The 71,735-nt window shown below is 44.1% G+C and overlaps 2 protein-coding genes across 2 annotated transcripts; one reads left to right on the top strand and one right to left on the bottom strand.

Annotated features, from left to right (window-relative positions):
* Positions 1 to 26,631: 26,631 nt before the first annotated feature.
* On the bottom strand, positions 26,632 to 45,008 carry VPS18 (VPS18 core subunit of CORVET and HOPS complexes). The gene is made up of 5 exons (XM_053382869.1): positions 44,780 to 45,008; positions 41,866 to 42,007; positions 32,972 to 33,063; positions 30,202 to 32,072; positions 26,632 to 28,806 (listed from the first exon to the last, which is right to left on the bottom strand). The coding sequence occupies exons 1-5, from the start codon at positions 44,868 to 44,870 to the stop codon at positions 28,078 to 28,080; spliced, it is 2,925 nt and encodes a 974-aa protein (XP_053238844.1). The 5' UTR covers positions 44,871 to 45,008; the 3' UTR covers positions 26,632 to 28,077.
* A 10,097-nt stretch (positions 45,009 to 55,105) lies between these two features.
* RHOV (ras homolog family member V) lies at positions 55,106 to 71,339 on the top strand. The gene is made up of 3 exons (XM_053382858.1): positions 55,106 to 55,770; positions 68,847 to 68,905; positions 70,015 to 71,339. The coding sequence occupies exons 1-3, from the start codon at positions 55,572 to 55,574 to the stop codon at positions 70,453 to 70,455; spliced, it is 699 nt and encodes a 232-aa protein (XP_053238833.1). The 5' UTR covers positions 55,106 to 55,571; the 3' UTR covers positions 70,456 to 71,339.
* The last annotated feature ends 396 nt before the right edge of the window (positions 71,340 to 71,735 follow it).

The raw sequence follows: 71,735 nt of genomic DNA, 5'->3' as shown, positions 1-71,735 counted from the left end.
GCAGAGGTATTCTAGGGTTGCTTCCACACCAGTCGTTCTCTCTAAAAGTAACGCCATTCAGTCACTCACTTGCTATGAAGAATCCAAGCTGCCAAACCACTGCAATCTCATGTAAGCCCTTCAAGTCAGCGTATGTGCTCTGCATGCTGAGGCCCCCAGAGCAATGGGGCATCCGGGAAAATTTAAAATGTTGGCTGTTTCGCAGCTGCCTGTCCTGAATTACAGCACTGCTGCTGTTCTCCACCTGACTGGGGAACAGTGGCAGACTCTGGGCTCTCAAATTTCAGTGGTGCCCTGTGTGGTGCTAAAATTTGGCACCCCAATGCCTCTCACATTCTATTTTACAGCATTGATTTGGCACCCCCTGCAGCATGGTACCCAGTGTGACTGGACTGGTTGTGCCACCCTAAAACTGTCTCTGTGGTGCCTTTCAGATGTCGTTGGACTACAGTTCCCATCATCTGCGACCATTGGCGTTGGTGGCTGGGCCTGGTGGAAGTCCAACAACATCTGGCAGGCACTGTCTTGGCCTGGTTTCAAGGAGCTGCATCAAACTGATTCTGCATGTGCAGCATATATCTGAAACACATTTAAAGTACATCCCCCTCCCCGATCCCAAAAGGATAATGGGAACTGTAGTTTGCTAAGCATGCTGGGAATTCTAACTCTGTGGGGGTAAATGGCCATTCCCTGGAATCTTTTGGGAAGTGAAATGCTTTAAATATATGGTGCATATGCGGTCAGTTTCTTGAAACCGTCTTGAAACCAAAAGATACACCCAGAATTCATATGAAGGTATGTCATATTATATAGGATCATACGAAACTTCCTTATGCTGAGTCAAATTTTTGATTCTCCGGAAGCGGCTTAGTCATGCTGGCCACATGACCCAGAAGCTGTACGCCGGCTCCCTCGGCCAGTAAAGCGAGATGAGTGCCGCAACCCCAGAGTCGGTCACGACTGGACCTAAAGGTCCCTTTACTTTTACCTTACATCAGCATTTGTCTGTTTTGACTGGCAGCAGGTCCCCAGGGTAGGGTTGCCAAATGTCCGGAATTTTCCGGACATAGCCGGTATTCAGCCCTCATAAACAGCATCTGGGGGAAATCGCTGAAATGTCCAGGAAAATCTGGGTGTATGGCAGCCCTACCTTGGAGAGCTGCTGTAACAGCAACATTTGTGTCCGGATTTTCACTTTTTGAAATATGGCAACCCTACACCAGGGAGTCAGGTAGAGGTAGAGTTCTGATTCATTATCTTCTACTTGAGATCCTTTTAACTTGAAACACCAGGGACTGGACTTTGGGTCTCCTGCTATTGAGTGGTGGTCGCCTTCCAAATTTTCCTTCAGTTCCTATTTTTCGACATTCAATTCCTCTCCCTCCCTGAAGGCCCCACTCAGCAAATTTTCCCAATTTGTTGCACTGAAGGGCAGCAGTTTGCTGTGTAAAGGTTATTGATTTAGACTCAGGGATTTCTGGAATGTGAAGTGTTGCTAAGAACCAGTGATCCTCTCATTCAGCTTTCTCTCTGGTAAATTGTTTGTATTCTTGGAAACAGAGCCAACAGTCTTCTGGTAATATTTATGCTGCAATGCTTAGTTCAAAATAAGAGGCTGGCTTGCATTTCTGCCTGGCCTTTGTGGTCTCCCAGGCCTTGCCCAGATAAGCCTGCCAGGTTGAAGCTGGAAGGCTCCCTGTGGTCTAATAAATTAAATTAATAAATTAAAAATTAAATTCAAGAAGGATCCCAACTATTACTGCATAGCCTCATCCATACATGTACACATGGCACTTGACCAATACCGTATTTTTCGCACCATAGGACGCACTTTTTCCCTCCTAAAAAGCAAGGGAAAATGTGTGTGCGTCCTATGGAGCGAATGCAGGCTTTCGCTGAAGCCTGGAAAGTGAGAGGGGTCGGTGCGCACCGACCCCTCTCGCTCTCCAGGCTTCATGAAGCTATCCGCTAGCCGTGGGAGACCCAGCTCTCCCACGGCTAGCGGAGCGCTGCATTAATCCCGAAGCTTGGGGCGTGCGGAGCTCAGTGCGCCCCAAGCTTCTGGGTGCCGGCAAGGTCTCCGCTAGCCGTCTAGACCTTGCCGGCACCCAGAAGCTTGGGGCGCGCTGAGCTCTGCAGCCCCAAGCTTCGGGATTAGCGCTCCACTAGCCGTGTCTAGGCTGCGGATAGCAGCCTGCTTCCCGGAGCGTCGGGCGCCCTGAAAGCAGAGCGCCCGGCGCTTCCGGAACACATCCGCAGCCTAGGCAACACTGCGGGAGGTCCCGCAGGGATGTCTAGGCTGCGGATAGCAGCCTGCTTCCCGGAGCGTCGGGCGCCCTGAAAGCAGAGCGCCTGGCGCTTCGGGAACACACCCGCAGCCTAGGCAACTCTGCGGGAGGTCCCGCAGGGATGTCTAGGCTGCGGATAGCAGCCTGCTTCCTGGAGCGTCGGGCGCCCTGAAAGCAGAGCGCCCGGCGCTTCGGGAACACATCCGCAGGGTGGGGAGCCCTGCAGGAGTTCCCCGCAAGGCTCCCCACGCTGCGGATAGCAGCCTGCCGCCCGGCGGGCGGGCAGGGCGCCCTGAAGCAGAGCGCCCCTCACACCGGGCATACACCCGCAGCGTGGGGAGCCCTGCAGGAGTTCCCCGCAAGGCTCTCCAAGCTGCGGATAGCAGCCTGCCGCCCGGCAGGCGGGGCGCCCTGAAGCAGAGCGCCCCGCGCGCCAGGCAGACATCAGCCAGCCCCACAAGCTCGGGGGACAGCAGGGAGGCGCAGCGCCACTATCCCACTGTTCCTCAACCTGGTTCGGTTTCCCTGACCTGCTTTTGGGGGGGAAATAAAGGGATTTTTTTTCCCCTTTATTTCCCCCCCAAAAAACTAGGTGCGCCCTATGGTCCGGTGCGTCCAATCGTGCGAAAAATACGGTACATGTTTCGGGCCTTAGCTAAGAGTCACAGTGTGCCACAGGGCCAATTATACTTGTAGAAGAGGGAATTTAGCAATCAATCAACAAGCCAGAGTTTAGAGTAAAAAAAATATGCCATTTATTACAAAAATAGAAACAGCAATGCATTCTGTAGAGTGGTAGGTCTTCGGAATGTTGGAGAGCGAATGCCAGATATGGGGAAGGAAGAGTGGCAGGTGCCCAAATAACATGTAGGGATCCTGATTGTGTTTGAGGAAGGCGGGGAAGCCTATGCAACCCTACTTCCTTGCTTGGGGAAGTAGAGAGAGATGAAATGGAAAAGAAACATAGTTGAAGAAAGAAAATCAGAGTGCAGATAATACTCTAGAAGGCAGAAAATGTTCTTTTGAAAGATGCTATGGGTCACAAGGCCACACTTTGCACCATTCCATCAGGGTTGCTTAAGCTGTCTTTAATGAATCTGTGACAGGGAGGCTGTCAGTTTGCATTTCTTAGTACAGAAAGTACATATATCTTTCCTCTTCTAATTAATTCAAGAGGGTTCTGGAAGCTTCTCTGTGTGAAAGAACCAAGCAGAAAGTTCATGATATTTGGGTTATTCCTGCAGAGAAGCTGAGTACAGCTGGTTTAAACTGGTTCTCTTCTCTCTTTCAGTCTAGGTCATGCTGACTATAAAACTAAGGCCAGAAGGAGCCTGGGTTTCACTTTCTCTTTCTATCTCTTTTCCTTCTGGTGTGGTGTTCTGTACATACTGTAGTATGCTTAGTGTTAAGGTTTAGACTTATTATAAGTTAATGTAAGTATCAGTTAAGTCTACAGCAACTGGACTTCTTATGGACTGTGCGAATCCTGAATGTATGGGATTTGTGACCATTATGCTAATTTGCCTTCAGTAGCAGTAAAGCTCTGCTGGATGGAATATTAATTGCCTCTGGTCTATTTTTTGGGAATCCTGCAACATGTTTAAGATTTTACTCTAACTATACGTTGGAATCTGCTCTGGATCAATGTCGAGTAGAATTTCATGACAGAGGCCTGGGGAGTGAGTGGTTGCCAACAGATCCAGGTGCTCTTGGAGTAGAAAGTAGATCCATTTCAAACAGCATTGAGGCTTCCTTGGTTGCCCTGTATGACCTGTGTTGGGAGAGAAATGGGGGAGATGACCCTGTTGACTCTCCTTGATCTCTCAGTGGCTTCCAGTATTATTGGTCATAGCATCCTTCTGGGCAACTAGCTGAGTTAGGGGCATTGCACTGCAGGGAATCTGCTTCTACCTGGACAACCAGCTCCAGACAGTGGTGCTTGGGGGATATTGTCCAGCCTGAAGAAGAAGAGGAGGAAGAGGAGTTTGGATTTGATATCCCGCTTTATCACTACCCTAAGGAGTCCCTAAAGAGGGACGCAGGTGGAAGAGGGACGTGGGTGGCGCTGTGGGTAAAAGCCTCAGCGCCTAGGGCTTGCCGATCGAGAGGGTGGCGGTTCGAATCCCCGCGGCAGGGTGTGCTCCCGCTGCTCAGTCCCAGCGCCTGCCAACCTAGCAGTTCGAAAGCACCCCCGGGTGCAAGTAGATAAATAGGGACCGCTTACCAGCGGGAAGGTAAACGGCGTTCCGTGTGCTGCGCTGGCTCGCCAGATGCAGCTTGTCACGCTGGCCACGTGGCCCGGAAGTGTCTGCGGACAGCGCTGGCCCCCGGCCTCTTGAGTGAGATGGGCGCACAACCCCAGAGTCTGTCAAGACTGGCCCGTACGGGCAGGGGTACCTTTACCTTTACCTTTAAGGAGTCTCAACGTGGCTAACAATCTCCTTTCCCTTCCTCCCCCACAACAAACACTCTCTGAGGTGAGTGAGTGAGGGGGTTGCAAATGTGTGTAGAAACTATATACATCCATTGCTCCATGCACTTTTGCCCCAGACCCAGCCAGGCACTGACATGTGGCCCCCAGAAGCTTGTGCAGAATGGAATGTGGCCCTTGGGGTGAAAAGGGCTCTTCACTCCTGAGTTAGGGGAAGTACCATATCATATTTCCTCCCGCTTGGTATTCACATTTAAAGTGCTACCACGGGATTCTGCAAGAGTAGAGGAAAGTTACTACTGTTCCTCCATAGAAATAATTGCCTGGAGGTGTTTCTCTTCTTCCCATCATAAGGTCCCTGCTGCTGCTGCTGCTGCTGCTGCTCCTGGATACAGATGATGGGAAAGATGAACAATCGGAACAGGGATGACCTAAAATGCAAGAGTGCATGAAAGCCTCAGGCCTCGTAGATAAAGTCAGGCCAGCAATTATCCCAGAAACGGCATTGGGGAATTTACAGGACCCTTTGGCACAAGCGCTGAGTGTGTGCCTCAGATTCCTGGCTGAAATACAGAAGGGAGCAGAGAGCCAAATCTGAAGGCCAACAAGATTGTACCCTCCATTGGGACTTGCATGGGAGGAAAGGATTCAATTACAGACTCCGCTAACCCAGAAATAGTACCTCGGGTTAAGAACTTTGCTTTAGGATGAGAACAGAAATTGTGCTCCGGCGGTGCGGCAGCAGCGGGAGGCCCCATTAGCTAAAGTGGTGCTTCAGGTTAAGAACAGTTTCAGGTTAAGAACGGACCTCCGGAACTAATTAAGTACTTAACCTGAGGTAACACTGTACTAAATTGCACACGTACTAGTTTAGGGAACAAGAGTAAGAGGAAAGGAGGGTGTGTCAAACCATTATGGTTTTGGTGTCCATTGAGAGCCAATCAGACAGAAAGTAGATAGAGAATAAAAGGAATATGGGAGAAAATCTAGAGTTGGAACTGCCTAAGGAAGAGTAGGCGAAGGTATAGAATAAAAACCCAGTGAGTTTGTTTGTTTGTTTGTTGAATTTATATACTGCCCTAAACCTGGAGGCCTCGGGGCAGTTCACAGAATAAAATCAAGATTAGTGTTCACATAAAAAAGAGAGAACTCCATTAAACTATTATTGGTATTCCACTTCCCATGGACTATCTAGAATTACAGTGACCTGTTCTCCAGAATGATGGAGAGTTTGTAACACTCATGGGATATACCGTATTTTTCGCTCTATAGCACGCACCCGACCATAACACGCATGTAGTTTTTAGAGGAGGAAAATCCGTAGGCATGCCACCCATAGGCATTCCCTCCATAACATGCACAGACATTTCCCCTTACTTTTTAGGAGGAAAAAAGTGAGTGTTATGGTGCAAAAAATATGGTATTTTCATATGTGGTAGATGTGTCTGCTGGTACAGGCATTTTGGCAATGTGTTCATCAACAAATTTCTGCAACCACTGGGCAGGAGGTTCATGTGAGCCTGTGATTATCTTTATTTGTGGGTGCAAATGAGAATCTGATACCCAAAGACCTTTTTAACATGCCTTCTGTTGCTGTTAGATTTGAAGTGGGGAAAATTTGGAAAAAATAAAAATACAACTAAGTTTTTGATGGAGTGCCGAAGGGTCTGTGGAATAGCTTTGGCCAAATAGCTAACATGCACGGTAAGGACACTGTGTACTGTGAGTATACACAGCAATGCCATCTGTGTATTGTGGGACAGCTTTCATAAACTTATGAACAAGAGTCACAGAGGAAAGCACCCCAGATGCATGGAAGGATGTTTTCCGGTAACATGCACCAAACAGGACTTTAAATGTGCTATGAACTTCTGGAACTGTTATGTGTTGCCTCACTATATCGGCCAAGATATGATGTGATCTCTTGTTTATATGATTGTTGTGTTGATTTCCAAAGAAAATCATAACATTTCTTGCTCTCTTGCCAATGTGTTGGGCTTCACAATCTAGTTCATAGGCTAGCTGCAACCTAACACATGAATTAGGCTGCTTCCACACAGGGCATTTGCTGTGGGAAAACTGTGTTTTGTGATCTGATTTCATGAACATCATATTTTTTGTGTGTTCAGATTCCGTTATATTTCACAGCTCAGAATAACTGACTTTTTTTCTAACACAGTAGACTACTGGACAATTTCTCCAGGCATAGATGGCCTATTGTGACATTATTCTACCTGCTTAGGTGGTTGCAGCCATTTTCTAGATTGCCTCGTTTCTCTAGGAATCAGCTCTATCACTTTAACCCTTCTTATTCCAAACGGCATTGACTTTACAAGTATTTTTCTCTCTCCCACCTTTAATGGATTGAATGCACAGATTGTACGCACCAGGAAACATGTGTTCAGTACTGGAGTCCCAATTCTGTGGAATTTCCTTTTGGCTGAGATCAGACAGCCTCCCTCCCTGTTGAACATCCAGCACCTAGTGAAACCCTTTTTATTATAGCAGGGATTTTAAGTAAGTTTTCTGATTTTGTACTTACTTTAACCCAGTTTTATATTTATTTTATCTGTTTAAAGTAACCGAGACGTGGCAATTGCTATTTAAACTGTTACACACACACACACACACACACACACACACACCTTGCACTATGGTGGTAGGGGCATTCATGATTGAGAGTGCAGCTCAGTGAGTGTCAGAGGGAATATTTACTGTAACTCTTCCCCACCTCCCACTGCAATGATCTGAAGGAAAAATTCCATCTCCCCCAACATTTAGGGGTGGAGAAAGTGGACTGCTCCTTTGGCTGCAGAGTCTGGAATCAGGGCTGCTATTCCACTTCCAACTTAAAGCACAGCAACAGTTACTGGGTGCTGCTAAATCTTTCGTGTCTGGGGAAACCCTTCGTTTGCTGAAGCCCATTGACATCAACAGGTTCATGCGCAGCTACATCTGTGTTGAGCTGCAGCCACTGTCTTCTCTGGAAATGTATGGTCTGCTTCCCTAAACATGTCCAAATGCAGAAGCCTTTGCAGCAAGTTTTCAATGTTGTGCTTTAATTAGGCCATTTCCGTCAGCTCCACAAGAGACCTGGATGAGGCCAAGTCTTGGCAGCATGCAGCTGAGTCTGTGTCAGATGGAGAAGGAGCAGGTGGTCCTGCCCTGAAGCTCTGTCATTGCCACACTGTGGCCCTTGGAGAACAAGCAGAAATGCAGAAGAATGGATGATGGCTTTGGTTGTTCACTTGTCAGTAAATCAGAGTAAACTCCACAGCATTCCCATTCCCCACTTTGTGGCAAATAATCAACTCTTAAATATCACATGATTTTGAAGGCCTACATGGCTTGCCAGAACTGCTTGACTTGTGACTCTGCCTCCACCCAGACAAATTTATGTAGTACCTTTTATTGTTAGAATGTTGGTGCTAACCCAATGCAATAATAAAACGTGTATAGCCCTTTCAAGTGTTCCAACATTTGTACAGCACATTTCAGCATATTTTGTACTCCATTTTGCAGCTTAAGGGGACCAAGACTAAGAGAGGGAGTGGCTTGCCAAATACACCAAGTGAATCTATGGAAAAGAAATATTCAAACAAGGGACCTCCTGAGTGCACTTGTTGCACAGTCTTCAGACTGAGGAAATTGCCATGCTTATTCATGATTACATCATGGCTGAGGTTGCCTTTATTTGGGACTGCTCTTGGAGATGACTCGGAAGCTACAGCCCTATTCAGACTCCTTTCACTGGATAGTTCTTTGGTCTGATCCAACCAAAGCTATGCTTTGTATCATGGTTGGAAACCTATAGACTCAAACTCCCATCAGCCCTAGTCAGCGTGTCCAATGATCAGGGATGATGGGAGTTGTAGTTCTGCAGCCACAGGTTCACCTACCTGTTCTGTCTACCTGAGGGCAAGCAAACATAACAAAAGTGAACATAAATCAGACCCTCCAAAAGGTTCTGTTTTTGTCCCCCTTCAGAACTTGTTCAGTCCTCATTGACAGGAAATTTGCATCAGGAAATCATTAATCATCTCAGTGATGATACCTGTAAAGGTAAGGTAAGATAAAGGACCCCTGGACAGTTAAGTCCAGCCAAAGGCAACTATGGGATTGGGATGCTTGTCTCGCTTTCAGGCCGAGGGAGCTGGTGTTTACCCACAGACAGCTTTCCGGATCATGTGGCCAGCATGACTAAACCGCTTCTGCCACAATGGAACACCATGACGGAAGCCAGAGCGCACAGAAATGCCATTTACCTTCCCGCCGCAGCGGTACCTATTTATCTACTTGCACTTTGACGTGCTTTCGAACTGCTAGGTTGGCAGGAGCTGGGAAAGAGCAATGGGAGCTCACCCCATCGCGGGGATTCGAACCACCGACCTTCTGATCGGCAAGCCCAAGAAGCTCAGTGGTTTAGACCACAGTGCCACCCGCGTCCCACCAGTGATACCTGTAGGACTCTTCCTGCTTTCCAAACAGCTGAGATGTGCTAACTTGTTATCATTTGGGGGGGGAGAACTCCTTAAAAACAACTCTTCTGTCTTCTCTTTGTTTCAAATCTGCTTGCGGGGGGTGAAAGATAGCTGTACGTGGTCATCTGTCCTCCAAAGCCAATTTCACAGACACTTAACCAGGCTGTCAGCTTCACCCCAGCCTCTAATTGGGCTACTCATGCCACCGTGTTAAATTGAAACAAAGCCGGGATGCAAGGAGAGAACCATACTGAAAGGAACAAGAGCTGTGTTCTTGGAGCCTCAAAAAAGTTTGCCCGCTCGAGGTGCCAAACAAATGCCAGCCGTGATCGTTTACTGCCATGAATATTCAAGCCCAGCTGCCAGCAAGAAGGAGCAGCTGTGCTGGCAAAAACTGGCACGTCCCCTTCAGGGTGCCCTTGCACACTGACCCTAGCATCTGGGTCAGCTTAAGAAGAAAAGCCCTCTGTGTCCCAGGCTTGCCGAGCTGATAAAACGGATGCCTCAGGCCAACACAATTTTGCAAGCAGAAGTGTTTTAAAAACAACAACAGCAACAACAACAACAGCCCACAATCATAAAGTTGTGCCCATCCACTTCTGAAAGATGCCTTTCTCTAGTTCAGGTGTATCATGTCCTTGTAACACTGGATCGTCGAAAGTAGCAGTTTAGGTAAACTGATAGTGGAAATCTACAGAATTCAAATAGCGCTGGAGTTTTGGCAAAGACCATCAGGGACTGAGAAGAAACACCCTTGTGGATCTCAAGGTGTGGAGATGACTTGGTGGAGGCGCAGGCTGGGAAGTTCGTGCTGGTTATTAGAAGGGTATAAGCTGCTGGCATGGTGGCTAAGTAATTACACTCCTAAGAAAAGGAGCAGATGTCTAAGTCTTTGTCTTTTGCACTAACCGAAAGCATCTGGGGGAACAGCACCACTTGCTGCTCCAGATGGCTTAGGGCCTACAAACAGCAACTGGCAAGGAGTGGTAAAAGTGGGCAGCGATGGAGGGAGATCAAGTACCACATTTCACTCATGATCAATCCTTAAGCTGAGAGTGGTTTGTGCACACTTGCTCAGCAGCATTGCATGGGGACTTTTATATGTGAATGAGCCGTCAGAATTCATCAGTCCAAAGAAAGAACTTTCAAGTAACAGGTACAATGGTTTTCAATGGAATCAGTCCGCACATTTAGCTGCAAGTTGTCAAGCGTAGTGGTAACAATTTTTATTTGTTTAAGCTATACGCCTGGAAGACAAGTTGTAAAATATTACGGGCATTGTGAAAGAAGCGTGTAGTTCCTTTTCAACGCTGTTGGCAGTGAAATTTCCAAAAGCAAAAACAAATGGTATCTTCTTAAACAAGCAAGTATTTCAACTTACTTGGTAGATACTTTACTGGATACAAGTTGTGTGGGGGAAAAGGATATATATTTATATATATCCACTTTAAAATTTATGTATTAGTGACAAAAATTCAAAAGTGCATTAAGTTAGGGAAGATAGTTTACAAAAATGTGCAAATTAGGCAAAATTACATACAAAAACTGTGTATTAGAAGTGTGCACTAAAATGCTGATATATTTTCACGAGGACTTGCAAACCGATGCAGAAAAATGTTGATGAGATTTTAAGATTGGGAAAATAATAAACTTACAGAAACCAAAATTGAGCTAGTCATCGACTCCTAGCTACAATTCTAAACACAGCTATGTGAGGATAAGTTCCATCTTGCTTTTTTTCATTGACTTTGTGTGTGCCCAGTCCCTGCAACTATATTATTGTGGGTGCCCAAGCACCCACGGCCCCCTGGAGTGGGCTCCTATGGTGGGACTTATGCCAAGTGAAAAAGGCATAGGATGACACTGACAGATTGGAAAGCTTACAGAAAACGGTAGCTGAAATCCTTAATGGACCAGAACAACTTCACTTGGAAAGAAACCCCCAGTCTTTGGGAATTTTTCAGTTCAGATAAAAGAGGACCAAGGAGTGGTTGCAGACATAATAAAGAGTTCACAAAATTATGAACAGTGTAACTAGAGTGGAACAACATCTGTGTATAAAATTATCAAAAACCCAATAAAAAATTATAAATAAAAAAATAGAGTGGAACGACATTGCTCCTCTTGCCCAGAGTGCTAGTTGTTACTCAGTGGAACTGATTTGCAGTGGATTCAGAAATGATAATATTGTATTTTAATGTTGTAACTCACCCTGGGACCTTAGGGTGAAGCAAAGTTAAATATAGTAGTAGTAGTAGTAGTTGTAGTAGTAGTAGTAGTAGTGAATAACTGCATCCTACCAGGATCCAGAAAAAAATCTCTGAAGTGCTGTTTGATGGTTTCACACCTATTTATCTATGGGATTACCCACACTTACCTTTTGCCCCACACTCAATAGGCACAGATCTGCACTTTCCTGGTCTGTGTCTGTTTTCTTTCTTGCCCACTTTCCCCAGGAAAACCTGCTCTTTAATGCTGAATCAAAACAAACAGCAATTTGGGTTTTCCACAGAATTATTTTCAGCAGTAAGGAGAGGGTTTTCGCAGGGGAAGCATTGGGGCAAAAAGAAAAAGCACTTGGACCCAGTGCTCTAAAGTGCGGACCTGTGCCCTGAGATGTGGCACAAAAGGAAGTCTGGATGAGCCTTAACTATCAATACAGATATATTTTGGTCTTGCAACTGCAGCGACTCTTCCTTCTTCTGGCTCCATCGCAGGAGTTTCTTCCCGTTCATTTCCATATAAGAGCAACTGCATTCCCAGGAGGCCCAACTACTACAGTTAAGGCAAGTTTGTTACATTCAGCTTGAGTTTCTCCAACTAAATCTGGACTTGATTAGTTCTTTTCAGAAGGGTGAAAGTACAGAACAATACGGATGTGTTTGCCAAAAGCCCATTGGGCCTTGAATGTCCTTGTATGGTGACCCGCAAATGCCATGGAAGAACAGGACAAGCCTGTAGCAATGGGAAAGGTCGCTATCGGAGCCCCCGATTCGCTTTATACTCGGCAAGCTGTTTTCCCATGTTGCTTGGTGGCAGCTGTGGCAGCCTTTGCTGACAAAATTGCATGAGCCTTGACACATCCACGGGCTGCTTATGTCTTGGCCATCACAGTTTACTCTTCTCTCTCCTGCCCCCCAACCATATAGTCACTTGCCTGGGCAATGGAGGCAGTCATCTTTTTTAGAGTTTTTTAGAGTTGGTTATCCTCCCCCCCCCCCTTTAGGCAGAAAATGCTGATGGGCTGGTAACATTTGTGTACCTTACTGCACGGCTGCAGTATGCACTTACTGTTTAGATATAGAATCATACAATCATAGAGTTGGAAGGAACCCCAAGGGTCATCGAGTCCAACCCCCTGCAAAGCAAGAATCTCAACTAAAGCATCCATGGCAGATGGCTATTGTTATGTACTAAGCTTGAATCCTAGAACAATAGGTAAGTAGGATCCTAGAATGCAACAACTGATTGGCCTGCAGGAAAAGACCAATCAGGCTCCAGGAGGGAAGTGGAATCAGCCAATCAGATAGGACTCATTGTGTAAATAATGTATATAAAAGCCTGAGGTTTTTTTGGGGGGGGCAATTCAATCACTGTTTTACAAGCTGCAATAAAGAACATGAACTCACTACAGGACTCCGAGTATATTTCAGCCATACAACCTCTACTCAAAAACCTCCAAGGAAGGAGAATTCACAACCTTCTGAGATTCCACTGTCAAACAGCTCTTGCTGTCAGAAAGTTCTCATTTCTTGTAACTTGAAAGAAAAATAGAATTGCAGAAGCTAGTGATGGCAACTGACCCATTCATCCTAAAAAAAAGCCAGAAGATCAAATCATGGATCTTCCCCTAACATGTGGCTTGAAATTTACTACAAGGGCCTAAACAGTTCTCAATTCATCACCAGGGAACACATTTACACTATTTACTTCCTAGTTATTCAAAATAACATTTTTCAAAGTCCTGATCAGCCTATTACCATGTCTATGGTATTTTCAGAAATGTTCAGTATACTCCATAGAAATCCGATCTTACCTACTGAACTGAAGTTTGGTTAAGCAAAAATCTCTGTTCACATTTTCCATGCATCTGATAAGATCCGATTCAGAGGGTAAGATCTGATATTAGCAAGGCACAGCTGCAGAACAACAGGAGAAGCTATCAACCTGGGAAAATCAAACCAAGGACCCCTTTCTCCCATACACATATTAACCACAGCAAAGAAAAAGAGGTGCCAGAACTCACCATGATCTCTTATAATGACAATGGTGCCCACCTGAGAGGTGCCAGAATTGAAAAAAGCCCTGACAACAAGAAGTTTATTATTAATTCCCCATCCATCTGGCTGGGTCGTCCCAGCCTCACTGCACAGCTTCCAACACCCATAAAAACACAACAAAACGTTAAACATTAAAAACTTCCTGATACAAAGCTGCCTTCAGATATCTTCTAAAAGTTTTGCAGTTCATTATTTCCTTGACATCTGATGGGAGGGCATTCCACAGGAAGGACACCACAGGAAGGCCCTCTGCCTGGTTCTCTGGTTCTTCTTGCAGTGAGGGAACTGCCAGAAGGCCCTCGGAGCTGGACCTTAGTGTCCAAGCTGAATGATGGGAGTGGAGACGCTCCTTCAGGTATACAGGTCTGAGGCATAGCATGGGAGTTGTTCTCTTATAATGGCAATGGCAACAGAGTTCTGGTGAGTTCCAGTTGAAAACAAACAAACAACAACAACAACTCCTCCTCTATGGCATGGGAGTCCACATAAACAGTCTCATCCCATGCTTAGAATATTCATGCACATTTCCAACAATATGGAGAATTTGTTTGTTTATTTCTTTGTTGCATTTATACCCCGCTTTTTCTCCAAGCAGTTCAAGGTGGTGTACATGGTTCTCCCTCTCATTTAATCCCCTCAACAACCCTGTGAGGTAGGTTAGTCCGTGAGGTAGTAACTGGCCCTCAGTCACCCGGTGAACTTCATGGCCAAGTGGGGATTCGAACCCTGTTCTCCCATGTCATAGTCTGGCACTCTAACCACTACACCACACTGGCTCTCATACTATATTGGTGGATGGCTGTATGTGTACGTGTGTTCAGAGGACCTAGAACACTTATGTAGAAAAGGAAACCGTATGTGTAGCCTGCTGAAGCATACAAATGTGACACAGAGTCCTGCCCCAGAATTTGACACTGCGTCAGAAAATAGAAGCAAAATGCTACCTTAACCTAAACAGTTGTTTTCACATCTTTAACAGAGGGCCTCTTCCACCTTAGGCAGTTGTGATAACAGTTTGGCTGGAAACAGATGCTTTGTCCTTGAACGTCATTGGACAACATGCACTTGGGGCGATGCCATAGACTGCATCAATAAAGGAGCCCAACAGGGCTTTGCTCCTTAGCACCAAGCCCCCAGCCTGTGATACCAGCACGGTGCCTCTGTCCTGATCCTTGCAAATGAAATTAGGAAAACGGGCTGCCTCAGTTGCATCTGCTTTCGCACTGCACGAAATGGCATTACAGCCAGGGTTCACTGGCTGGGGAAAGTCATAAATGTAATTTCCTCCTCAAATTAGCTGTGCCAATCTGGCAATGGTGGGTTGTTGTTGCTGTTGTTATTGTTGTGTTGTTTTAAGGAGAATCTAACCACAACCTGTTTTTTTAAAAATAATATATTTAAAAACCCACTTTTGGCCCCAAAGGGACAGATCTTTAGGGGATTTAAAAAGGAAAGACATTTCTAGATTTCAGTGAAGCGTTGGTCAGTTCTGGGCCGTGGAAGAGAAGCATGCAAAAAGCTTAGAGATGTGGTGATCTTTAGCTAAATCCTTGTGTGAAAGACCTGTGGGTGGACAAACGGGTAATTTTGGGAAGGAATTTACATAGCAATATTTTTTATTAAACAGGTTGGAATTTAAGACAAGAGCTTTAGGGTCAACAGGGCCAAATTTCCAGAGTTTTGCAAAGTTTCAAAAGTGCATCCAACACTGGCAGTCTTTCATAGTCCTGGGCTGGCCCACACATTCATGTACATCAAGTAATTTCTCATCCACTTGATAGTATGCAAGTGAATATGTGAATGGACGCTACATCAGTATGTTGTGATTCAAGTGATATTATTATTATTAGTAGTAGTAATTAAATGTGTATACTGCCCTTCAGCCATAGATCCCATGGCAGTTCACAGCACAAAGTATTATTTGAAAGTTACACCTGTAATGTGATGTTGACTTAGCATGTAGCAGCAGCAGCAGCTACTGAGTCCATTGGTGCATGAGATGTGAACTTGTACGAAAACTATCCAAGCCAAAGACTTTAGCCACTGGTTAGACTGCACTACAGTGGATCTCTTAAATTTATGCTAGTGATGAAAAGCAGAAACAAGCTTAACCTCAGGACTACTTTCCCATCTCTCTACTTATTTCCCCACCAAAATAGGGCATGATCCAATGGACATTTATTAAATTGACAGAGTAGTTAGTTACTTTATCGTATATTGCTCCATAATCATGAGAAATAGTGAGCCAAGGAATGAGACAAGATTGCTATAAATTGCTGGTGAAATCTACCCCTCCTACTACTGTTTTAGCAAGTATGACAACTGTCCAGTTTCTCTCCAGCACAGAAGAAAGACCAAAAGATGAAATCATCCACCAGGCTAAACTTTGTATGATTTGATTATATATATAAATGAAATAAAAGGGACAGCTTCTGGCTTTTAAATAAAGACACAAGCTGTTTATCAGGATTAGAACAGGAACAGGAGATTTTTTTTGTTGTTCAAGTTAGGCAGGACCATTTAATCTCCACTGAGAAACACAGGAAATCAAAGAGATGATTTGACCAGCCATGGACCATCCTTGCTGGATCAGGGAAGTATTACTGAAACAAGAAACCTGCCGTTCTGACAGCCAAACATGTTTACTTGTAGGATATACAGTGGTGCCCCGCAAGACGAAATTAATTCGTTCCACGAGTTTTTTCTTCTTGTGAGTTTTTTGTCTTGCGAAGCACGGTTTCCCATAGGAATGCATTGAAAATCAATTAATGCGTTCCTATGGAGACCGGCTTCAGACCAGGTCCGGGGACAGTCTGTCCCCGGACCTCTTCTGAAGGCAGGCCGGGGGAGAACGGCAAGCTCCAGGGACAGAGGTGAAGGGGCAGCACTCCTTCGCCTCTTTCCTCGAACCTCTTCTGTAGGCAGGCGGGGGGAGAACGGCTTTTCTTCCCACCGCCAGCCTTCAGAAGGCTGTTCTGAAGGCTGGCGATGGGAAGAAAAGCCCTTCTCCCCCCACCAGACTTCAAAAGAGCTGCGGGAAGGCTCCCTCTAAAAGCGTGCCGCGCTTTGCTGCTTTCCCCGGAGTGCTTTTAAAGGTGGGCGGCTGGGAGGGAATCCCTTGGACCCCCGCCGGACTTCAATAGAGCTTCGGGAAGTCCGGCGGGGGTCCAAGGGATTCCCTCCCAGCCCGCCCCGCTCCACTGAAGTTTAGAGGGAGCCTGTGGGGAAAAACTCAAAAAAAATTTCATTTTGCGAGAAAGGCCCATAGGAAAATTTGTCTTGCGAAGCGGCTAAAAAATCAGAAAACCCTTTCGTCTTGCGCGTTTTTCGTTTAGCGAGGCATTCGTCTTGCGAGGTACCACTGTATGTTGTGATTTATTTGTATACCATCTTACGGTCCAAAGGTTGCCAAAGATACAAAAGAATACAAAAAGAGAAATCCAATAAAAGCACAATCAATACAACAGATCATCACCATCGTCATCACACACACACACACACAGAAAGAGAGAGAGAGAGAGAGAACGCTGCTCCAGTCTCTCATCTAGGAGCAAGCTCAGGCCCTTGCCTTAGTCCAACAGAGTGACATTTTCCCTTCATTGATGCCCTACCAGGGCTGTCTCAGCAGTGGCGACGGACTGCCAATAGCAGTCTCCAAACAGCAGATTTCCACTTTGGGAACCAGCTACAATCGTGGCAAAGTTCTTGCTCTTCATGGGTGGGGCCAGCTGGTCAACACTTCTTGCCCCTCTTACAGGCTGCTGTTCTCCAGCTGCGGTAGAAAAAGCCCGGGGAGGCTCCCAAACAGCAGAAGTCCAGCTACTGCTACCTGCTTCCTACGTGGAAGATACTTGTAAGTGGAAAACTACTATTTCAAAGCTCTCTAGCAAGGATTAGGCAGAGGCTTGGTGTGCCCTTTGATGTGACACACTGTAGAATTATAATATTATCCGCTGAAAGAGGATACAATTGGGATGGAGAACTAACAGGTGAGGATCTAGTCTGCTTTTTTTATTCATATATCATCATCAATGTACAATGCCTAGGGGGCTATTTATAGTTTTATCCCACCTTTCCTCCAAGAAGTTCCAGGTGGCTTGCAGTCTCCTCCCCCCATTTTATCCTTTACCACCCTGTGACATAATTGGGCGAGGAGCTGGTGATCAGTCCAAAGTTATCCAGTGAACACTATGGCTGAGGGGAGATTTGAACTCAGCTCTCTTTCACTAGCTCCTGAAACAATCATTGGCTGGCTGGCTTGCACACTAGCTATTTTCTCTGGAAATGCCACCCTCGGATTGTTCATTCTTTTTATGCCCAAAGTAATTTGTAAGTGTTGCATTCCAGCGTTTTCCGAGTTCAGAGTCAGACAATTCAATTTCTGATTGGATTGGTGGCCTTTTAAAATTTTACTTTTTGCCTTTCAGGGCTCCCATGCCTTTTAATTAAAAGTTTCCTGATTGCAGATCCAAACTGTTTGACGGTCTCCTGTTGTTTAAACAAACGGTGGATTAATGCTGAATAACTTCATAACTGCCTCAATATTATTTTCTCATGAGGTGGAAAGGCTTTAAATACCCATTTCCTCTTTTCACCTTTTAAAAACAAACATAAAAATGGAGGGGGGAATAATGCAACACAACCAATAATTGAAGCCTCCCGCTCCGTCCACAGGAGCAGACACTGACATCGGGGAAATTTAAGAGACCATTCCTTACCAGGCCCATAGTCACAGTCAACAGGAAACCATCAAATGAACAGAACCTGAAAACCGGAAGCTTTTTATAAACAATGGGAACAAACTTTACTGAACAGGAATGGCATGTGAGTAAACACGACAGGAGGACTGTGGCTATGGGGATTTGCATTACTAGAGAACATAATGCTGTATAAAAACTTTGTTTCCATTCCCCTTCTACCTAATTATAGTTCCTGAGCCACACACTAGTGTGTCTAATGTAGAAGCCCCACCCTGGGAATGGATCTGGAAAGCTCAGGTTCAAAGTTCTACCTAGGGCCAAACTAGATGCTACCATAACGTGATGAAATGGGGGGCATACCACCCCCTTTCTCCCTGGCACTCCTTTGCTTTAAATAGGAGGTCCTCAACATGGCATCTGTGGGCACAGCCCCCCTGAAAACAACCACCAAAGCCCCTGCTATCTTTTATTTTTAATTTTTTACAATGAGGGGCTTTTGTGGCTGCTTGGCTAGGGGTGCTTTGGGGGGAATTCTTTTTGGTCTGTGTTTCATCTGTTTGTAGGTGTTTTGCCTGCTAACGCTTGGAGGGGAAGTAAGTTGATCAACACTAATTTTTCTTCTGGGAAATTGTTGTTGTTTTTTATACTGTCCGTGTCAGTTTCTGAGATTTGGAAGTGTTTTGCAGACCTAAGAAAGTTTGAGCTGCCTTCCCTAAAATCATGGTCACTGCTTCCCCACCTGCTTTGCCCCCTGAAATTGAATTGTCTCAGGGCCAGCATCAGCAACTGGCACCCTTGAACTCCATACTTTATATATGGGCCAGTGCTCCAAGGAGCGTTGGGCAACTGGGTCAAGCCACCACCCACGCCTTCCATGTTGTATCAGAACAGGGACAGGCAACATGATGCCCTCCAAGTCCCATCAGCCCCAGGCAGCAGAGCCAATGGTCAAAGTTGATGGGCGTTTTCATCCAATGATATCTGAAGGGTGCCACATTGGCTACCCCTGCCCTAGAACATTGCTACTTGGATGAACATGGGGAAAGATGCTGTGAGGAATTAAAATAGGGCCTACACAAGCCCTCCCTGGAGTTCTGCTGCCACCATTGCCTGATAACCCCACCAGGACCCACTGACAGACCCATCAGAGGGCACTTTGACCACTTTATTGCCTGGGACAAGTCATTTCTCTCTCTCTCTTTTAATCTACTTCACATGTGAAGCTAAATGGCAGGCACTTGAAACAGGCTGGCTTGGCTGTTGTCTTACAATGAGATCCTATGCATGTCTACTCAGAAGCAAATCCTATTGAGTTCAGTGGGGCTTCCTCCCAGGTAACCTGGAGGCAAAGCAGATGCTCTCTGCTCCTGAGCTGTAAGGCATACAGTGGCACTGAGCTACAGTTCATGATAAATAACAGCAGGCATCTTTGCTTAGCTGCATGGCAATACTGTACCAGCTCAAGTGCCAGGCAGAAAGCAAGTGCAAAGAGCTATTGTCGGTGCTCAGCTGCTTCTAAATTTAGCTTCATTCCTAACAACTGGCAGGGCTTTGGACTAAGCTGAAATGAGCATAAAATCCATTAAACAAACAGCCTTTAGCTGAAGCTGCTATCTCGCCTTCCAGCGGCTGTGTGCCATCTTTGAGTCTTTCCAATCTTGTTCCTGAGTTAGATGATTTCTGGGCAGTCCTTTAGTATAAAACTCCCAGGGCAACATGCAATTAGTCATAACCTTATGTGGGGGCGGGGGAACCAGCATAAAAGTAGCTGGCCATGAAATAAATAAAATCCAGCAAAGCTATACCATTCATCTAAAATCATTTAAATAAGGTGCTGAAATATCTGGGCTTTTTTTTTTTTTAGGTCTTCACCTGGCATTGAGAGATCAGCTAGGTGAGCCACCAGGTAAGTTTCTCAAGGGGCTGAATTTCATAGATGGAGTCCATGCCCCTCAAAGCCATTTCCAATCATCTCCTGGCATCCACCTAACCTTTGTATAGTGGGACAGGAGATGAGACACGGAAAGCTTTGTGAATAATGGAGCCTTTGGGTTGAATAAGGTGTGCCTTCAGGTAACCAAGAGTCATTTAAAACTCTATAGGTAACAATGAATTGCTCCCACTAAATTGCTTTGAATTGCCCCCACTAAGCAGCAAGGTAGTGCCGTTGTTTTAGGTCCTGGCAAGATGCTTCCTTATAGCTGTTCCTAGTATTTTTCTGCTATGCTATGTTTGAAAAGTCTTCAAGGGCAGCCCCATGTATATAGCATTTCAGTAGTCTGGTTGAGAGGTTAGTAGTGCATGGATAACTGTGGAGTTCTCCCTCTACTAGGCCTGAGCCAGAGAGACCCAACATGGGAGAGGTCCAAGGTCCAGCTGACAACTGTCTGTTCAGGGTACCGAAGCTGACAGTTGTTGTTGTTGTTTAGTCATTTAGTCGTGTCCAACTCTTCGTGACCCCATGGACCAGAGCACACCAGGCACTTCTGTCCTCCACTGCCTCCCGCAGTTTGATCAAACTCATGCTGGTAGCTTCAAGAACACCATCCAACCATCTCATCCTCTGTCGTCCCCTTCTCCTTGTGCCCTCCATCTTTCCCAACATCAGGGTCTTTTCCAGGGAGTCTTCTCTTCTCATGAGGTGGCCAAAGTATTGGAGCCTCAGCTTCACGATCTGTCCTTCCAGTGAGCACTCAGGGCTGATTTCCTTAAGAATGGATATGTTTGATCTTCTTGCAGTCCATGGGACTCTCAAGAGTCTCCTCCAGCACCATAATTCAAAAGCATCAATTCTTCGGTGATCAGCCTTCTTTATGGTCCAGCTCTCACTTCCATACATCACTACTGGGAAAACCATAGCTTTAACTATACGGACCTTTGTTGGCAAGGTGATGTCTCTACTTTTTAAGATGCTGTCTAGGTTTGTCATTGCTTTTCTCCCAAGAAGCAGGCGTCTTTTAATTTCGTGACTGCTGTCACCATCTGCAGTGATCATGGAGCCCAAGAAAGTAAAATCTCTTACTGCCTCCATTTCTTCCCCTTCTATTTGCCAGGTGATCAGGACTCTAGTAATTCACTTCCTGTGCACAATATTCCTGTTCCTGCATAGTCTGCAAATAGGGACAGCCTAGTGAACTACAATGAACCAATAACGCAGCAGTATTCAACTTGGTGTTCTTTAGATACAGGCTACAACTCCCATCATCCCTGGCCACTAGCTACGTTGACTGGGCCTGATGGGAGATGGAGTTCAGCAACATCAGCAGGGTACCATATTGGCCACCCCTGACACAGTGGAGCCAAATTGATCTGGGTAGAGCTTGCTAATGTGATCTCACTCCTCACATGCACATCCTCACTCCAGGCATGTCCATCGTAAGGACAGGGCTACTGTGATTTGTGAAACAGAAAGCTTCACTAACCTAGCCATGAATGTGCACACTTGCCTTCCCAGATTCAGATCCCACCCCCCACACATACACCCTGTTCTGCAATACAGAGATTATACCAATGACGTAACTTACAAAATTGTTGTAAGGACTGCTATGATAATGTACAAAAAAAATTACTAATGCACCAAGTCCTATTACACGAGGCCTACAATATGAAGCCTTTATGAAGGCTTGCAAGAGGATATATGAAAAAGTAACAGCGTGGGATAAAGCGAGTGATGAACATACAATAAAATGTTAAGTGTGAATATGTAGGCAAGTTTAGGGCCACAAATGACCAAAGGCAAAGTCTGTCAAATAGTAACAGGTATTTGTTATTTCCTGTGACATTTGCCTCTGCTCCACAGAAGACAGAAAAGCATCTACACTGGCAATGGAAGATACAGAAGTAGGATACATTCATCTACACCAGGCATAGGCAAACTCGGCCCTCCAGATATTTTGGGACTACAACTCCCATCATCTGTAGCTAACAGGACCCGTGGTCAAGGATGATGGGAGTTGTAGTCCCAAAACATCTGGAGGGCCGAGTTTGCCTATGCCTGATCTACACAAATTTATGTGTCTGCCATCTACATGAAATCCAACAGTCAGCCAGCAGAATTGACATCTCTGACAGAACAGATCCCTCTTTCACAGCCCCCCAAAACTCTAGAGGGCTGAGGGACCCTCTGAAACAGATGAGGGGCCCGGGAAGTCCCACTGCGCAAGCCCCATGATGCAGTGTTGATGTTGCCCACTGACTTCTAATGGATCCTAGGCAGCGAACAACAATGCAACCTGGAGGAAAAGACACCCAGATGAGACCTGGAGGCTATCTGGCAGCAAAGTTGGGAGGGCATAAAGCCATCTTCCTGCCCAGCTCAGCTTTACATCCGTACCAATAAAGGGCACCTGCAGGCCGGGAGACACAATTCTCATTACGTCAGCGCATAAAGCCCCCGATTCACCTCTGTATTATGGAAAGACAATACACCCAACAAGGAAACCAGCAGGCCTCCCCTATCAGTCACACCCCTTTCAGAATTATTTCCTTCTTTTCTTCTCCGCTTCCCAAGTCCAATTTCGGCGAGTTTCACTCTCTCCCCCACCTGCTCTTCCCATATTAAACATTGATGCCGGAGCGGAACGTGATAGTGGTGGCATTTCTTTACCGATGCAGCGAGTGGAGGAAGGGCAGAGAAGGAGGGTTGATGCTGAGGGTGGGGGAGACGTGATCGGTCGGCGAGCCTGCTTTGGAGGGGAAGCAACAGAGAGGAAGCGGGGAGTAACATCTGGCAGGCAGAAACAGGGCTGAGAGTGGGGTCAGAAGCAGGCCTTGCGCTGAGGCAGGTCATTGTATATGCACTTTCAGCCTCAACAGTGGAACGAGGAGGGTGTAACATTACACACTTCTCTTAAAGCCTACCCAGGTAGCAAGCTTTGCAAGGCACCGGCAGCCTATTCAGCAGCAAGGGTGTTTTCGGAGATGGCGCAAACCTCATCCAGCAGGCACACGCTATTTCAGATCATCTTGGTCAGGTTCAGAGGCCGAGACTGCCAGATTTGGTTCGCTGCTTCTGTAGAAGGTAACTGAAGATGGGCAAAGACCCTACAAGAGCCGATAAGCTGCGCCTGCATCTTTGCTCAGGTATCAACAGTATCCAATGAGCGTCTGAAATCAGAAGCAGCAATAGGCTGAAGCGAGAGAAGCGTTTCAAAATGTACTCATCTATACACTGGTGACCATTAATATTAATTAATATTACTGCAAAACTCAGAAGACAAACGGACCAACAGGTTCTGTTTGCTTCCCATCATGATCTCAAACCAACTATGAAGCACTTAAATGGATGCACACCTATACAGGGTCACACAGGTCTACAGCATCAGTAATCTCTCCAAGGCTCAAAACACCAACCTAATGTAATAACTATGAGATAGGCTATGCGGAGAAATTAATTTGGCCAAGACTACCCTTGTGGGCATAAAAGACTTTGTTCTTCCAGTTGCTATTGGAATAAATTATTGATCCACAAATCCACAGGACTTTACACGTGAAATTAATTATTTGTATACAACTGAAACCTCTGCTTTATAATCTGTATCAAATTGTTTTTAAGTAATCCCTTTTCTCGGTCTTTGACAAAACAGTGGCATCTAGTGGCTGGTGCCAGAGTTTTTACTCTTACTTCAGCTTAGCATTTTTAGAACAAGAAGGGGGTAGGATTAGAGAAACCTAGTTGTTCTGGATAAACGCAAAATGAGTGGCGGATTACCCCCATTGTCCAGACCGGACACGCCAGTGCCGAGGACCTTCTGGCAGTTCCCTCGCTGCAAAAAGTGAAGTTACAGGGAACCAGGCAGAGGGCCTTCTCAGTAGTGGTGCCTGCCCTGTGGAACACCCTCCCAGCAGATGTCAAGGCAATAAGCAACTATTTTACTTTTAAAAGACAACTGAAGGTGGCCCTGTTTAGGGAAGTTTTTAATGTTTGATGCTGTATTGTTTTTAATATTTGCTTGGAAACCCAGCCAGATGGGCGGGGTATAAATAATAAATTATTATACTATTATTATTATTTATGAATTTTTGTACTAGACAGGTTTCAACAATTACATGATATACAATTAGAATTTCATATATTTCCAATTATTGTTTAGCTGGCTTAACAGCAATATGGCTTTTTTAAAAAAAACTTTTAACAACTGCGTAACAAAATTTGCTTTGGGGAGCGAGGTTTCTTTGCTGGTCGCCCAAATGACACAGATGTTACAGAAAAGGATAGCACCTGTCAGTGGTCCAAACACTCTATCAAGAAACAATAAATCCAGAGAGAAAGGCATCTGGTTGGCCACTGTAAGAAGTGGGTGCTGGACTTGATGGGCCCTTGGCCTGACCCAGCATGGCTCTTCTGTATATTTTTGGCTGTTTATATATCAGTCTTACAATAATATCAGCTGACATGATTACTGTAAGTACCATTTGTACCATTTGTACTGTATCGTCTTTCATTTTCTTCCTTTTGCTGTTCTTGAGGAAAGGCTATAGCTGTGGAAATGGGTTATGGTTTAATGGCACAGCATCTGCTTTGCATGTCGAAGGTTTCAGGTTCAATCTCTGGAAAGATTTCAGGTTCAATCTCTGGAAAGGTTTCAGGTTCAATCTACGGCACCTCCAGGTAGGACGTGGACTGTCTGAAACCCTGAAGAGCTGCTGCCAGCCAGAGCAGGCAGTGCTGATCTGGGTGGACCCATGGTCTGACTCAGTGTTAAGGCAGCTTCTACGTACTGATTCACAACATCAAAATACAAAATCATAGCTAGATTTCAAAAAGCCCAACTAAAATTAGTGTGTGTTTTAGTGACACAACCTTGTAGCTTATGCCCTGACCAAAAAAACCAAAAGGCCAAGGGAAGCCACACACCAGGATGTTTACTCCCAGTATCTCATGGTGACAATCTAGGCTCTCAGCACATCTAGATGGCAATGCATCCCCAATAACTGTTTATTCTGATGCAGCTTTAAAGAGCAGGTTTTTGTGGAGAAAGCTCCAGAGCTTTAAAAGGGTGTGTGTGTGCATGGACACACAGCTTTAAGGCACAGACCTGTGTCTGTAAAGAGTGGGGCAAAATGTAAGTGTGCATAGCACATACCGTATTTTTCGCTCTATAACACGCACCCGACCATAACACGCACGTAGTTTTTAGAGGAGGAAAATCTGTAGGCATGCCACCCGTAGGCATTCCCTCCATAACACGCACAGACATTTCCCCTTACTTTTTAGGAGGAAAAAAGTGAGTGTTATGGTGCAAAAAATACGGTAATTGCACAAGTCTGACTCAAATAGAAATTGGATTTGGCATGTTGAAGGCTACCACTGACCTCAAGAAGAAATCCATCTTTAATATTGATAATGAACATGGTGAGCAGGAAATGCTAAACATCATTCTACACAGTTCTAGAGAGCTTATAATAACATTTGAGTTTCCCCATGAACAATTCCTGTTTCTGTGTCGCATATTACTTTTAGTGTCCATGTAGTAAATAATATTTTTAATTGAAACTAATGAGACACTCAGGTGCTCCACAGCCTCATCACACCAGAAGCAGGCAGCCACACGCATATTCCAAGCATCCAACAAAAACCTCAAAAGCCAGCTGAACATTTCAGAAAATTTTAATGTGCATTTAAAAAATAACAACTGAGGCACATCCTTAGAAGCAGCTTCACCATAGAAACTCTCTAGTTCAGACATAACCTTGCTCGTTATTAAAGGTAATTCATAACCAGAACTAAGAGCGTGTGGATCAGTCACAGCCTGGACCCATTCATGCTGTTTGGTTGCGTCTATTAAGGTTTAACTCTGCCCAAAAGAAAGGTGGCAACTGCAGGTGAGGAAATGGAGGTGCCACTGAGACAATCGGCTAGATTATCTGCTAAGCCTGCCCCCACCCACCTAAACCAGAGTCAAAGCCCCCAAAAGAAGCACCTAAGAAAAAGGAGCAAATGATGAGAGGGGATTGAAAGGTAGCCAAAGGGAAGAAAGGAGCAAAGGAAAAAGATGAATCTAAGCAAGAAGATGATGCTGAAGTGTCTGACAACAAGCCAAATTCTGAGCAACAAATTTAGCCCCCTTCATTTCCATCATTTGGTATCCGTACCTCCATTCTGTATTGGTAAGAGAGGAATGTTTTTCTCAACTCTTTTATAAATGCAGGTTTTCTTAGCATGAATTTAATTATGGAACATCTTCATTTCAGTTACTTGTATCTTAAACCAATGGGAAAATAAACAAAATCATTGTTTTGTGATTGTCACAGTTTGTATGGTACCTGGAAAGAATGAGTGGTGGCTTCCTATTGACTTCTGTCACTATATAATCCCCTTTGTTTCGTAGGTCATACAAGACTTCAAATTTTCACCCTTCTTATGTGCTGAATGGTTTCTTAAAGTAGGGCAGTCTAAAAATGATTATGATAATAACGCCACAAAATAATTGCGTCAGACATTCCGATGGCTCTGTGGGTTGCTTTTATAAAGAAGCTGGGATATTTTCAGGAAAAATCATAAGGAGCTAGAAACCTTGTATCCCAAATGTAGTTCTTTTTTGCCACATTTTACAGAATAATAAAGAATGTAAAAAAAAGGGAGGGGGAGACTAGAACCAAGAAAAAATATAGTTCTAGTTACATACTACCTTTGACATGATTTAAACTTTGAGTCCCTTAGCTGGCTTTCCTTGTGACCTAAAGTCTATTCCACATCATTCATTTGCCTTTAAAGAGGGAGGGAGGAAAGATAACTTTCACCTTACATCCAACAGTTGTTCCAACCACACCATTTTTCTATGGTCATTTAAGGATGTGAATCCTGAATTGCTGTGCTCCAGCTTCAGGATGGATTTGCTGTTGGCGACATGCGAGTTTCCAATTCTATGTTTTAATATCAGTCCACAAAAATGTGCAGCTAATAGTGTACAGCTGTTAAGACCAGGAATGGCCAGGTGCTGCTCTAATTAGGGGCAGGGTGAACATTCAAATGAGAGAGTGTAAAAAATAAAAAGGCAACAAAACTAGCATGGAACATCTTGGATCTGCACAAATGCTATCAAGTCAGAGTGCCATAATTTTTTCCTGCATACTGTGAACAAAATGAAGAAATCTCACAGAATGTTAACAATTTGCAGCTACCTGACAGAAGCTTTCAGAAAACTAAGGGGAAAAAGAACAACACCTCAAAAGAGAAAAATAAAAATGTAGCATTTTACATGGAATTGCTTTGCCTAAAAGTGAAGCTTTTATGCCATATTACAGGAATAAGCAAACTCGGCCCTCCAGATGTTTTAGGACTACAATTCCCATCATCCCTGACCACTGGTCCTGTTAGCTAGAGATGATGGGAGTTGTAGTCCCAAAACATCTGGAGGGCCGAGTTTGCCTATGCTTGGCATATTAATACAATGGACGTGTGTCCGGAACAGGACTTCATGCACATTTTCTCCTTTTATATTTCTGACACAGAACACGATCTCAGTCTCGCGACCAAGAAAAACAGCAGGAGATGCTCCACATTTGAAAACAATACAAGTGTATCCCCACCACGGCCCAATTCTTTCTAGAAATATGGGCGTAATCCAGATATGGTAACACAAGCGGTAATGTTTGGTTACCTCTCTGCAAGAAAAACATCCATTTAGAATTCATATTAAGGATGTATCTGAAGAAGCCTTGTGTAGGCAGCCATTAAGAGTGCTTTGTAGAGCTTCAATATAATTGCCTTAGTAGCAATGACCATTATTGACACCCCACTTTGCCCCACTAACTTACAGCTTGTGAGACTCGCGTAATACTTTTTCAAATCCCCAGGGAGCCCACATGCCTAAGGTGCCTGGTGTTTAGCTGCCAAGTCTCATGCTCTCTCTGCAGGCGGTTTCATGCTCCAGTGCAGGCAGGAACATGTCGGCCTTACAGCCAGCTCTGCATCTCCTCTTCATACCTCTGTGGATCAATGAAAGGCTTGTCAATGGACCGGATCATCAGCTCTCCACAATACACACATTCAGCTGCCACAATATCATCAATGTCAGCTTTCATCTGCTCACGGCTTAACTGTCCCTTTCCTTGGCTAGAAGTATCGGTGTCCTTAGGCCGGTGGTGGGATTTGGAGGGCTGGCTTGTGGCCGAGAGCTTCTTTTGAAGGTCTTCCAGTTTAGCCTGCTTGTAGGCAGGCAAGTTTGGATAAACTGCCTGCAGAAGGCAATCATAGTGGAACATGTGCCCACAGAGGAAAAGGTAGAAGGGGCGGTTCAGGAGCGGGAAGTCACATGCCGCACATTTCTCCTGGGGTTCCACAGAGCCATATTTGTTCCTCATTTCCTGAATGTCTTCCCGGATCCTTTTGGCACTCTGCGTGGCTTCCTCCATCTCCGTCTTCAACTCCTCTATGTGCTTGTTGTAGGCCTCTAGAGAGTTGCAGATGGCTTCCTTGAAGTGATCGATGGTGACAAAGTCTGGAAAGAATGGCAGGACATCTTCAATCTTCAGCAGGTTGCAGCTGGAAAGGCAGGCCATGGCCTTCTTGACATCCTTCTCTTCCTGGACGACATGTCGCGCAATCTTCAGCCAAAGCTTCTTCCTCAGCTCCTCATCGTCTTCAGGGAGGTCTGCACAGGACTTTGCCATATCTACATCCACCTGGGAAGAACAAAGCAAAAAGGAAGGAAAGAAAGATAAGGAACTAGTCACCATTTACCCCTCGCTCCTGTCACTAAAAACACAGTTGGTAAAGGAAAGACACTGGTAAGAGGAACCAGACATAGTTACATAAAAATAAAGGTAACAAGAGGAAGATGATGCGTCTCGTCTCCCCCAATCAAATCTTGATGTTGTTTTCGGTTGCTGCTTTCAATGGTCAGGGATCATTTTGAAAACTCATCTATCCATAGATGAAACAAGACAGAAAAATTCAAAAGGAGTTGCATGTCCCCATGGGACACACTTTTTGCTCTTAATCAACATGGCTGGGGAAACCCAACCAGATGGGCAGGGTATAAATAATATTAAAAAGTTGTTGTTGTTGTTGTTGTTGTTGTTAACATAGAGAGAATTAATAGCGTAGAAGACCATTTGGATGCTCTCCTTACAAAACGGTGGTTACTGGATGCTTTCATTAATTGCCCACGAGAACAAAAAAGAGTCATATGGCGCCTTAAAGAGGAACATGTTGAAGAATTCACATTTCAAATGCTTGTCTGAAAGACAGTGAAGACAGGGGTGGTTCCTGCTGAGCCTCTACTGGCAGGGAGTTTCACAGGGCAGGACCTGACAGGCTAAGGGCTCAGTCCCTATTAAAGGCTGACTGAACCTTAGGGGCATGGGGAACCACAAGAAGTGCCCCATATACACATGGCCAGGAGAGGCAATTCTAAGCAGTACAAACAGTACTGGAAGAAGTACAAACAGTGGGTTATATCAGACTCATGTCTCTCCACGGATGAAAGGATTGGAGTCTTCCACCAGTGGAACACAGATCAAGGTGATCTTTGGTGATTTTGCCCTCCCTGTTACATTACTTCCTGTGCTATTCCAAAGGGTCTCCCAACCCTCTGGAGCAGATTGGAAGTGATGCAGGGCGGAGGGGGAATTTCCAAAGATGGCTTCACTCCCTGTTCCATGGACAGAAGTCTCTACTGGGTCTAAGAGCCTTCCAACAGCAGATGGATGCCAAGTGTACACAGCCCAGCAGCAATTACGTGACGGTGACATAGAAGAGCTAAATGAAACGTTGTTGTCTAGAAACAGAATCTCTCAAAATGCCAGGTGTTGGGTCAGATAACCATACACTTCTTGTGAGTTTCCCCCCAAACAATTGCTAGCTGCTGCTGAAAAGAATACCCAACCAAGCCAGCAATGCAATTATTCCCTTAGACAACGCTGTACTAACAGACTCTTGCTTTCGAGACAACGAATACGACAACAGTGTTTCCCAGGTCTTCTGTCTACACCAAAACTTCCACAATCCTTTCAAGCCTTGAAATAAATCTAATGCGTTTTCAAGTGCATAAACGAACGGGGTCATTGTTCCCCTACCTGCAAAGCGAGATCCACAGCTTCCTCGTACATCTCCATAACTTTGTACACATGGACACAAGCCCGGTGGTGGCCGTGTTCTGCACAGAGCCGAAGTGCGTACTTCAGGTCATAGTGGATGTTGTCGGCGTAGGTTCCAGCGCGTTCCAGATAGGACAACAGCGAGTCAGGGCGACACAGAGCATAGAGCGACAAGAGGTAATTGTGAATGGCCTGCTGAGTTTCCTTCAGTTCACTCACACAGAACTCCATGTATCGAATGGCTTCGTTGATCTGCTCGGTGCTCCCACTCTGGCTGTAGTTGACAAGGGCGGGGATGAGGTTCTTGGCATCCAGCTTCTTCCCCATTTCGATCCAAGCATCCACCAGCTTCTTGGGGATGTGCTGGATCAAGACTGGAGAAAACTTGTAGAAGAGCACGTCGTCCCTGATTTTGGACAGGACTTCTAGCGCTTCGTTGTAATTCTCATGTTGGCAGTAATGGGCTATCACCCGTTCGTAGTCGTGCATTATGACGGCAAAGTACACCATGTGTTCAGTGTCCCCGTGGCTTGCCAGCAGCTCGTGAATGGTTGCTCGGTTGTTGAACAGGCAGTCTTTGTTTTTGGGGCTGCCCAAGAAGCTGCGGAACTTGTCCCGGGTCTTCTCGTAGAGGTCCCGTTTGGATGCGTCTGCTTCCAGGACTCCTAGGCGGTTTAAGTACAGCTCCGTCAGCCATGTGGTCAGCAGGGTTGTCTGAGTCTTTTCCGAAGGCTTCAAGCTAGCCAGTTTCTTAATCAGAAACTCCATCAGCGCCTCTTCCTGCTTGGCTTCGATAAATTTAAGAGCAATCTCCTCAAAGTAATTTTGAGTCAATGCGTAACACTTTGCACTATCCAGGTATCTCTTGTTCTGGAAGCAATATTCGGCCTCCTTGGCCAGCACGATATCCAAGCACTCGGGGCGGTCCTTGCAGTACTCTTTAGCCAGATCAAACTTGTTGATGTTCGTATACATCTTCCACACGTCACGGGACTCTCGCTGCACGTTGTATCGAAACACGGCCTTTTCTGTGTGGATCCAGATTTGGCCAAATGCAGGATCTTTGATCATACGCTTCAGCGAGCCAAACTTTTCCAAGAACACATCCTGGAAGACAACTTGCCCATTCAGGGTACACACAGCCTTCACTCTGTCGGGAAACAGCAGCAGAAAATGAAACTGCGTGAGCACTATATTCATGGGCTTGTTGGCTACCGCGTCTACGTCAGATGGATATTCCCAGACCTGCTCATCGCTAAGAATAGAGTCGGGACGTCCGTAGTCCAGCGATCCATACAGGACACCATTGCCCATCATCCAAGCAAAAGCACTTGGGGTGGAGCGAAGCTTAGGAGTATAAAATGCAATTTCGCTGTAGCCAAGACTAGCTGGAAACTCGCGGAAGCCAGGCAGGTGATCTGCGGGCATGCTAAATATTGCTCCAAAGGCTTGCTGTTCAGATCCCTCTGGAATCTTGCCAACAAACTGGAAAAGCCGCTTACGAGTAGTGGCAATGATAAAGCACTTCCCATCAATTCCTCGTTCTATCTCGAGGCAGCAGACTGGGGCAGGTCCTGCCTCCTCTTCTAGGTTATAGATCTGGCGGAAATACTGGTCAGGGTTAGTGCCGAAGAGACTGCCTTCACTGACCGAGACCTCAGCCTCGTATATCTGGCCTTGGGATGTTCCCACCAAAATGGGGCCCGTGTTCATCTCGGAGCCAAGGAACTTGTTCCAGCCCACACTTTCAATCAAATGACCTTTCCAGCGTGACAGGATCCGCACCTTCTGAGCACTTCGGTTCAAATAGAGGCACTCACTGGTGTTCAGGGCAATGATAAGGTGAGAACCTGTAGTAAAAAAGGGACACCGCAACAAAGATGAAAACAGAGGATCATAGCAAAATACCTCTCCTTAGACATATCTTCTGATGCCTAAAGTTTTCAGAAGGTTCTAGAAATAGATTTGACAAGCACAAAATACTCAACTCCCCTCCTCCACATCCTATTTGTCTTATCATTAAATACCTAGCATAACACTATAACATTATCTGTCATACACATTTAGACAGGAAGGCCATTAAAAATCCTGATTATTCTTCAGGATTCTCCTACTTGCCTTCATTGTTTCCATCCAAATGAGAACACTCATAATCAGGCATAAATGTGATTTAGAATTTGGCTTCTTTTGGTGTCAGTAGATGTCAAATTTGCTACAAATTTGAATATTTTTAAAACCCTTACTAAGATATCAGCTAACACATTACTTTACCTTATTTCCGTTAACAGAAACACATTCTTGAACATTACCAGCTTCACTCAAAGATCCGTTTATCTTGAGAAGACAGAAACCATACAAGCTGCAGTGCCCCTGTGATAAATCTTAAGATAACGACATGTGGACATCTAAGTCCGAATATCATCGAATGTCCGAATGACCACATTTAATCAGCAAAAAGTGTACTGAAGGAATACCCTTACAAGATGGTCTGACCAAAAATATACCATAGGTAAAAGAAAAAAGAATAATAGAGGCTATTGCAAATGTGTGTTTTCACATGAATGTGCACTTTACAAAAAAATTCCTTAAGGAAGAAAAATAAATTTTGTTAATACTGTATATGGAGTGAACTAGGGATGACTTTTCTAGACAGAAACATTCATATTGCATGCAAAAAACAAACAAACCCCATAACATGATGTTTGTGGCATTTACTGAAGATGCCAAAGAGCACTTTGCAGCTCCTCACCTGTGTGGTCCAAAAAGAGCTTGTGAACTCTGGCTTCATCCTTTCGTCCAAGCTCTACCTGGTTAGGCTCATCTGCCTTGGCCAGGTCAAGCCTACATAAAAGCGGAAAGAAAGCAAATGGTTGAAAATTAGGGGGCGGGATTGGGTGGGACAAGCAGAAACTTTGCTGCTGGGCAGAACTATCATTCAGGCCGGCATTTGGGACTGGAACAGCCTCGGTTGCCCTGTCCGATGTTCTGTTCCTGATGTCCCCATCTAGATGTTAATTATGCTGGATCTCTCAACAGCTTTTGATATCAACAACCATGGTATATTGTGAGACTGCCTCTGTGAGATGGGAGCATTGTGCTGTTGTGGTTCTCTTCCTACCTACAGCATGAGTTCCAGAAGATGGCACTGGGCAACTTCTGATCTGCCCTGTCGCCATTACTCTGTGAGGTACTGCGGGGTTCTATGCTGTCCTCCATGCTATCTAACATCTGTATAAAGTTGCTGGGAGAGGTCAGCAAATATTTGGGAGTTAGGTGTCATTGGTATGCTGACAACACTCAGATCTTTTTTTCCAAGTCACTTGAGTCAGGTGAAGGGGCTGGGCCACTGTCTGGTCAACATAATGGGCTCAATGAGGGCCAGTTAAATAAAACTGAATCCCAGTAAGTCACAGGTTGTGTAAAGTAGTGGGTCCAGACGCTGAGGTTGTCATATGAGGCCCTTTGCCATGTGCCTCTGTGGTGACAAGAAAAAGGACCTTCACAGTTATGGACCCTATTTTGTGGAATGTGGAAAGTCCACCAAATACAGACATTCACATCATTCTGGCACTAGATAAAGACTCTCCTCTTCTCCCAGACATCTGACTGTTAACATCCTTAGGTTTTGCTGGACATTTAAAGGGATTTACTTTGAGCCAATTATGATACATGTATTTTCCTTGGGGTTGTGTGGGTCGCTTTTAGAATTGTACTGACACAGTTGTGGGTTGACTTTATTTTTTTTTTTAATTATATTTTATTACTTTCCCATACATTCAATCCACATTACAATTTCTGTTAAATTTTCCATTTTTGACTTCCTTCGGCTTCTCTGCCAATCATCCAAATTCAAACTTCTTTAATTACACATTTCCAAATTTTACTATTGCCTTTATACCTACCCCCCACTTCTATTTTGCCTTTTTACAATATTTCTTATTCTGTTACAGAGCTTCTCTAAATGCCACTAGCGTTATTGCATTATCACTTATACATTCCCAATATTCAACCAATTTTCCCCAGTCCTCGATGAACTTTTGATCTCGTAGATATCTGATCCTCCCAGTCAGTTTATCAAGTTCTGCATAGTCCATCAGCTTCATTCTCCACTCCTCCAACGTTGGTATTTGTTCTTGTTTCTATTTCTGGGCCAGTAGTATTCTTGCCGCTGTTACTGCATATTGGAAAAGTTTGTGGTCCTTTCTATTTATTTCATTACCAACAATTCCTAAAAGAAAAGCCTCTGGTTTCTTAACAAATGTATATTTCAACATTTTTTTCAGCTCAATATATATCAACTCCCAGAAGCTTTTCACTTTCTTACATTCCCACCACATATGATAAAATGTACCATCTTTTTCTTTACATTTCTAACACTTCTTACATGTTTTGTACATTTTTGCAAGTTTTACTGGTGTAATATACCATCTGTATATCATTTTCATAACATTTTCCTTTAGTGCAGTACATGCAGTAAATTTAATACTTTCATTCCATAGTTTTATCCAGTCGTTAAATTGTATATTATAACCAATGTCTCTGGCCCATTTTATCATAACTGATTTAACTTCCTCATCTTTTGTATGCCATTCCAACAATATCTTATACATTTTGGATAGGATTTTATATTCATTATTTATTATTTCTGTTTGAAATTTAGAATCTTTCTCTGCATATCCATATTCTTTAAGATCTTTTTTAAACATATCGTTTATTTGGAAATAATGCAACCAATCATATACCGACTCTTTCACTTCTTCATAAGATTTCATTTTCCATTTCCCCCCTTCTTTAATAATCAAATTTCCATATGTAATCCAATTCTTTCTCATATTAATTTTTTTAACACTCATAACCTCTAAAGGAGACAACCAGTGTGGAGTTTTTACTTCAAGTAGGTTTTTATACCTCTCCCATATTTCTATTAGCGATCTTCGGAAAATGTGGTTCTCAAAACCTTTATGGATTTTCTTCTTTTCAACCCATAAATATGCGTGCCATCCAAATCTGTTGTCAAATCCTTCTAAATCTAACAGCTCTGTATTTTCTAATTTTATCCATTCCTTTAACCAACAAAGACATGAAGCTTCATAATACAGTTTCAAGTCTGGCAGGGCGAAGCCTCCTCTTTCTTTCGCATCAGTTAATAACTTAAATTGAATTCTTGGCTTCTTACCCTGCCAGATGTACCTTGAAATCACTCTTTGCCATTCCTTAAAGACCCCAGTCCCCTTGATTATTGGAATCATTTGGTACAAAAATAATAGCTTTGGCAGCACGCTCATCTTTATCGTTGAGATCCTTCCCCAGAATGTCAATTTCATTCGTCCCCACACTTCCAGATCTTTCTTTATCCCATTCCACACTGGTGTATAGTTATTCTGATATAAATCTATATTCTTGGGGGTTATCCAAATACCTAAGTATTTTACCTTTTTTACCACCTCTATACCTGCTTGTTGCTGTATAGTTTCTATCTTATCTGGCTCCATATTCTTAGCAATTATTTTAGTCTTTTTCTTATTCAATATAAATCCTGCCACTTGGCCAAATCTCTCTACCTCCATAAGTATATTTTTCATACTTTCCGAAGGCTCTTCCACCGTTATGACCAGGGCATCGGCAAAGGCTTTCACCTTATATTCGTTCCGGCCTACTGCAACCCCTTTTATTGCCTCATTTTCTCTTAGTGATTTTAGAAAGACCTCCAGTACCATGATGAATAACAATGGCGAAAGTGGACACCCCTGTCGCGTACCTTTAGATATCCCTATTTCCTCCGTAATCATATTGTTTACAATTAATTTAGCTTTCTGTTCAGTATAGATTGCTTTTATTCCATTGAGAAATTCCTTCCCCACCTCCATGTATTCTAAATTTTTTAACATAAAATCCCAAGATATATTATCAAAGGCCTTTTCTGCATCCACAAATATTAACATAGCTTGTTTCTCATTTCTGGCAGTCAGATATTCCAAAATATTAATTATATTCCTTACATTGTCTCTCATCTGTCTGCCAGGTAGGAAACCCGCTTGGTCCTTATGTATGATTTCTTGCAATATTTTTTTTAACCTTTTTGCTAAAATACTTGCGAAAATTTTATAATCTGTATTGAGTAATGAAATAGGCCTATAATTTTTAACTTGTGTTAAGTCTGAATCTTGTTTCGGAATAAATGTAATAAATGCTTCCTTCCATGTTTCCGGAATTTCTCTTTCCTTAAGAATATTATCCATAACTTCTTTCAAAGGTAACGACAGGATGTGTTTCATCTCTTTGTAATATCTTGCTGTAAATCCATCTGGCCCCGGAGCTTTCCCTCTTTTAAGTTCTTTTACAATCTCTTTTATTTCATCGATTTCTATTGCGGCGTTCAGTCTATCTCTTTTTTCTGTCGGGATCTTCTGCACCATTTTTTCTTTTAAATACCTTTCTATCTTCCTCATATTATTCTTCTCTGTTCTTTTATATAAGTGTCTGTAAAAATCCAAGAATCCTTTTCTGATACCTTTTGGACTATCTATTTCTTCCCCCTCCACGATGATTTTGTTAATTGTATACTGTTCTTTTCTTTTTTTGATTTGCCATGCCAGCCATTTGCCTGATTTGTTGGCCGATTCAAAATTCCTTTGTCTCATTCTTTTTACGTTCCATTCAACCTCTTTGTTGATTATCATCGCAAATTGTGTTTGCAAAGCCTTTATATTCTGTTTTACTTTCTCATTATTCGGTTTTTTAACCAATTTTTGTTCATTATCCATTATTTGTCTTAAGATTTCCTTCTTTCCTTTTTCTCTATTTTTATTTTTGATTGAATTCTCCTGAATAAAGAATCCTCTCATAACCGCCTTGCTGGCATCCCAAACGGTATTGATTTTCGTGCCCTTATTGTAGTTATTTGTAAAATAATCCATCAAAGTCTTTTGGGCTTTATCCACAATTTTTTGATCATCTAGGAGGTAGTCGTTCATTCTCCATCTGAACGTTCTCTCTTCATATCCTTGTAATTCAAATTTTATTGGACTGTGATCTGAAATTACTCTTGGTTGAATTTCTATTTGCCTGATTCTTGGAGTTAGCTCATTTGAGACCCATATTTGATCGATTCTTGACATTGACTGGTTAGGATCTGAGTAAAATGTAAATTGTTTTTCTAGTGGGTGTCTTAGTCTCCAAATATCAATTAAGTTGCAGCTTTTTATCATTGAAAAAAATGTCTTTGGGAGTTTCCCTTCTCTGCTAGTCCCTGCTGCTCTTAATCTGTCCATTTCCAATGACACCACACCGTTCATGTTCCCCAGTATTATAATCTTTTGGTCCATATATTCGAACAGCTTTTCTTCCAAATTTCTGAAAAAGTCTGTCTTATTTCCATTTGGTGCATAGATCCCGACAATTATTATTTTTTCGCCTTGCCATTTGATCTGGACTGCGATGATTCTTCCTTCTTCATCTTTGAAAATTTGTTGAGCATCAATTTTGTTCCTCACATATATTACAACTCCTCTCTTCTTATTTTTATCAGAGGATATGAACTCGTTTCCTAATCTTCTGTTAATCAAAACTTTTCTATGTTTCCTTGCCACATGAGTTTCTTGTAGGCAGATTATATCCAATTTTTTCTTTTTTAAACATTGTTCAATTTTATTCCTTTTTTTCTGTCATTCATTCCATTAATATTCCAATTCCAAATTTTTAATGCCATTGTGACCTCTTAAATTAAATATGAGCTTTTGTTTAATTTATAATCTTTTTGCTTTTCCTTCTTCTTCTACTTCTTCTTCTTCCTCTTCCGCTTCTTCTTCTGAGACCTTTCCTCTCTCTTCTTCATCCTCATCATCCTTTGAACCCAGTCCTCCTGCTCCTACTCCTCCTTTTTCTTCATCTTCTTCTACTCTTAGTTCTTTATATTTTCTCTGGAACTTGCTTGTCTCTTCTGGGCTTGTCAGTCTGTGTTTCTTGCTTTTATAAAAAAATGAAATTCCTTCAGGAAATTCCCATCTGAATTCTATGTTGTTTCCCTTGAGAATTTGTACAAATGCTTTGTATGGGTCTCTTTGTTTCAGTAATCTTATTGGAATGTCTTTAAAGATGATAAGGTAGTTTCCATCAATGTTTAATATTTTTTCTCTGTTCTTTTGTAATATCTGGTTCCTCATGTCTTTATCTTTAAATGTAATTAAACAATCTCCTGGGGCTTTCCGTGTTTTAACTGATCTTGCTCTCAATCTAAATGCATTTTGAACTGTCTTTGCAACCTCTTCTTGCTCTATCTCCAACCATTGTGCCAATTCTTTTATCAGTTTCTCCTTAATATTCTCTCCCTGTGTCTCTGGTATTGCTCTCAGCCTCAGATTACCTTCTCTCTGTCTTAATTCATTCATTGCGATCGAGTCCAAAACTTCCTCCTGAGTCTTGTTCATCTCTGACATACCTGTTTTCATTTTCTCTTCCTCTCTTTTCATCTCTTTCATTTCTAATTTTGTTCTTTTCCACCCTTCCTCTAATTTTTGTGTTCTTTTAGATACATCCTTTATTTGACCTTTAAGTTCATTAACTGTTTCGTCTATTTTTTTATCCATTTTACCAATTCTATTGTCCACCTGTTCTAATTTAGTTTCCAAATTTTACTCACTTTGTTTAATTTCTGCAAACATTTTCAAAATTTCCGCTCTAAATTCTGACTCCTGTTTCGACCCTTTCCTATCCCCTGGCGTTCCGTCACCCGATTCTTTCATCTTTTCCATAATGACAATTTATAACTGACCAAATATTCAAATTATAAGAGTCAACCTCTAAATTATATCAAATCACAACAATTATTACAAATATATCAACGCCCCTGGGGATCGGAAGGGGTACAGTCTGCAGATCCAATTAAAGAAAAATAAGAGTTATTAAATTGTTCCTTATTTCATATTTTAAAACTTCGCTAAACAAATATTAATAGAGATAAGATGGTGCAACCCTTGTATCTTCTTGCCACCACTTAGGCTAATCCTTCTTCCGCCACCAATTAGGCTATTTCCAATTAACTGAGAATAACAGAAACCAAAACCAAAGTCCAAAACAATCCAGACACGCAGAACAGGTAGATCAGAATAGGCAAGAAAAGTTATCCAATTGTAAAAATTTATAATCCAATTGTGGAAATTTCCCTCCAGAGATGGCCCAAAAATCCAGGATTTTATATTAGTCCAAAAAATTATTCTGAGGATACAAAATAATAGTTCTCAAATCGGAGATAGGAGCAGGCCAAATTCAAAACTTAATATGAAAAAATATTAATCTATTTGCCCTGACCATTCATAAGTTTCACAAAAAAAGAAAAAAAATAGATCCAAGGTAGTAAAGGGAGTAAAAAAAGAAAAAAGCAAAAAAAAAAAAGCAAAAAAGGGGGATTAAAAATTGGTAAAACAAAAATAAGGGAAAAAAGAGGTAAAAAAGAGTCAAGTCCAGTTCCAAATAAATTCCCAATCGAGATAAAATAGTTAATGTCCAAATAAAAATTCTAAACAATTCCTAGGATTAGGGGGAATATCATCCAAAAATTATTTCCTTAAGTCCAAAATTTCAATTTAAATGTACTATATCTAGCCAGTTATATATATTATTTCAATAACTGTCGTCACTAAACGATTTCAAAATAAGGCAGGACATAGAAAAAAAGAAAAGAAAACAGGATTCAAGGTAGCCAAACCAAAAAAAACAAGTTGTAGTTCCCTGTTTGTCCACAGGGTTTCAAATCTTAAATATTATATAGAGTTTTTAACAAATTTTGATTAATTTTTTCCCCTAATCCAAATAATGATAATATAAAAATTGTTTATAATCCTCCCAAAAACAAAAAAGCAGAAAAACCCCCCGCAAAAATCAAATGGAATAGCATTCAAATATTTCCTTCTTTCTCTGCATTCCCGACAAGAGACATTGTTCTAAAAATAGTAACAATGGAGTCTGAAGCTCTGTTGCGCAGATATTCAGAAAGTCAAACCTGAGTTATTCACAGACTCCTTCTAGTTCAGTACTTTATACCTTCGAGGACTTGAAAGTTTCAGCCTTCTTCCCCCCTTTTTAACTTTGTTATTTTCCGCTGCTACTTCTTAAAGAGTTACTTTTAAAAGTTTCAAAAGGAGGAAAGAGATCAAAGCCACTAGCGGCAACTCACTTCCCGTTTCCAGCTTTGCTTGCAGTCCTGCGTCTAAGCTGATTTCAGAGGATAGCCGACCTCCATAGTTTTAGCTTTTATATCCGAATCCTTCCTTAAACCAAATCAATCCCTTTTTTTATTATAATTGGGTCCGAATTTCTTGTACTTTGAGAATTGAGCACTTTCCCTGCGAACTCGGGGCTTCGCTTTCCGAAGGCAGCAATGGCTTCCCCTCAGCCCGCTTCCCTGCCCGCCGTTCTCTTCGCTCCGAGTAGGAGTTACCTGACGGCCGGACGGTTAGCGTTTTGGCATCAGCGGGAACCAGAACTCCTGGACCTCCTCCAGAGAGTATTTTCGGGGGGCTACTGCGCCCTGTAGCACCCCCTTTTCCTTCGGAAAACCCGGGATTCTCCTAGCGGAAAAATCCCCGTTCGCGCTGGGGTCGGGCTCAACCGGAAGTCTGTGGGTTGACTTTATCTCTGTGTCAGAGCTGCCCGAGGTCCCAGCTCACAAAGGACCAACGCCGCTTCGTTGTTAGGTATAAAAGTCTTTATTGAAGTTCAGTTTCACTTTCACAGCCGCAGCGTGCAGCCCTACGTCTCAAACTCTAGACCGCTGAAGCTCCGTCTGAATCTCCTCCCCCCAGACACCAGTTTAAGACTCTAGCCTTGCTCCACCTCTTCCTCTGCTCTTTCCTCCTCTGGGTCCGCCTGTCCGTCGGGGTCTCGCCCTTCCTAGACTCTTCTGACGCTGAGTCCCCTGAATCTTCCCCCTCCCTCCGGCGGGCTTTAGGACCTGGTTCCCAATCCGGGTTTCCTGCTGTCCCGCGCGCCTGTACATTTGAACTTGGCACGCGCGCCCAACCTGCGACCTTCCTCCTAACCGTTGCACTGCTGCTGTCACTGCTCCCCCCTTCGGGGAGGCTAGCTGGAACTGACCTCCCCTCCGTTTCCCCACTTTCCGATGGAGGCGTGGTCAGCCCTGACTCATCTTCTCTCCCTGCTGGAGGAGATGCTGGTCCTGACACATGTGACTCTTCCCCCCCACTACGCTCTGGTGGGGAAGCTGGTCCTGATCCCCTGCTGCTGCTTTGGGAGTCCCTGCTCGCCCCTTGTTTCTGGTGCGTCCCCCCTGGGACCCCCCTTGCCCTGACCATCGGCGCCCCCTTCTGGGAATCTTCTGATTCGCTGGAGAAGCTCATGGAATCTCTCGGGTCACTGTCATACTCCCCTACGCTGCCCTCGGATTCCTCCCCTTCGCTCTCCATTTCCTCTCTCCCCTGTGCTTCTGCTCCTGAGCCCCTGACACTCTGCTTTCAATTCATGTATATTTTTATATTGTTTGTAATTTTAGGTTGTGATTTTTTTTTTAGTAGAATGCGTCTAATAAATTGATTAATAATAGGAGGGAGGAATTCAGCATCATGTTCTTCTTTCATCCTTCCCACACCCCATGAAATTTCAAACAGGATAACAAAAGACTGCACATACCTAAAAATGATGTCTTTTCCAAGACTCATACACAGCTGGTTTGAAGAGACAACCAGGCTATTAATCTTTTCAGGGGGGTTGAAATCAATCCTCTGTTTGTTAAAAATTGGGGTCTCTTTTTCTAGGCGAGCATTCACATACCCTTAAAAAAGAAGGAAACACGTTAGATTTTAAAAAATTGAAATCAAACTGCAGCACAATCCTGTGTATAAACCCTCAACTGCCATGCACTTACTAGACATGGAAAAGTGATCCAATTACATACACTGCATTTATTGAAAACAGTTAACTGTCCTTTGTGCCAAATAAAGAGAAACATTAATTTATTCCTGTTGAGGCATGTGCAGAGTGCCCATCCTCATGCCAGCAGAGTGTGCCAAAAGAACAGAGAAATACCAAAGAGCTCTAGGAAGAGTCAGTTGCTTTATATAAGCCATGAATAAACCAGAAAAGAATGACCAGCACACAATAATGCAAGCAAGTTTGCAAAATGTATGCACTGCAAATAAAATTCAACATCATGCAAGGGGTACTTCTAGGACTACGGTGAAAATGTGAAGCTCCCTTGATATTTTTACAGCTGGGTGCTGCATGTTATTTAAGTAATCTTGATATATTTATTGTATTGGAATGTGGTTGTTTGATATGTTATTTTAATTGCTTTTTTTGCTATGTTATGAAATGGTTGCTTTGTTAATATGAAATTGTTTTTGTAGTGTGTGTTTGAAATGCATCCCTTTATTTGTTGTAAGCCACTTTGAGCATGGTTGGGGTTTTTTTGGCAAAGTGGCATACAAGTAAAATGAATGAATGAATAAAAAAAATGCATGCAAAAGCAGACTGTCGAGTAGGTTAAACAAAGACTATTATAAGAATCTCAGTGTTAAAAGATATTAATCTGGAAATATTGAGATTAAAGATACAACTTGTTTCCAATCAGACATGCACAGCATTGTGCTGTAACATTATAATCTCTCATTCAATCTACAGCTACCATACATAAAAGATGATGACTCAAAGTGGAAATGAATCTAATGTGCTTTCCAAAATATATAGCCCTTTCCTTCTGGTTCACTTTCCATTTTAAAAGTGTTCCGTTAAATGCAGGAAGTTACAACACACACGCTAATGACAGCTGCAAACAATTTCACTAAACACACTTAACCACATTTGTTGGGGCTTTCATCTCACTAGTTTCCGCAAACGTTAGTGGACAGCAAATTGCACTGACCAATACAGAAAGATGCAGAATCTTCATTCATACAAATATTCAAGGATGTTATTTTACTACACAGATACACAGCCTTCTGTTTGGAAAACTTAAAAATGTGTAGTTTCAAGAACTTTTGAAACCATCCCAAGGTAAATATGTCTCTTTTCAAGATCAAGGAGAAAAGCATAGTTTTCCACTGAACTGGAAAATAGTGTGACATCCTCATAGAACAACACATAAATGGAGCCATTTTTTATCATCTGCAAACAGTATCAGAGCTTTTGGACCACATCTGTCCTTCAAAGACGCCCATTTTTCCTAGGCTTACATTCATTGTAAGTCTGCAGAACACCAGAAAACCCTTTAAACAAGATCTGCCCATATCACCTCAGGGTGGATGACAAAAATGGGATGAGCAGTTGTGGGTCCCTTCCCAAGTTAATTAATATCAGATTCACTGGAAGCAAATGTGGGGGCAGAGAGTGGAGAACCCTGATGCCAAAGGAATTTATATAAGCAGCAATACAAGCCTGGGAAAATGTTCACAAGTAACATGTACTTGGAAGAACTGACACGGACTAAAGCAAATGTTCCAGATCATCCGGCTTCATTCTTTGCAACATTGACCTATGCTGTTCCACTTGTCTCAGTTCTTCCCAAAGAGTTCATTTACTATATTCTGGGATGGGAAAGTTCCATTAGCACTGAACTGAAACACAGAACGGCACTATGGCAGCTGTCTTCCATATTTTGACCCTGCTTTAAGGTTACCCTCAAATCACAACCTGTCTTAAAATAGGACGGCATCTAGATAACCGCAGATTCTGTTTGCTTTTCATTCGAATGGGAGTGACACGAAAAATAAAAATTGTATGACAGAATATAACAAGAGGTCAGCTGTGGGCTTCTTTTTTCAACTATCATTTCTGTTCTGTTGAGACTACCCGTAGCGTCTGAAGGACCATCTCTTCCCACACAGATCTACCTGTGGGTTGCAACCAGCACAGAAGATCCTGTTGTACATCCTAGCACACAGTGACACAGGACTGAATTTCTACCCCAGTAGCATCTTCTAGACTATGAAATTCCAGATATAAACATCTTCAAATGCCTTCGGACAGCAAGAATAGGCCGTACTGCTTACCAATTACTTCTGCTGCTTCATTTTTGTGTGGTGGCACACAAACATGGTTATTTCAAAGTTCTAATCATGTTTTAGATTTGCCATAAACCTCTCTGAGGCCCCTACTCAGGTAGGAGAGTGAGATATAAACATTTTGAAGAGATAAATTGCCTCCATTGTGAACTGAGAAAGAAGCAGAAGCCGGCGAGGGATCCAGACCGGCGAGGGATCCAGAAGGATCAGAAGTCAGATCGCTCAATAGAGCCTATGGCTGTTTACTCGGGAAAGAGCGGCCTTAAAAGCGAAGGGCGCATGGGCGTATCCCGTATTTTTGTTGGGGAGCAGGCCTTTTGTTTTGGAGGGGAGGCAGAACCACAGTTTGCTATGCATTTTTATTTATTTCTGAGGGGCAGCAGCTGCCCCCCCTTGGCTACGCCCATGGAAGGGGGCATTGGGGAAATGTGTACTCAACTCCTAGCAGAGAGTAGGAGGCAGAAAGAGCCGAAATACACGCTGCTTGGAAGAAGAGACTCAAGTGCACTAATGAAATGAATGGATTCTGCTTCCCGTCCTCCTACCCGTGTGCGGGATGCCCAGGCTGGCGCGGTTCTGCTGCGAGGAAGCCGAGTGCGAAAGCGAGTCCACGTACTGGTCCAGAATGGAAGCCATGGCTGCTCCGGCAGGCGCCACGCCCAGCCTGTCCGGAAAGCTCTTCCAAGCCGCCGCCGCCGCAGCACCTCCTTGGCTCCGGTCCCCAGAGACCGCCAAGAGGCTCGGCTCGGCCCACTCCTCTCCCACCACCGCCTCCTCCTGCTCCGATCAGCTGACGAGACCCGCGAGCGCAGGCTGCGCTTCCTGTTTCCGGGTCGAAATCCCGACCATAGAGAAGGGAGCGCAGGCAAGAGAGTTCAGTGGGCAGCTTCTCCTGCGTCGCCCGACTCTCTAGGCACAGGAGGGGAGGGCTTAGGATAGTTGGGTGTTTTGTAGGAAGAGTAATAAATTCAGAAAAATATGAAATGTTCTCCCTATGCATGAGGGCCTGAGTTAGACGCGGAATGAACGTTTAGCTTTACTACTGTTGTTATTATTATTATTATCAATTAAATTTCTGTAGTACCCTTCATCCGAGGATCACAGGGTAGTTTTGCAATATAAAAAACATAAAAAGGGCTGGCAGGAGGTTATTAAATCGCGGTAATGTGTTTCTAGGCGCACAAACTTGGACCTTTTTGCAATCGTTCGGTGGATTTTAAAAATGTATTTATTTAAACAATATATTATATCACTTACCTGCAATAGTCTCTTAATGTGGTTTACAAAGATGCAGTACAAAAAATAAAAATCAGTTAAACTGCAATCGAATTTGAGTTAAAGTGCCTGCAATACTGAACACACAGCACTTGGTTCATAGAATCATAGAGTTGGAAGAGACCACAAGGGCCATGGAGTCCAACCCACTGCCAAGCAGGAAACACCATCAGAGCACTCCTGACATATGGTTGTCAAGCCTCTGCTTAAAGACCTCCAAAGAAGGAGACTCCACCACACTCCTTGGCAGCAAATTCCACTGTCGAACAGCTCTTACTGTTGATGCAAGCTGTGCATCAGAGCCACAGGAACCACTAACAGTGGCTCCCTGAAGACTTCAGTGATCAGGCATGAATACAAGGGATTGGACAGTACTTGAAGTATGCTGGAGCCAAATTGTTAAGTGCCTTATGAATGTATGCAAGAACCTTGAACTGGTAGCATGTGGGCAGTCAGTGCAGACCCCTGAGCTCTGGAGTAATGTGCTGGTTATAGGCCGTCTGCAGTGTTTTCCATCAGCTGGAGACTCTGGATCAGGCCCAAGGGTAGCCCCACATAGAGCACATTGTCATAATTGAGTCTTGAGGTTACTAATGCATGGATCATGGGGATCAGATCACCCCTTTCATAGCTATTGTTGATGTACCAGATGTTGCTGGTAATATGCACTCCTAACCCTGAGACCACCTGAGTTCCCAGGGGAAAAGGTGGATCCAGGAGCACCCTCAGACTCCAAGCCTGTACTTGAGGGAGTGCACCCCACCCAGAACAGGGAGCTAGCCAATTTCCCAGACATAGGAACTACCAACCTACAGTGCTTCCATCTTCCTAGGGTATTGGCGCTCATCCAGTCCACCATAAATGTCTACTCAGAGACAAGCCCTGCTGAGCTCGGCTGAACTTGTTTCAATCCTATATCCACTTAACTGGGACTAAGCTTTATTTAAATCAATTCACTGAAGTGAATTCATTTAATTTCTGGATACATGTGTAGGATTGTGTTGTTTACATTGCTAGAAGGAGCTAGGGAACATCCTTCTGGTTTCTTTTTAAAACTTTTTATCAAATAAGGCCCAGTACTAAACTCCTTTTAAAAGCCTATTTGTAACATTATTTTTTTCCCATGGACAGAAATTAGCCGCTGGGGAAAGTCGGTACTTGAAAGCCCAGCTGGCTCCAGTGCTCCCAAGAGGGGCTTGAGAACAAGACAAGTAAGCTGGTACTAAGCGCCTGAGGGGAGAAAGAAGCAACTCTCTTTCCACAGGGTGATTAAAATGCTTTATCTTCTTTCATACTGACAGAGCATAGTGTATAAACAGCTTTGTCTGTGGCACATCTGTAGCTGAATAATATGTTCAGTATCATTCTGAGCTGGACGAAGACATTTTGCTGCCTGAGACAGTGCAGCAGCTGCCCCACCCCTCAAGTTTTGACTCCTGGAATCCCACAAGTGTGGCTTCCCCTTCCTTGGCAGTAGGGGGGGAAATGTGAACAATTTGATGCTCCAAAATCAGCTGCCTCACTGTCAGCTTCAAACGGAGGTGCTGTGGGTGAGGAAATCAACTGATCTGGATGGAGTGATCTGGTGTTGGACCCACACACCCATCCAAAGCACCAAATTGTTGGTTGGGGATCCTTCTGGAATTGGAGCTGCCTGGAAGCCCACATAGTGGCAGATAAGAGTGCTTTCCACCCAACTTCAGTTAGTGTGACAGCTACAATCCTATCTTGGGAAAACAGACCTAACCTCAGTCATGGATGTAGTAGTTGCATCCATGCTGGCCTACTGTAATGCATTCTTAGTAGGGCCAACTTTGAAGACTACTCAGCAACATCAGCTCATACAAAATAGGGCTGCTTGAGCCCTTCTTGTGGCGAGACAGTTCAACCACATCACATGGCTCCTATATCAGTTGCACTAGTTGTCAGTGTGTTTCCAGGGCCAATTCAAAGTGCTGGTTCTGACTTTTAAGTCCATAAATAGTTTGAGTCCAGGTTATTAAAATGGACTTTGGAAGCCTAACTTGTGTGTCAACCTTTAAGATCAATTTAGACTTGTGGCTACTAGAGGTAGGGTCTTCTCAGTGGTGGTGCTGTCAGTTTGTATTTCTTAGTGCAGAAAGTATTGATCTGATGTGTAGAGATCTTTCCTCTTCCAATTAATTCAAGAGGGTTCTGGAAGCTTCTCTGTGTGAAAGAAACAAGCAGAAGGTTCATGATGTTTGGGTTATTCCTTCAGAGAAGCTGAGTGCAGCTGATTTAAACTGGTTCTGCCTTCTTTTCAGTCACATTGACTATAAAAGTAAGGCCAGAAGGAGCCTGGGTTTCACTTTCTCTTTTCCTCTTTTGTGGTGTTCTGTACATAGTATGCTTAGTGTTAAGGTTTAGACTTTTTGTAAGTTATTGTAAGTTTCAGTTAAGTCTACTGCAACTAGACTTCTTATGGACAGTGCCAATCCTGAACGTATTGGATTTGTGACCATTATGCTCATTTGCCTTCAGTAGCAGTAAAGCTCTGCTGGATGAAGTACTGTACAATTGCCTCTGGTCTATTTTTTGGGAATCCTGTAACACGTTTAAGATTTTACTCTGCTAACTATACGTTGGAGTTCTGTTGTGGATCAATATTGAGTAGAATTCCATGACAGGAGCCCACTTCATGGAATTTCCTTCATAAATATTATGGCTGCCTCCTTCATTTTCAGGTTTTTGGGGAAGTTTTAAAAAGTCCTGTTTTCCCTGGCTTTTAGTTGAAGGTTTTACTGTATATGCCACTGGAAGACTTTTATGGCATTTTAAAATGTATTATACACAGTGTTGGTCATTTTTATTCATTGTTGTATGATATTTCGTGTATTGTCCTGTTCTTACATATGTTGTACTCCACCCTGATTTACTTCTTGATCAAAGGTAGCACAAAATATTTTAAATAAATAAATGTTGTTGCTCATAGCTGGGCTGATAAGATGTTATAAACTTAAGCTTGTTGCAGATCACATCATATTGTTTCCACCTCAAAGAGCTACCACGGATTAAGGCTGCAATGCACTTATCTGGGATTAAGCATTTTTTAAGGTAGTAGGGCACATTTCTGAGGAGACATGCATAAGAAGTCTTTGGCGTGCTGTTGTGCTACAGGCCCACAGCAAGGTTTGTCCAAGAAGACACACTTGCTGTGTAGCTGTGACAAAGAAAGGAATCTGGTCTTTCACAGGGTCACCACCAATAGCAGACTAGTGCTACAATTGGGATTATCACATCCTGCTTTGAGTAGACATCGGTCCATTAAATGTGTACTTCGTTTATCTGATAAAATGGGCTTGTGTAGTCTTGGAAGCAATACCCACTGTGTTAAATGGGGTTTACGTGTTTGTGAATGTCACTGTCCATTAAATGTGTACTTCGTTTATCTGATAAAATGGGCTTGTGTAGTCTTGGAAGCAATACCCACTGTGTTAAATGGGGTTTACGTGTTTGTGAATGTCACTGGATTCAGCGTAGCTGGTTTTGTCCACTAGGTGGCAACAAAGATTTATATTTAAAAAGACACATCTGAAAAGTATCAAGCAAAAAAAGACAACTCAAACAAATACCTGTTTGGTGGGTAAATGCTGGCCTACATCTGAATCAAGCCAAGGCAATCAGACTAATATGTGTTGTTGTTTTTTCCGGAGCATTAAAAAAAGCAACCCTGTTTTTTAATTCAATAAGCAACTTGTAAAGATCTAAGTAGCCAATATTTTGAGAACGCTGAAGAGTGATGTAGAGGTTATTCCTTCTGCACATTTCAAGTGTAATTCTGTTCAGTGTTGCTTTATTTGCATAGCAGGCAATCTAAATAATGACAGAATATAAGAGCAGGCTATACACTGAGGATCTTTATAAAGCCTCAGAGTTTGAATCCATTGCACTCCCTTCGCAGGGGGAGGAATCCCTGCCCATGAGCCCACCTGGAGGATTGATTTTGTTGGTGAGCACAAGAGATAGGGTCTTTTTTGTGGTGGTCCCCAGATTGTGGAATTTACATAGGACCTCAACGCCACAGGCTTCTTATATTAAATAAATAAGTAAATGGCATTCACATTCTCGAGTCAAAACTGTGACAATGGACTTTGGGAATAGTAACCGACCTTGGATCAGCCAGCAAATTGGCAAATATTCCCTTTTAACAGAACACAACAGCATCCATTTTGTTAACAGACATAACTCTAGCATACAGTTTTTCCAAAGTTTCATGCTATTTACTGTTCTGTACAGTGGGTTGTTACATTTTAACCCTGGGCCTTTCTCACCATGTCCATCAATATCATATTTTAAGCAGCGATGCTGCAAATTTATTTCACTGTCGAAATTAGGGAGTTGGCTTTCCCCTGACTGGACTGAGATGAGCTGTCAAAAGTGACGCTTGGTGAATCAGCTTTAGCTGGCTCTCTCACTAATTAGATAATAATTAAGCAGGTGATTGGCAAGGCAGGTGTACAGCTCATCTCCAGAAAGATCTATCTTGGTTTCACCAGATCCCTTTTACTTTACTGCCTCTATAGTCACATCTGCAGGGATCCCGATCTTTCTCCACACACCTTTCATTCTTTATCAGTGTGTGGGACACAGGATGCAATCTATGTTCCCTAATTTGGAAGTTAGTTCCATTGGGTTGGATCCAAACTAGCTTTCAGTGGGAACAAAGTGCAGCTAACTTAGTCTGGATCCAAACCACTGATTCCAAGTAAGCTGGCTTCTACTTCAAGCATAGGGTGTGGCAGAGCAAACCATTTAAGGAGCTGTGACTCTTCAGGAGCCACACACTGATTCTGAAGCATGTCAACACTTCTGTTGACTTCAGCCAGATCACTTGAGACCCACCATTCACTGAGAACTTAGGGAATGGAGCCTTGTTCCAGTGTCTGTCTGTCTGTCAGGTTAGGCTAGCTGGGACCTGTGCTAAGATATCCTCAATTGCAGCACTGAGTTTCAGTCTCCAAGGAGGCCTACTTGAAGACCATCTTTATATTATTCCTTTATGTGACAAATGAAAAACAAATTTAATTTGAAATAGGAGATACAATGTATCGTGGTGGCAGCTGTGGCTTTTGTATTGGATGGTTGGGGTAAAGCATTTTTTAAAAACACAACCACCACCTAAACACACAATTAATTATCCAGTAGAAAGGTCAGTCAGGGGGGCCTTGTCTGCAGGCCCACCATCAAGGTCTTTTCAGTGGTGGCCCCATATCTCTAGAGCTCCTTCCCAAAGGAGGTACATCTGGCTCCTTCCTCTCACAAAGCTACAATTCCTAGACTTTCCTGTAAAGAGGGATTGATTGTTAAACCACTCTGGGAATTATAGCTCTGTGAGGGGAATATGAGCAAGCAACTCTCAGCGCCTGTAATAAACTACAGTTTCCTGAAGTCTTTGAGGGAAACCATGATGTTTTAAAGTGGTATCATAACACTTTAAATGTACGGTGTAAATGTGGCCTGGACCTGCCTGCCTTCCCCTCCTCTCACACACAGTGTGGCAATCTCTTTCCCTGAAACAAGAATAACAAGCAGCTTGGAATCCTTACCCCCCAGATGCCCCTCTGAGTGATGTCGCAAGACATAGTGGGGACAAGGGCAGCCCTCAGGCTCAGCTGAAGCCCGTTCTCATCTGCCTTCCATTTCCCCACAACTGACTTCATTATATCCACCTCCATTCTTTACCAGTACACTATGCAAGGTCAATTCAACAGGGCAGCATCGTTCTGCTCAACAAGCAATAAACCTTTATGTCTTATCAAGGATTTATGCTTATGCTGAACAGTGGGGAAATTCCCCGTTATGACTGCAAGCTTCTTCCTTTTGTTTTTCTTGTTTGGTTTATCTTCTTTGCAGACCTTGTAAGTAACTCAGCACAAGACACTTTCCTGCTCCTCCTTCCCTTTAGTTTGTGTGCCTCCAGAGTTGCAAAAGCCACAAACATTCTCTTCCCATGCATTTTGTAGCTGTTTGGCTCCAGTGTTCCTAAAACAACACCTTTTCTCGGGTTCCATATATATGTATGTGGGGCCAGTGTGGTGTTGTGGTTCGAGAACTGAACTAGGACTCAGGAGAGCAGGGTTCAAATTCCCACTCAGCCATGAAGCTCACTGGGTGACGCTGGGCCAGTCACAATCTCTCAGCCTAACCTACCTCACAGGGTTGTTGTGAAGATAACATAGGGAAGAACAATGTGCACCATCTTGAGCTCCTTGGAGGAAAGGCGGGATAGAAATGTCATAGTTAACTAAATAACTATGTACACAATCTGCCACAGAGGAGACTGCTTCATGCATCTGACAAAATCCATGAAAGCTTATGCCACCATTAGACTGGTCACACCAATTAGCCTCCACAGTTGCTGTGGAATTAACTAGAAGAGGGTTTTTTAATTGCTACTTTAAATATGTCCTTACTGCTATTGACCAAAAGATTCCATAATGTGTACAGAAGTGTGAATAAAAGTGTTTTAAAGCCCAGTCCTGTGCGTGTTTACTCAGAAGGAAATTCCACGGAATTCAGTGGGACTTACAAAAGTACACAGGAGGATCAAAGTCTTAGGTGACAGCCACACCATGCACTAAAAGTGCATTGAAAGCACATGGCTTCCCCCAAAGAATGCTGGGAATTGTAGTTTTCGCCCTCACAGAGCTACAATACCTACACCCCATGGGCGTAGCCAAGGGGAGGGCAGGGGGCAGCTGCCCTCCCAAGTCAAGTAAAACAATAGAAATACTTAACTAACTGATCACATCAGTTTTGCCCCTCCACAAAAGTCTTGTCCCCCGTCCCCTAACAAAAATCCTGGCTACACCCATGCTACACCCCCAACAAACTACGTACTGCTCCGAGGATTCTTGGAATTGCAGTTTGCCCCTCACAGAGCGACAGTACCTAGGACCCTTAACAAATTACAATTCCAAAGGTTCTTTGTAGGAAGTCATTTGCTTTAAATGTGTGGCATGGATGTGACCTTAGTTTCCAAAGCTATCAGCTGTGCACCTTTCCTGAGCGAGGATATGCTCTGGTTGTAAAAACAAAACTCTTAGCTGAAGTCAGGTCCCATTGTTTGAAAAGCTTTTTACTTTTTTTTTTTTGTTGAAGTGAAACTGCACCTGTAATTTTTTGATGCTGAGAGCCAGATAACGCCTGAGAAAGAAACCTGTGGGAGCAGGGTTGTTTGTTTCTAATAAATTAATTGCTCAGATTAAAGATCATTGAGACACTGCACAATTCCCATAGAGGTGAAGAAGTCATTCTAGGCAATCGTTGTCAGAAACATATAACTAAGGCGGAAAGCAGGAGTCCGCCAGGAAAATGAAGAGTGATTATTTCAAGAGGTACGTGAGTGAAGACTCAAGCAGCCACTCTCAGGCAGCTGGCCAGAAGTCACAGAGTGCTTCAGGAAACTGGGTTGTGCCAATGGTGGCAAGAAGGGCTCAGTGCTGCAGAAGTGGCTAAATCAGAAATGGCCAATATGGAGTTCTCGGACTACAACTCCCACCATCCCTGACCAATGGCTGGGCTGACTGGGGCTGATGGGAGTTGGAGTCCAGCAACATCTGGAGGGATATCCCTGGGGCAAATGTTTAGCAGGGCTAGCAGGACCTGGCATCCTTGAGCACTGATGATACCTGCCCCAGGGACCAACTTATAGTCGCCATTTTTTTCTGGCTGGCACTCTAAGCTACTCCAAGTGGCTGGGTCTAGACACCCTTTTAAATTAACAGGGTAGCTCAACCCAGCCACCCTACAGGCCTCTTAAGTGTTGCCAACCACAGTCAGATAAGCCTACCGTGGCCCAAATGAGAGATCGGTGGTGACAACAGAGGAGACTCTGTCCAATCTAGAGATGGCTCTGCTTCTAGGGAAATTTTTTGCCTTACTGCTAAGTTTAGTTCCAAACGACAATATTAATATGATCTGTGAGAACAGATGGGCCATTCAGCTGATCCAGCAGGCTCCACTTATGTTCCTATGGCTACCTCCCTCTTGCAGGGGATGTGGATCAGGCATTGTTGCTGGTCATCTGGATGGGATCCCCTTGCTGGGTACATTTGCAGTATAAACAGGTGGGGAACCCAGAGCTGGAATGAATGGACTGGATAGCTCAGCTGGTTAGAGCATGGTGCAAACAATGCCATGGTTGCAGGTTCAATCCCCATTTGAGACAGCTGCATATTCCTGCATTGCAGAGGGGGTTGGACTAGATGATACTTAGGGTCCTTTCCAACTCTACAATTCTATGATTCTATGTATTGCCTGGTATGGATTAGCTGCGTCTTGCATGGATTCCATGCCAATAAGCCCTGAGCTTGGAGGAAGAGGATGTGCTAAGAGGTAGCATGCACAGATCAAATTTTGTTGCAATATCTTTAGTGAAAGCTACCATAACCATTGTTCTGAAGAAGGGCGAGGGGGGAGGGTGAGAATTAGCTTTCTCAAGGAGTACTATGGGATGGGTGTGTGCATCTCTCACTTTCCTAATCCTTGCCTGCCAAGTTCATTGCAATGACTGCATTTGCTGCACCAGTGATTGTGTCACTGGGAACGCTAATGTCAACACACAGGAATAAGTCACTTACAGCCTGTACACTCAGAGGTAATAAAGTTCAGTGGGACTTATTCCCAGATATGTATAATATTAAAGCTTCCGAGCTCTATTTTTAAATCCATTGTCTTTCAGTAACATGCTGCCTCTTCCACTAATGATGATGCTGGCTTTTGTGAATGCCGCTTGTCACAGAGCCCCCAGCAACAAATGCAAGAGGAAGAGGCCACCTGGGTTTCCTCCAGGAAAATATGCATGAAATGAGCCCAAGATTTCACCTCTTCCAGAAAGTCAGACCTGTTTGCTTGCCATGCTGCCTTTGCAGGATATAGGAGAGCTCACAGCTCCCCTTCGTTTGCTTTAGGTTGCTACGCTCTGCTTGTTGACCAAAGCCACCACTCCTGATCCTCTTTAGAAATCCCCGGCATAAATCAATAGCTGTTTCTGTTTGGGCCAAGAGGGCGGAGGGGTTCTGAAACGCAACCATCTCATTTGCCTCCCCGTCTCCCTACCTCTGGAAACACCCTTTTGAAAGACTGCTCAGCGTCGGTGAGAGAAAAAATCGTTTGCATCTGCCAGGACCTTGATAGCAAATGAATCTCAAGGGGTGTCCAGAGCATTGTGTGGTCCTGTTTTTTGGATAAGTTTCAGTCAGTAAGGCTCAGGGAGGTGGACTCTTGGCTGCTAAATCTAGCAGGGAGGGGATTAAAGTCTCCTTGCAAGAGGGGGTGGTCCCTGCTTGTACCTGGTTCTCCCTCTCCCTGTTTTATCTTCACAACAACCCTGTGAGGGAGGGAGGGCTAAGAGTCCATGAGAGACGTTACCCAGTGAGCTTCATGGCTGAGCGTGAACCAGGTGCCCATGGGAAGCCTGTAAACAGAATCTGACCACAACAGCACTGCTTCAGACAGTGGAGGTAGAAGCCACAGTAGCAAAACTATTCCACCTGTTTGTTTGTTTGTTTGTTGTTTGTCTGTCTGTCTGTTGTGCGAGACGGCGCTTCACCCCACCTTACCCTCATGTGTCAGTCTGTCCAGCAGTTTGCCACAAACAGCACCTTCAGTAAGTGCTAGGAAAATCAGGAAAGGCGGCTGGGAGTTGGGAGTTTGCCCAAGCACCTACAAGGCAGCATCAGGTTACCGGGAAAGGGGGTGGGCCCATGCAAATCACAGCTGCTCTGGGTGGCTTAAAGAATTTTAAAAAAACCATTACAGGTCTCGGGAGTTAAATGCAAAGTGAAAAGGTGGAGTACTCGGCCCGGATGCAACTCTCTTTTGCTCCAGACCCAAGACACCTGAAGGGATGCAGTCCCAGAAAATGAGATACTACCACTGGGCGTGGGAACAGAGTGACTGACCCACGTTTGGCTCTCACTTCTTCCTGCTTGGCAGTTGTGGTGGTGGTTTTAAGCCCAAAAGAACTAAATATCCAATCGCAACATTTTTTGTTTCAAAAGAGGGACGCAAAGTGTCCCCTTTCTCGCTCCTCCAGCGATGCCCCCCCAGGAGCTACTGGATTACTCGCCCACCTTGAGAAGATGCAGCACCCCCAGCAGAGGCAGCGGCTCCGAGCTGGGCATCAAGTGTGTCCTCATAGGAGACGGGGCAGTCGGCAAGACCAGCCTCATTGTCAGCTACACAACCAACGGGTACCCAGACCAGTACCAGCCCACGGCGCTGGACACCTTCTCAGGTAAGCAGAGCGGAACCTGGGCAGCTCCTTCCTTCCTGATATGTACTGGGGTACATTTTGCCACAATGGGGTACACTGTGGTCTGTTGTCATTTTGGCGCTCTCCATAAGACCTTTCGCAGTGACAAGTGGAATACAAAGTTCATAATTAATAGACCAATGGCATGTGTGACAATGGAGATATATTGAGATGTATATTATTGAGATATATATCGAGATACATATTATTAAACTGCTGGCTTAAATGACTGTGTTTTATTAGAATAGGATGTTATAATTTAATATTGTTTGCAATGTAAGAAGTCTGAGTGGGAATTTTAAAAATATATACATATTAAGAAGCAATTAAGTAAGCATGCAAAGGATTGCTTCCACACACACCCCCGCCTTTAACAGTAGCATGGGAGGTGGAAATTCACCAGGTGAAGCTATCTCCAGCAGGCAGATGCAGAGACAGAGAAAACTTTGCCTATTGAATATCTCCTTGAAATGGGAGTTTTGCCAGAAGAAAATGAGGGGGAGGCCTACATGTGTTCTCTGTCCCAAGCAAAGACTTTTGGATCTTCTCTTCTTGGGTGTAATTGGAGTTGTAGTGGAGGGGCTGTAGCTGCAAACAACCAGCCTTCTGAGCCCAGTATCATATCATATATATCAAGCCAGTTGCAGCAATCGGATGGTGTTCATCTGTAAAGGAAATAGATTGGGAAGCAATTTAACCTGATCCCTTACAAAACTTCATTGGCACCACAACCCCAATGCATGTCTGCTCTGAGATGTTAAGTGGCACTTCCTCCCAGAGAAGCTGCTTTCCTATAAATGCTTAGTACAGTGGCCTTCATTGCCTGTTGCTTTAAGCCATGGTTAAACTTAGCTATGCGCTGGTGCAGGCGAGGTGGGGGGAAAGGGAAGGAATTACAGTGGTACCTCGGGCTAAGAACTTAATTCATTCTGGAGGTCCGTTCTTAACCTGAAACTGTTCTTAACCTGAGGTACCACTTTAGGTACCACGCGGGTGGCGCTGTGGGTTAAACCACAGAGCCTAGGTAGGGCTTGCTGATCAGAAGGTCGGCGGTTTGAATCCCTGCGACGGGGTGAGCTCCTGTTGCTCGGTCCCTGCTCCTGCTAACCTAGCATTTCCAAAGCACATCAAAGTGCAAGTAGATAAATGGGTACCGCTCCGGTGGGAAGGTAAACGGCGTTTCTGTGTGCTGCTCTGGTTCGCCAGAAGTGGCTTAGTCATGCTGGTCACATGACCCGGAAGCTGTACGCTGGCTCCTTTGGCCAATAAAGTGAGATGAGCACCGCAACCCCAGAGTCGTCCGCGACTGGACCTAATAGTCAGGGGTCCCTTTACCTTTACCACTTTAGCTAATGGGGCCTCCTGCTGCTGCCGCCCCACGATCCTGAAGCAAAGTACCCAAGGTACTATTTATGGGTTAGCGGAGTCTGTAACCTGAAGCGTATGTAACCTGAAGCGTCTGTAACCCAAGGTACCACTGTACAACCACTTCATTCATCAAAGTTTGATGGGCTTGTGGTTTGTGTCTCTACAGATAAACCATGAACTGTCACCAAGGTTTGTTCATGGTTTGGGAGAGAAAAACCTGAGCCCTGGTTTGGTTGTAAAGCTAAGTCAAACCATGGCTTAGCTCCTGGTAGCAGGGCAGCAACAAAAGCTTTACCTTTAAACTATAATTAAGGTTCTGTGTGATTTAAAGTGATGTGTGAATGAGGCCATTATTTAAAGCACCAGTAGCCATATGTATCTTACATAGTCCCACCAATATTGAATCAGTGTCAATATCTTTAAGAGGTTTTGAAAGAAAATCAAAAAGCTGTCAAGTGGACACATCTTGAACCAAAAAATAATAATAATAATACAAAGGAAACAGGTTTGGTCTTCTACCCGAAACATGGGTGGCAGCACTCTCGCTTAGCTAACTGTGGAAGACTGTTCAACTGGTTTTGGGTGTTTCTAATTGGGAGAGTAAACCTCAAGAGATTGTGTTTCCAGTTCAAGCATAGGAAAAGAGGAGAGAGCAGTTGTGACATTTGAAGCTGTGTTAGTAATTCATTTATTAGGATGAAACTCCCCATAGAACGTGGGGCTGGATTGCCTTAAGCTCTGTACAGACAGGAGGTTTCCCACACTGCAGCTCATGTGATAGGGCACTGAACTGGAAATGCAGGAAGGATCATATGGAAGGTAGAAACAGAAGTAGACATTTGGAGGGATTGTTTGCCAACTGACAGAACATACTCTGAGTTCTGTACTTCTTAGGGAATAAGATCAGGCATGATTTTAATATGGTAACATTTCCACTGGAACAGTAAAGTGGTTAGAGTGTCAGACTAGGACCTGGGAGACCAGGCTTCAAATTCCCACCCAGCCATGAAGCTCACTGGGTAATTCTGGGCCAGACACTGTCTTTCTCAGCCCAACCTACCTCACAGGGTTGTGGGGATTAAATGAGGCAGGGAAGAACCATGTACACCATCCTGAGCTCCTTGGAGAAAAAAGTGGAGATCTGAATCCTGATCTCCCAGGTCCGATGCTCTAACCACTACTCCATACCACTACTCAGTATGTTTCACAGTAAAATACCAAGCATTAAACAACTTCCCTAAACAGGGCTGCCATCAGATGTCTTCTAAAACCCAGATAATTGTTTATTTCCTTGACATCTGATGGGGTGGTGTTCCACAGGGCAGGAGTGACTACTGAGAAGTCCCTCTCCCTTGTTTCCTGTAACCTCACTTCTCGCAATGAGGGAACCGCCAGAAGGCCCTTGGAGCTGGATCTCATGATATGGGTGGAGACTCTTCTTCAGATATACAGGGTCAAAGCCATAGGTGTGAGTCGTGCACCTGGGGAACCACCAATGAGGGAAATCACCCCCTTTCCCTGCCAAAAGTCTCTGCCAATATAATACGGGATCAGGAAGTCCTTGAGATGCTCTGGACCCAAGTTGTTAAGGAACCAAGTTTGTTTGTTCTTCTATTTGGAAAGTCCAATTTCATCATTGTTATGGTCAACAGATGCATTTTCAAAAAATGGAATTTAATATTTATTCATTTATATATTACATTTCTTTCCTGCCATTCCTCCTAAAGGGACAGCAAATGCATCGGCGTTGAAACAGTGCAAAATTAAACATCTGGGCTTATTTATTTCAAACACAACCCTCTTTCTTTCAATATTAAGAATTAATTTTAGGCTTCAAAAGGATTTTATTAGAACACTAGCTGCTGCCATGTGTGTCTCAATTATCTGGCTCCCAGCCTTTTCACCCCATTGGGGCCTGCCCTGCCCCACACTCTCTCAAGACTCTTCAAAGGCCATTAGTCCCCACCTCAAGACAGTTTCTGTCAGTCTGGATGCCTTGTAAGGAGAAGGGAGCAAAAGGCACAGCGGGTGAGAACCAGGTGTGAGGACTCTCCTAGTATTGCCTGTGAATTGCATAGGCAAAGAGATTACCTGTGGAAAGAGGAGGGAGTGTTTATTGTATCTCTAATTGGGATGGAGAATTTCAGATGCCAGGAGGCAGCTGTGTCGAATGATGGTTCCAAAGTCAAAAAGGGATTGGAACATTCTTGGATCTTAAAAGACTGTAGCAGATTTCACGTTGGAACCCTGCACAAAATGTCAACCAAACATTTTTGATGAAGTAGGCCATTGCCTTTAAGGTATCAGGGCACAATGCGTTTTCCTTGCAGCCTTCCTTAACCCATGCTGCAAAGGCTGCAATCCCATGCAGGCTAACTTGAGAGCCAGCCCTATTGAACATATTGGGATTTACTTCTGAGTAAACAGGGTGTTCTTGGACAGCGTTCTCGAAGCTACCAATATGAGTTTGACCAAACTGTGGGAGGCAGTGGAAGATAGGAGTGCCTGGCGTGCTCTGGTCCATGGGGTCACAAAGAGTCGGTCACGACTAAACAACAACAAACAGGGAGAGAATGGGGGTTTAGAAAGAAATGGCTGCAATCCATTTACCTGAGAGTAAAGCCCATGGAATTTTATTTATGCTTTTTAATTGTACCTGAAGTCTGCTCTTCACCAAATGTCCCAGGGCAGCTTATCAATCAATCAATCAATCAATCAATCAAATAAAAATTCAAAGATAAAACCATTGCATATCTGAAAACGAAATCACAAAATTCTGAAGCTCTCTTTTGAAACAGTCAGAAAACGGTTGCATCAATTTCTTGGTATCAATTTGGTTAGGTTCCGCCAGCCCCTTTGAAAGTTTCCAAAAAGTCTGTCTCTCTATATTTTGGAAACAGTGGTAGCATATCAGCCTGCAATAAGTAGAACACATCTTGACAGATATTTGGGGCAGCTGTGGGAGTAAAGGGTGTACATCTCAAGCATGTTTTAATTGAGCTGCTTGAAGTAGGGTAAAAGGGGTGGAGCAAGTAAAGAAACTAAACCTTAGCTAAACTAGGCCCCAGTTTGAATCTCACCTCTGCTCTAATCTCACTAGATGGCACTCTCTTTTGCTTAGCCTCCTGTCTGCATAATGAATGGGGTGACGAATCTACCTTACAGGATGGTTGCAAGGATTATGTATTTGAAAGACTTTGAACGCTTTAAAGTGCTCAGTAGAATTGAGGCTGACTTTTACCTTAGGATCTGGCTGTAAAAAAGTTTCACCTTTTATTTTATTTCTTTCGTTATTTATAAAATATTTACATACAGCTTGGAATATGCAGAAACAGTGAAACTTACCAGACAAATAAGTAATCAAGATTAAAAAAAATTAAAATAAAATAATGGAAATGGTTTATTGAATATTTACAGATAAATTATAAACAGATAAAAACTTTGGCAGGATTATTGTAACAACCTGCAGTTTTAGAAGAGTATATATTTAAAGAAGATGAATAAATGAGTAAATTAATTTAATTTGGATATGCAGAAGATATATTTTTTAAAAAATTAAGGAACCACAGAAAGAGGGGGAGGTAAGTCAAGTTTTGAAATGTCAAAATGAATGTAAAATTAATGAAATGTATAAACTTGTAAAGTATAAATAAATAAATAAAATGGAAAAAATTATTTACACCCAGATAGTCATAAAAAAAAATCAGAGCGGTTTACAACAATTATACATGAAACCATACTATAGAAGCCATATAAAATATGTATTCTTAATTGCCTGCATAAGCCTCACTGAACAGAAAAGTTTTCAGCAGGCATTTAAAGTTGAACCTTCCCCCTACACTGCACATAGACTCCCCCAGAAAAATGAGTAGTCTAGTGCAAATAGGCTGAGAATGTCTGGAGGCGATATCTGTGTTCTTTTATTTGGGAGCATGTGTAATGTTTAGATGGCAGGCAGACTGTGACTCAGAGAGCAAAGACACCAATTTCATATGTCAGCGGTCATTCCGCTGGTGGTCATTTAGTAGAATCATTCATCTTTTTTCAGGTTTCACCTGTTGCTTTTATTGTTGTGTTTTACTGAATTGATCTGTTATTTTCTGCACTGTCCTGAAATCTTAATATGGTTGAGGGGAGTATATAAATGTTCAGGGGCAAACCTAGTGGTTGGTTAGGTTGCCACCGCTGCGCCACCCCACCCCCCGGTGTACTGGTCAGGGGGGACCATCTCGCCTCACGCCTCTCCACTTTTTGAGTTTCTGGTCCATGTTCTCACCTGACTTCAGAGGCGCCACTACAATTCCTGGCCAAGGGTGCAAAGGAGCCTCACTTCTTCAGCTGAGAAGCAGTTTCCTTACACTGGCAACTGTGTGGGGGCTGGGTATTTACCGGTAATATTGTGAAGGCTGTGATGGCTTTGCTCCACACCCAATTCGACACAGCTGATCGCTAACCTTTGGGAGACCAGGCAAGGCCTTATCCTGATTAGGGGCTATTGTATATGACTATCTTCCTGATCTTCAAATTTATTTGCAAGATATGGCAACAACAGCTTAATTGCTCTTTCTGCCCTGTGCCTCCTTGTTCCCGGTGCTCACAGAACAGGCTTTGCAATCTTCTTTCTGAAATGTGTTTGTTTGTTTTTGACACTCCTCCAAGGACTCAAGGCAGGATACAATGCACCCTTATCTCGTTTTCTTCTTCACACAATAGCAGCCCGAGAGATAGTGACTTATCTAAAGATAGCCAATGAGTTTTCATAGGTAAGCACTTATTTGATCCCTGGTTCCTATGCCCACGCTATGTCCACACTATGCTAGGGTGGCCTCTTGGGCTTGCCAATCAGAAGGTCAGCGGCTTGAATCCTTGCGATGGGGTGTGCTCCCATTGCTCTGTCCCAGCCCCTTCCAGCCTAGTAGTCCGAAAGCATACCAGTGCAAGTAGATAAATAGGTACCACTGTGATGGGAAGGTAAATGGCATTTCTGTGAGCTCTGACTTCCGTCAAAGTGTTCTGGAGTGCCAGAAGCGGTTTACTCATGTTGGCCACATGACCTAGAAAGCTGTCTGTGGACAAACACCGGCTCACTCGGCCTGAAAACGGAGATGAGCACAGCACTCCATAGTCAAATTTGACTGGACTTAACCATCCAGGCCATAAAGAAGGCTGATCGCCGAAGAATTGATGCTTTTGAATTATGTTGCTGGAGGAGACTCTTGAGAGTCCCATGGACTGCAAGAAGATCAAACGCATCCATTCTGAAGGAAATCAGCACTGAGTGCTCACTGGAAGGACAGATCGTGAAGCTGAGGCTCCAATACTTTGGCCACCTCATGAGAAGAGAAGACTCCCTGGAAAAGACCCTGATGTTGGGAAAGATGGAGGGCACAAGGAGAAGGGGATGACAGAGGACGAGATGGTTGGACGGTGTCCTCGAAGCTACAAACATGAGTCTGACCAAACTGCGGGAGGCAGTGGAAGACAGGAGTGCCTGGCATGCTCTGGTTCATGGGGTCACGAAGAGTCGGACACGACTAAATGACTAAACAACTAAACAACAACAAACAAACCATCCAGGAGTCCTTTACCAGTGTGGTGTAGTGGTTAAGAGCAGTGGACTCGTAATCTGGTGAACCAGGTTCGTGTCCCTGCTCCTCCACATGAAGCTGCTGGGTGACCTTGGGCCAGCCACACTTCTCTGAAGTCTCTCAGCCCCACTCACCTCACAGAGTGTTTGTTGTGGGGGAGGAAGGGAAAGGAGATTGTTAGCCAGTTTGAGACTCCTTAGGGTAGTAATAAGGCGGGATATCAAATCCAAACTCCTCCTCCTCCTCCTCCTCCTCCTCCTCCTCCTCCTCTTCTTCTTCTTCAATACAAGATGAATCCCCACAGTGCACCACAGCATAAATGCTATGAGGCTAAGAAGAAAATCTCCAATGCTATTCTCTGGTAATGGTCCTATTGATAGAAACAGCGCCACCGTAACACAGTGCCCCCATTTCCTACGCCAGGAAGATACTATGGTCAGTGGTATGAAACATAGCCAAAACGTCCAACAGACTCAACTGGGTACCATTCTGTCTGTCACTCTCCCAAATATAATCAACCAGGGTGACCAAGGCTGTTTCAATGCTATATTCAAATCTGAAGCCAAGCTGAAATGGGTGCAGATAATATGCTGTATCCAGGGATAGCAGCCACCACACAATCACCCTGCCCAGGAAGTGATTATTGCAACTGGGTGGTAGTTATCTAAACTTCAGGTTCTGGGGATACCATCATCAGGAGGGGATGCACCACTGTATCCTTCAATGCAGTGGGCATCTTCTCCATAAGTGAGAGATTAAGTGCTCCCTATAGACATCTAGGTTGGCGCCTGCCAACCTAGCAGTTCGAAAGCACCCCCGGGTGCAAGTAGATAAATAGGGACCGCTTACCAGCGGGAAGGTAAACGGCGTTCCGTGTGCTGCGCTGGCTCGCCAGATGCAGCTTGTCACGCTGGCCACGTGACCCGGAAGTGTCTGCGGACAGCGCTGGCTCCCGGCCTCTTGAGTGAGATGAGCGCACAACCCTAGAGTCTGGCAAGACTGGCCCGTACGGGCAGGGGTACCTTTACCTTTTTATAGACATCTAGTCAATCCATCTCTGCTTAAAAGGCATGATGGGCTATGGCCAAGAGAGAATGCAATGGGCCTGATCCCTTCCAGGGTCCTGTCCCTCCTCAGGCAGCAACAACTGATCTCACAAGCTTCAAGCAGACAGTGCTCTAAGCACCTTCACAGGACTTGCATTAACTGTGGCAGCAAGTGAAATATAATAATAATAATAATAATAATAATAATAATAATAATAATAATAAATAAAAATTATTTATATCCCGCCCTCCCCAGCCGAAGCCGGGCTCAGAGCGACTAACAACATTAAAATGATACAACATTCTAAAATCATTTCATTATGTGGATATGTGGATACGAGCAATTTTGCTGATTGCCGTCAAAGGCTGCTTTGCTATGGTTATCTGCTTTCTCTTCAGGGCTGGATTTCAACAGCCCATTCACCACTTGGAAAAGCAACACTGGGCAGTCCACCGAGAAGGCATACAGTGTACAAAGACAGCCCCATGGTTATCATGTCCTGAGGCAGAGCAGAAAATTCAGATCTTGGTCCATGTCACAAACAACCTAGAGAGAACCTCTGCTAACTTCAGACGCAGGGAGGCTGCGTCAAGAAGTGGGGTGGGTGCTACATCACCAACACCCCAGGCTGCTCTGTAGCTCAGCCCCTCTGGTGCAGATTCTCATATCCAGTTCCCAGACAGGCTTCCTGGTGAGAAATTAGTTTCCCATGCATACAGGTTGAGATCTGAGCTACCGATAACCTGTCATTTCAAGTTAGTTCGTCACTCGGGGTCAGAAATATGCATAAATATTGACCTTCAACCACCAAACTATCCTGTTTAGCCTGCTTCTCCGTTATGCTGAAATTCTTCCATTGTGTATAGGAGGGGCCAATGCAAGGTTTAAACTTAGAGAGTCCTACAAAATTGTAGTGATGGGGGAGTAAAGAAGCAAACTTCCTCATACCGAGGTGCTGTGCATTATACGCTTGGCCAAATGCATTTGGATGCCCTGAAATGGGGGCCACAGTTCTGCACCTTTTCACACTGCCACCACGTACCCTTCTCTCTGTTGCCATAATTCACGAATGAACCCCGTGTTCCTCCCCTCTCTCCCAACTTCTTTCTCTTTCCTCTTTCCTGATTCTTTTCCAGTTGGGCTTCACCCTAGTAAGGAGAGGGAGATAAGCACAGGTAGTTACTAAAGAAATGTGTGTGATTTTCCTCCTTTAGCAAAATGGAGGGCAGTAATAGTTGAAGGACTCTCCTGAAACCACCTAGTCCAGGGTTTATCTGACTGGGGCTGGTAGGAGTTGGATCCTAATAACATCTGGAAGGCCACAGATTCCCCCAAACCTGATGTACAGGGTAGGCTGCAAAGTGACAGAAGCAATAAAGTCCCAGGGAACTTACGGTCTGTATCCTATTGGTTCACAGTTCTCACATGAATTTCTGATAAAGTATTTGGGGCAGTATACAACTACCACATCCTGTTGGTGCCTTTATTTCCGCTTGCTCAACAGGACATCCCCCCTACACACGTCCTGCATCCTCCCTCAAACACTGCACATGCCAGTTATTTATTTCCCAGTTAGCCCCAAACCATGGGATTGGCAAATACTTAGAAATGAAACACCAAGAGGGAAATGATCAGCATCTTGAAGATCAAAGTAGAATCTTTTGATCAGGAACAGGTTTCTCTTCTTTCTCTGTAGTTACTATATGTTAACGGGGCTCCCAGCCATAAGGAAGTGATGTATTTCACACCAGCCCTTATGATGGCTGAAGAGGCACTCTAGGACCTTGAGCTATCCCTGCCTCTCTCTTTTTTAACCTGCTTTTGCGCTTGTTCGGAGCCATTTTTAAACCCCCTTCTCACCCAACACAGTGGCAGGCAAAGATGTTCATTGTGCTCCAAACATTGAACCCTAAAATTCAATAAGGAAACCTCTATTTTCACCCGGTCACATGATAAAGATGCAACCATGTGTGGGGATATTCAGGGTTGGCCCAATAGGTTTCACAGTGTGAAGGCCTTGCTTAGACCCAGATATGTTCCATCTGGCACATGGCCCCTTAGAAAGAAATAGGAGACCAGCTCCTGAAGGTGAGGCCTAGCTGGAAGAGTTTGTTGCTACCCTTTGCAGAATCCTAGGCCTCATCAAGAAAGACATTGCACGTTCCTTTGTAATTCATGAAAATCATATATTCATATATATATATATATGCTTAATTTACCATTAACTCTGTCAGTAATGTGTTCATACATAAACAGCAAGGGGCAAGACATCCACCAGCGTAGTCCTGAGTGGGGAATCTGATGCCCTACTAACATTGTTGGACTTCAACTCCCAATACTCCTGACCATTCCAGTGACCCTGCTTTTGTATCTGTTTTGCCACATTGAGCCAAGCAAAGTGTTTTGGCTTTCCCTGGGTCTCACTTGCTACCTTTAACACCTTGGCTGCACTTCAAGGAATATCCCAGCCCAGCCCAGTTGACAGCTTGGAGGCCTTCAGTCCCTAGGAGCCTGCCTGGCCGCTGAGGCAGCATGTAATGAAATTACTGCAGTGAAAACTGATGGCTCCTTTCTAATTGTCCCATGCCTAAGAGGAGTTTGTACTCCATTTTTCTTTAATCAAAATCCCCTAACCTACTTATTTAATATTTAAACTACTGTGGGATCTTCAACAGTAACTTTGAATGTATCTTACTGCCTTTCCGTGCTGCAGGAGTTTCCACAAATACAGTGGTACCTCGGGTTAAGATCTTAATTCGTTCCGGAGGTCCGTTCTTAACCCGAAATTGTTCTTAACCTGAGGTACCACTTTAGCTAATGGGGCCTCCCGCTGCTGCACAATTTCTGTTCTCATCCTCAAGCAATATTCTTAACCTGAGGTACTATTTCTGGGTTAGCGGAGTCTGTAACCTGAAGCGTCTGTAACCTGAGGTACCACTGTAATGCACTGTGACTGTGCTGTTTTGTTCTCTTGTCTCCGTTTCAGTACGTTTCTGTTTTTCTGCAGTCCCAAAATGCTCCTTGATTACATAGTCCCAAAACGCCTGTTTGTTTATCCTTTGATGCATTTGCAGGTCTCTCCTCAAACTTGTGCTTCTGAGAATGGAGATCTCACATTTTCTAAGTGCTCAATGTGCAATATTTTGTAGCTGGAAAAAATAGTGCCCCCCCACTCCATTCATGGGAACGGCTATTGCAGAGGTAGCCAAAGTGTCAGTGGGGGTGGTGTCCTCTGGGTACAACCTCCCTCCCCCTCAACACATAAAGTTTTATTTATTTTTAAATTGGACATTTCACCACACTCCCTCTTTCCTGTGTGGGGAGTGCACATCTCACCATGGAAAAAAAGGAAAAGAAAGGGCTGAACAAAGGCACCATCTAGTTGCTCCATTGTCATTGAGATTTGGGGTGGGGAAGGAGCTGAGACACAGGCGAAAATGTGATCAGGGCACCCTTTGCCCCACTGCACTGAAAGGCCCCAAGGAAGGGAGAGCTATTTTGCTCAGTAGATCAATGTAAATTCTGAAGCGGGGTTGTTTGTGGTCACCTGCTAATGGCACAAAGCCTGAGAAAAGTTTAACCCTGTCTCTCTACAAAATAAAGAACCCATACACACCCCAGCTGAGGAAAGGACACAGTGGCAATATCACTAGTTGGTGCTAAGTATGGGCTATTGTTGCCTTTAGCACAGGATGTCTGCTTCTCTTGATTACACACTCCTGCTAATTATGCATTTTGTCTTGGGTTGTTGTTTTTCTTTATTACCCTGTCTCTACATTCTCTGTAAGCTACCCCCAATATCTATTAATGTTCCAGAGCTCCCGTTGCTCACAATTTCACTCTGTAACAGTTAGTTAAATGCAGCTCAAGGTAGCGGATAAGACTTTAAAAAAACATTCCTCCATGGTATATTTCCCTTCATCAGTCATTCATTTGCATATTGTCACACACACTCCATTACATGGTCTCATCTGTGGTGTTCTTTGTCTCGTGAAGAGAAGCTACAAAACTGTGACATACTTCCAGTGGGGGCTGGCTCCCATTGGGACTGGTGGGGTGGAAGGCAGAGAGGACAACGGTCCTAGAAGCATAAAATTGCAGAGTTGGAAGTGCTCTTGAGGGGTCATCTAGTCCAACTCCCTGCAATGGAACCTGTACCAGGGTGGGCAGAGAGCTCTCCTTCACGGAAAGTCTTCAAACAGAGGCTAGACCGAGATGCTCTCTAGCTCTGCATTTCTGCACTAATCAGAAAATTGGACAATATTATATACAAGGGCCCCTTCTGCATTATTTCCGTTTGAAAATAGATGTGGGCGGTCCTGGCTATGGAGGGTGTATCTGCATCTGTGCAATGACGTAGTTATACCAAGATAACAATCACCACTTCCTCCTTTCTTTATCTGGGGCATGTGCAGGGAGGAAAAGGCATGGATAACCAAATCAAGGGCAAGGTTTTCAAATGCGCATCAAGTACCTACATCCACCCATCCTTGTGGATGATCTAGTATAAACCTAGGTTGAAAACATCATGTTGAGTTTGGACATGAATGATTCCAGACTGAGAAAACTTTGTGTTTGTGCTTCAAATGGGACAGTGTATACGCAGCCTAAGTCACTGGGATTTGTGCACTAGTGGAAGAAAACTGGCCTGCTGCAAAGGGATTGCACGAAACCTGCAAGGGAGAGGCCTTTGTATTGAAATCCAAACTTGCTAGGTTGGTTTGTTGTTTTTTAAAACCATACTGCAATTATGGAACAGTGTTGTTGCAAACATTGCACAAATAATTCACCGCCAGTACAGTTTCGCTGTTGACAGTAAACTACGCTGGCTATTCATGGCTGGTTCCATCCCTTCATTAGTGTGGCAGCAAAAGAAGGGAGTAGCTGGACATATGGAGGAACGCTTGCTTTTCAAATGGCTGCTTTTTGACACTGTGCAGCTCCTCACATTCAAAGAGCTCCTAGGTATATAAAATGCGGGACATGTTAGTAGATGGGTATGAAATATATCCAGCACTTACCCACTCCCAACCTTCTCTCTCTTTCTGTTTGCAGTGCAGGTCCTGGTAGATGGGGCACCACTTCGTATCCAGCTGTGGGACACTGCAGGACAGGTGAGACTCATAAATTTAAGGAGAATACAGGTTTGAGTTCTGATGGGGTGCCAAGAATGTCAGGAAGAAGGTGGTGAAAATCTGGGTCAAAGTGAAATTATGAGTGGCATTAATAATTGCTCTTGTACAGCACATTTCAAGATGTTTCAAATACATCACCCCTGTAATCCTTACTACAGACTTACTAGGCCAATCTTACCAAATTAAGAAAAAGCCCTGCTGGATCTGGCCAAAGATCCATTTAGTCCAGCATCCTGTTCTCACAGTGGCCAACCAGAGGCCTGTCAGAAACCTACAAGCAGGATCTAAACACAACCAAACTCTCCTTACTTGTGATTCGCCGGAACTGGTATTCAGAGACATACTGCCTCAGACAGTGAAACACAGAAGCCTCCACAGCCAGGATACTGAAAAATGTGGGGTACCTCTGTATAGAAGTGCAGCCCTTGCTAGAGAAGCTTCCCAAGCGTTAATTGGAACAACTAGCTTTTTTTTGCTTGGCCGAGATCCCTCTTTGTAGTGGACCTTAAAGTCTCTCTCTTTTACATGGGCCAAACTGAGCTCCCTCTTGTTATGAGAGTGGCTGAGCTACCAAGTTGTCTTTGTTTCCCTTTGGTTACACTTGGAAAGCTCAAACTGTTTTGTTTCTTGGCTTCAGAAGGTTTGCTGGGACAAAGGATGAAAATGTATGCTTTAGAGCAGGGGTCAGCAAGGTTTATCTTGCCTGGGCCGGATCAGTCCCGTAGAGATCCCTCTGTGGGCTGGATTGCGTGCCCCCGCAATTTTGATATCTCTGCGTGCACAGACGCGATTTTTGGCGTCTGCGTCTGTGCAAATGCATTTCCGGCACCACAGAAGCACGTCCCTGTGCTGGTTTAGTGCAGCGCGCGAGCGGATAACTCGGTTTGGGGGCGGCTCATGGGCCGGTCAAATGACATCTGCAGGCCACTTCCGGCCCATGGACCTTAGGTTGCTGACCCCTGCTTTAGAGCTTCGTGGAAGACAGTGTTACTACATTTTATGAGAACCCTCTATCTTACCAGCCACAGCTAGTTTCTGCCGGTATGCATCGCAAATCAAATTCAACATCTCCTATTTTTCCTCTGCAGGAAGACTTTGATTGCCTTCGTTCGCTCTGTTACCCTGACACAGATGTCTTCCTGGTCTGCTTCAGTGTTGTAAATCCCACATCCTTCCAGAACATTATGGAGAAATGGATCCCTGAAATACGGACACACAATCCCCAGACTCCCGTGGTGCTGGTGGGAACACAGTCAGATCTGCGGGACGACGTCAATGTGTTGATCAATCTGGACCACTATCATGCCGGGCCTGTGCCGAGAACTCAGGCCGAAGGCCTGGCTGAGAAAATCCGGGCTCAGACTTACATCGAGTGCTCTGCTCTGACTCAAAAGAACCTGAAGGAGGTTTTTGACACAGCCATCATCAGCGCAGTTGAGCACAAGGCCCAACAGGAAAAGAAAATGACAGCCAAGGGAATAAAAACTCTCTCCAAGTGCCGGTGGAAGAAGTTCTTCTGTTTTGTCTGAAGATGGTTTGGGAATGAAGAGGCCTAGAAGTCGGGATTGGACTTTGCACTTTCTGCCACAGAGGGCAAAGTGGCTAACTGAATGAAAAAGTGGCTCCAACAAGGAGAGTGTTGTGAGCCAAGGGGACCTGGAGCCCCAGGATTTGCTGGGTTGGGATAGAACTTTCCTGGAAGACAGGAAGTGGACTTGTGTAGTAGTGCCAGGATACCAAATGGCTCATGCAATCTCAATAGAACCGGGGTGGTTTGAAGCTTCTTGTACTGAGTTCAGTATTAAAGAAGAGCCAAGCCTGTCATTTTAGATACCCAGACAGCACGAGCAGTTTCCAGAACCTCCTCACAGCATCTTATTTAAACCCAGGAGAAGCCGATGCAGTGGGGTGGTGCCAGGCAGCTGCCCCCCCAACAATGGCATTTCTGCTTATTGGGGCAAGGGCAGGGCTGCAGGGCCAGACTGACAGGAGCACTGGGTGCTGGTGTGCCCTCACAGCCTTGTCCTTCCCACAGCCCTGCCCCATAATTTGAAGTGGTCCCTTATTCAGCCAAGCAGCAGCACTCCACCTCACGGGATTAAACCTGAGATATATTCTTGAGGTTGATATCTCCTTTTCAAGGCACAGGCAAGGATAGAGGGATTTCTCCTGGGAGACAACAATGTCAAATAACATGGCCTGCTCAAGGAAAAAGTATCTTTTATACTTTGCTTTCAGTCCTGCTTCAGGAAGCAGAATAAGTCCTCCAGACAGCAGGGTGTTTGTATGAAGGAGTATCAGTTGTGTGGCACAGCCTTAAAAGGACAAAGCATTTTTTGTGAAATGACATGGAATGATTCCCTATGCTTCCACAAAGCTATTCCAATACAGTACATCATTTTGGACCTCATTGGACTTTCCACCAAAAATGTATTTAAGGTTTTTGGTAGGGTAGGGAACCTTCCAGCATCTAAATGTGAATATTTCCCTCTTAAGAAGGACCGGGTGCATTTGGAAGAACTGTAAGAAAATTTCACTGCTGTGTGAAACAAATATTGTAAAAGTGAGAAGGTAAAATAGAAGGGAAATGACAATAAAGGAGAAGCATGTGACAAGAAGGGCAGAGAGGTGGTAGGAATGAAGGAGAAGAGAGAGAGAGAGAGAGGCAGACAGAGATACAGAGGGAGTTTAAGGAAGGTGAAAGGGAGGCATAAAGGAACATTTCCCAGTGTAGTGCCCTCCAGATGTTTGAACTTCCAGGTCCCATCAGCACAGCTGGCTGAGGCTGTTGGAAGTTGTACCAGGCTGG

Source organism: Podarcis raffonei, chromosome 1 (assembly GCF_027172205.1).
Source record: "Podarcis raffonei isolate rPodRaf1 chromosome 1, rPodRaf1.pri, whole genome shotgun sequence".
NCBI classification, from domain to species: domain Eukaryota; kingdom Metazoa; phylum Chordata; class Lepidosauria; order Squamata; family Lacertidae; genus Podarcis; species Podarcis raffonei.
This window is presented reverse-complemented; position numbering and strand designations above follow the sequence as displayed.

What these genes read in the sequence shown, in the direction of transcription:
- RHOV (XM_053382858.1), top strand. Translation starts at nt 55,572, where the DNA reads ATGCCCCCCCAGGAGCTACTGGATTACTCGCCCACCTTGAGAAGATGC. An exon ending in GGCGCTGGACACCTTCTCAG is followed by an intron (nt 55,771 to 68,846) that starts GTAAGCAGAGCG and finishes TTCTGTTTGCAG; the next exon opens with TGCAGGTCCTGGTAGATGGG. An exon ending in TGTGGGACACTGCAGGACAG is followed by an intron (nt 68,906 to 70,014) that starts GTGAGACTCATA and finishes TTTCCTCTGCAG; the next exon opens with GAAGACTTTGATTGCCTTCG.
- VPS18 (XM_053382869.1), bottom strand. Translation starts at nt 44,870, where the DNA reads ATGGCTTCCATTCTGGACCAGTACGTGGACTCGCTTTCGCACTCGGCT. An exon ending in GCTCTTTTTGGACCACACAG is followed by an intron (nt 32,073 to 32,971) that starts GTGAGGAGCTGC and finishes TTTTTACTACAG; the next exon opens with GTTCTCACCTTATCATTGCC. An exon ending in CTGTGGATCTCGCTTTGCAG is followed by an intron (nt 28,807 to 30,201) that starts GTAGGGGAACAA and finishes TGTTCTTCCCAG; the next exon opens with GTGGATGTAGATATGGCAAA.